At 51.3% G+C, this 60948-nt stretch overlaps 4 protein-coding genes across 4 annotated transcripts; 2 read left to right on the top strand and 2 right to left on the bottom strand.

Moving 5' to 3' along the window:
* Positions 1–1589: 1589 nt before the first annotated feature.
* LOC136643948 (olfactory receptor 52K1-like) lies at positions 1590–2582 on the bottom strand. The gene has a single exon (XM_066619378.1). The coding sequence runs from the start codon at positions 2580–2582 to the stop codon at positions 1590–1592; it is 993 nt and encodes a 330-aa protein (XP_066475475.1).
* Positions 2583–26797: 24215 nt separating this feature from the next.
* On the top strand, positions 26798–27739 carry LOC136643947 (olfactory receptor 52M1-like). The gene has a single exon (XM_066619377.1). The coding sequence runs from the start codon at positions 26798–26800 to the stop codon at positions 27737–27739; it is 942 nt and encodes a 313-aa protein (XP_066475474.1).
* A 6645-nt stretch (positions 27740–34384) lies between these two features.
* On the top strand, positions 34385–35356 carry LOC136643946 (olfactory receptor 52M1-like). The gene has a single exon (XM_066619376.1). It carries the CDS (start codon positions 34385–34387, stop codon positions 35354–35356), a length of 972 nt encoding a protein of 323 aa, XP_066475473.1.
* Positions 35357–40448: 5092 nt separating this feature from the next.
* LOC136643943 (olfactory receptor 52I1-like) lies at positions 40449–41438 on the bottom strand. Its single transcript, XM_066619372.1, has one exon. The coding sequence runs from the start codon at positions 41436–41438 to the stop codon at positions 40449–40451; it is 990 nt and encodes a 329-aa protein (XP_066475469.1).
* Between the last annotated feature and the right edge of the window lie 19510 nt (positions 41439–60948).

The following is a 60948-nucleotide window of genomic DNA, read 5'->3' as shown; positions in this document are numbered from 1 at the left end:
GAGGGGTCCTTAGGTGCACACAGAAACAGCTACGTTTGCAAACAAGCCATTAAATATGATTTAATTCAGGTATCAGAATACTCTGTGTCTTTGGGAAGGCACTTGGCATGCAATTGTATGTTCTCTGCTGCCCTGAGCAGCTGCTGTGCATTGCTGGAGAGGAGCTGCAAACGCTGGCTGGTGGAGGGCATGCTTGTGGGGGAAGGATGAGGAGGATCTCTGGCAAGGCTGGACAGCATGTTGTACACACGTAGAATCCCTTTTCACCTTCCCTTAGCATGTGAAAACGGGTGCAGATATATATCTCTGCCAGGATTAAGAGCCCAATCCTAGGTATGTCTACTCTGAAGTAAGTCTCGTTCTAGTCAATGGAGCTTACTCCCAGGAAAGTTCTTAGGACTGCAGCCTAAGAGCCCAATCCTATGCATGTCTACTCAGAAGTCCACTTTAGTGAATGGGGCTTACTGTGGATAGGATGGCAGCCTTAGAGTCCAATCATAAGAACATAAGAACATAAGAACAGCCCCACTGGCCAGGCCATAAGCCCATCCAGTCCAGCTTCCTGCATCCCACAGTAGCCCACCAAATGCCCCAGGGAGCACACCAGACAACAAGAGACCTCATCCTGGTGCCCTCCCTTGCATCTGGCATTCTGACATAACCCATTTCTAAAATCAGGAGGTTGCGCATACGCATCATGGCTTGTACCCCATAATGGATTTTTCCTCCAGAAACTTGTCAAATCCCCTTTTAAAATCCTGTGCATGTCTACTCAGAAGTAAGTTCCATTATAGTGAATGGGGCTTACTGTGGATAGGATGGCAGCCTCAGGGCCCAATCTTGTGCCTGTCTACTCAGAAGTCAGTCCCATTAGAGTCAATGGGGTTTCCTCCCAGGAAAGTGTGGAGAGGACTGCAGCCTCAGAGCTCTTCCTCTGCCTGTCTACTCAGGCTGCAAGGCTATGACACTTTCCCAGGAGCAAGCCCCACTGAGCACAGTAAGACTTACTTCTGAGTAGACATGCCTAGGCTCGTGCTGCAGATTGGCACAGGGGCTGCACCAGCCAGCTTCCTTCCCCTCCTCCTCCACCAAGCCAGTACCTGGGTGTTCCGTGGGTGCCGCAGCCCGTCTCCCTGGCTGGCTGGCTGGCTGGCTGGCAGGCTGTCCATCCTCCTCATTGGTGTCGGTGTGTGTCCCCCACGCTCTCCACTGGCTTGGAAGCTGCGCTGGGAAGCAGAGTGCGGGGGGAGGGGAGGCGGGCTGGGCTCAGGTGAGAGCTTGGAGATGGGGGCAGGAGGGGGTCATTGTGTGGTCAGGCAGGGGCCAAGCGCCTGCCCACCCTGCACCCCCCAGCACCCACCCAGCGAATGCCTCTGTTTTGCTCCCCCCCGAATGCCTCCGAAGGGGAGGGGCCCCTGCAAAAAGGTGCCGGAACTCCGTCCCCCCGCGTTCCATTAGGAAAAAAAGCCCTGAATTTGTAGCACAGAATATGCCAACTATTCCTCCTCCATCAGTGGAGTGTGTGGATGATCCTGTAGCCCCCATAATCCCATTGCAGACAGTCCAGCCTTTCATGTGCTATTGACGAGTCACCTCTTGCTCAGGGAGGCTGCTGTCACGTGACCCAGGACTGAGCTTCTCCTCTGGAAGAACTTGATGAGATTGTCTCTGATCTCTTTGGTTCTGACTCCATAGATGACAGGATTAATGGCCCATGGGAACAGCAGGTATATGGCACTAATCAGGTTGTGGACGTCTTCTGAAGCTGTCTTGGCCACGCGGAATACAATGGAAGACGACAGAGTGGTAGAATACGCAATGATGATGACGATCAGGTGAGTTCCACAGGTATGGAAGGCCTTGTTTTGGGCACTGCCAGACGCAATCTTGAGTGCTGCGTGGAAGATCTGACTGTAGGAAGCCAGGAGGAAGCTGATATCAAATGCGATGGTTACGGATCTCAGTACCATCCCTACAATCTTGTTCCTCGAGATGTCGCCACATGAAAGCCTCATCAGGGCCATGTGCTCACAAGCGAAATGTCCAATGGTGTCGGAGTGGCAAAAGCTCACCTGGGAAGCCAAGATCACCACTGGGGTGACGAAAGCGACGCTGCGGAGCAGGGAGACAAATATCAGCAGCACCAAGAGCTTCCAGGTCATGATGTCTGCATAGCGAAGGGGGTGGCAGATGGCCACGTACCTGTCCAGAGCCATCAAGAGGAGAACATTGCAGTCAAAGATGAGTATGGCGTAGATGAAGAACATCTGGGTGAGGCAGCTGGTCAGTGAGATGAATGTGGCCCCCAGGAGGAAGCTGAGAAGCATTCGGGGCAGGATGTTGATGGCCCCACCGATGTTGACTGCAAAGAGCAGTGCAATGAGTAGGTACATGGGGGAGTGGAGGCTTTTCTCTGTCTTCACCAGGTAGATCAGGAGGGAGTTTGTGGTGACAATCATGACAAAGAGGAAGAAGAAGGGGATGGCCAAAAGCCTCCGGGATTCCTGGAAGCCAGGGAAGGCAAGCAGGCGGAACTCTGTATACGAGAGGTTGGCAAGTTCATCTGGGCTGCCTCTTGCCATCCTACCCAAGTGTGAGACACAAGAAAATGCCAGGAAACCTCAGGGCAGGATTCCCAGAAACACAACTCCATCCACATTTGCAGGGCTCAGCCCTGTGCAGGACTGAGACCCATTTTTCCCAGGCTGCTGGTGGGCTTGACAAGTGGAATCCAGAGAACACCTTGTGCAAGGTTCGGTCTGTTGGCTGCTCCAGGAAGGCCTTGCACAGGGTCAAAGTGTCTCGCGGCTGGATTCAATCTCTGGCCACCAGCAGGCAGGCTAAAGACCTGGACAGTGACCTGCCTTCTCTCCAGGACAGTGCTGCGGGGCCAGAGGGTTTCTCTTCTTTTTTGAAGGGTCGAGTTCCCCCAGGACATGTAGAATGTGGGCTCCGTTACCTGGGCACACAATGCACAGATCCTGTGTTAGTTCTAAATGAATATCTGACATCCTTTCCACCACAAATACGCAAGCCACGCAATCCACAGAGCCAGACCTGCTTTCACGTGCCTTGAAGGAAAACTGCTGCAGGTGAACATTTGGTGGCCGGCTTGGAGTTGCCTCCCACCCTTGGTTCATTGCAGCACCTACAAAGAACCTTCAGAGAAGCTCTGCCTGCCTTCCATGCATACAAAACAATGAATGAATAATACAGTTACCTGTAGTCATCACCATTTCTGATGGGCTCCAGGGCTGCTGGCTTAAAGGCTTCCTGGAAAAGCTGGAATTTAAAAGGCAAAGGGGGGGAGGGGAGAAGAGAATCACATTGTTCTCTTTTCCAGGCCAGTCATGTTTCCTTGCATGATTCCCCACAACTGGCAAGTGGGTTTTAGACCCCAAGGCTGCATTCCAGACAAAGTCTGGCCAGTGCTGAGCCAAGCAGGCCGGCCATTTTCCTTGAGTGCGGCACGTGCATGAATAGAGACACTTGCAATTTGGGAAGTTCTGCCTTCCGGTGGTTCTGCCTTTGTGGGGCAAAGAGTTTGCTGTGAGCAAGTTGGGCAGCCTCCCTGCCACAGTGGTGGAAGTGACCATCACTGCGTCACACGGTTGACTCCTGTCTGCTGTTGCTGCTTGTGTGTAGCTTCCGTGCCTCGCTAGTGCGCTTGTGCAGGAGTCTTCGTGGTGGTGGATGTGAGTCTCTGGGGACCGTGAAGGTCCTCAGACTGCAGGGGTGCTTCATGTGTTAGTTTTGGATTGGGAAACAAACCTTCCAATGCAAAATATACACAACCCACATAATGTTATGAATGGCAGGTAGATGTAACAGGATGCAGGCAAGTGGATGTCAAGCACAGTGGTTCCCAAATGGTGGGTCGCAACCTAATTTTTGGTGGGTCACCAAAGGGTGATGGAAAGATCAGAGAACTTTTTGCCTCAAACCCTGAGGCTATTCAGATATTGTAGCTGCTAATCACCCTGCAAAGAGTTCAGCTCCTGCAGTTTACAAGCCTGTGTAAATACAGGGACATAAATGTTTCAGGGTCTTTTTCTAGTGATTATTATCGATAAATTATGTAGTAAATATATTTTTCTAGATCTCTTTTCCTAAAGTCTGATAAAGCTAAGTGGGTCCCAACAGAGTGTAGTTTTAAAAAATGGGTCCAGGTGCTAAAAAGTTTGGGAACGCTGGTCTAGCAGTATCAGGGTGCAAAAGTCCACCGATCCCTTGATAAAGAGATGCTCAGGCTGAGGGGAAGTGCAGGAAGGAGGTCCCATTCTCAGTCCCCAAACCTGCACCTTCAGCGCTTTTGGGCAGCCAGGCTGGGAGTGAAGGCTGTCCGCCTGTACCCTTGGAGAATTTGGCTTCCAGACAGCAGAGGCTGTGCTGGGCTAGGTGGACCAATGATCTGCCTGAGCAGAAGTGGGTTCTGATGCCGATGTGGTCCAAGGAGGAGAAGCAACCTTTTTGGAAGCGGCTTACTGGGATGCATGGAGAGTTTTACTCACCCTGATCACAGAGAGGAAAAGTGAGCTTAGAAGAGGCAACTGTTCTACCAGATCCACTTGCTGGTTGAACATTTAAATAAGCTCCAGCACTTGCTTAAGTTTGGTTTCCGCAAAGATCTTTGGTGGAACCTGGAGCCAAACTGGAAGCCTCGAGAGTGTTCTGGTGGTCAAATGTGAGCACTGGGGATTAGTGACTAGGGTTTGCCTTTGGGACAGTGGCAGGAGAGCACAGCACACTGTGGAAGCTCCTCTGACTGGTTACTCAAATGGCAGCCCCTACTGGGGGGTGGTGGTGGTCCTTAAGGCATTAAGTTCCAGGGGGAGGAGGTTTCCTTACGGCCAATTCCTTGAATTGCACTTGGAAACAAATTGGAAGCCAGTGGAGTTCAAACAAAACTCGTCATGTGTTTCACATGTGAAGCCCTGGCAGTGACCAGGCACAGTGGGGTTTTTAAACAGCTACAGTACTTTTCCAGGACAGCCCCATATGGAGCACTTTGCAACAATCCAAGCAAGGAAGGACTGAGGCAGTGCAGTGGCTGGAGTCGTAAAGTATGTCATTCTGATGGGGTCATCGTGTCATGGCGACTTCCAGTTCAACCCAGTTCTAAGCTGCATGGAGCTCGGTTGGGAACAGCTCAGTGGGAAGACTGCTCCTAACTATGCCTGGCAGAGAAGCGGCATTCAGAACCCAGGGATCGGTTCACTGAGGTCTCCACCACAATTCCCAGATCTCTTGTCAGGATGATCGCAAGACCTGGTCAAAGGTGGCCTGAAGCTGTGCCAAAATTTTGCTCCATTTCCCCGTTTTTCACCTGAAGCCCCGTGCCCTCCTCATTGACACCCCCAACTTCTCTGTTGTTGTCACTTCTTCAAAGCCAGATGAACAGGGGAATAAATTACAAGGATAAAAATCACACCTGGGAAAGCAGTCAACACGGATTCAATGGGAGTCCTCCCTGACCGCACTCCCTGCATGGGGGCTGCTACAGCTGTGATACCTTGAAGACCCCTCCAGTAGTGAGACTGGCCCTGGAGGGTTCCAGGCCACCCTGGACAGCTGCGCAACAGCAGAGTGGGAGCCCAGTTGCTGCTCCTCCAAGACAGAGTTTCACGGCAGACTTCCCTTTTGGGTCTCTGGTCACTCCTAGACAGGACCCCTGGGGGTCTTCTGAATGTCAACTCACTGGACTACAAGGTGGCTCCTATGGGGACAGAAAAGTCTAGAGCAGCCATGGGGGGGGTCTAGTCAGTTCTAACACCAAGAATGTCTGCTGCAAGGAGGGGAAATGAGCAACCCCACTTTTAGGGATGCTGGAGCGCCCTCACCCCACTCCCACAAAGATCCTCAGGGTTCCCTCAGCACAGAAGCTGGATGCTATCCAAGCAATGTGGGGAGCCCACTGGTCAGGCTCACCCCCATTTTCATTCGCCATGGGCAGCAGAAGCCCCGAGCAGCCACCAGGCACAAGGGGAGGGTACTTGGACCTGGCAGAAAGGCTGGGTAAGAAATGAGCAAAGAGAGACTCACAGAAGTATCGAGTTGGAAGTATCGAATGCAGGTTGGCCACAACTGCAGCATCACTGTGCTGCTAGACGGGCATGAGTCGCATATGCGTGTGCAGGGACCAAGCACAGGGGTGGTTCTGCCTTGAAGGAAGAGGGGGGCGAGGGTGCAGGTACCTGTCTTTTCTGCTGCCACATCACACGGTGGAGCTTGTCACCTGCTAAGCTACTTTTCACGTGCAAGAAGAGTCCATCAAAGATAAAATGTCAGATGATCTGGGGTGCGAATAAGAAGAAACTAAGTGACCAAAAGGGTGGAATTAATTATCAAATGTATATTTCAAGGATGAATGTTGTTTTTCAAGAACTTTTCTTTATAGGTCTTTTAAAAAAATGTACTGGGTAAAGATTGAAAATTTCATGTTATTATTTGGCAAATATGGAATGAAAATCTTATCTGTAATAGGGGAAAATTATAGAAAATGTTTTCTAAAATAAAAAGCAGTGTTTATTAACCTGCTTCATGGTGGGGGGGGGGAAATAAGGTAGACTAAGGGATAGAGATATTTTACATAGATTTAACATGGGCAGATGAGGAAGAAAATCGTAGAGATAAGAGTGGCTGTTCGAAATATGGATAAGAAATATAAGTGATTACAATTTGTGACTTCACTGCTGCTGTACTTGAAGGGACTGTATTTCTCTTTGTTTTTGTTTTGTCTTGTTTTATGTATAAATAAATAAGAGCAAAGAAAGAAAGATAAAATGTCCAATGGAAGGGAAAAAGAGAGCAACACCTGCAACTGCGTAAAAGCAGGTCTGAGCGTGACAAGAGGGGCCTGGGAAGGACAGTGAGCCGAAGCAAGCCAGGTGTGGGTGGCAAGAGGAAGACGCCTTGGAGGCAAAGGCAGAGGGAAGACAGTCAGCTCAGGAGCCGCAATGCCCCTGCAGAGGGAGGCAGTTTCCGCCTCCAGACTGGGAGGGGGCGAGTCCCGCAAAGCACAGGCTGACCCTGCCCATGTCAGAGCCAGCAGCGGCCCGGGGCAGCTCAGTGCTCTGCCTTAAGCAGCCCTGGTTTTGGGGGCTCACCTCCCTTTCTGGCAGAAGGGGTCAGGACCAGCTGCCCTTGCCTCCTGGCCCAGTGGACTTGCACATGCCTGCCTCAGGGAGGAGGGAGGGGGCTGGCTGGAAGAAGGACAGAGAGGCACAAAAGAGCCAGACCCTGTAATTGGGGGTCGGGTGCAACGATGTGGTTGAGCCCGGAGTGTGTTCAACATATTTGGTGGCTCCCTGAAGGGTCAATGGGGGGGGGGGGGCTCACCACAGGAACCAGCACACACCTCCTGGGTTCTTGTTTGGCTTGCGTGGATCTGATGGACATTCCCATGAAGCAGGCTGCTTGAGTCTGCCGGGGGGGGGGGGATGACTCTTCTCCATTCAGGCTCCTTAACAGACTTAAGGGCATCTCAACTGTGGACCTGCTTCCTTGCGTTTGGAGTACTTGGGCCCCAGTGATGTTGACTGCCCACCCCCCACTGAATCCTGGAACACTCCTGTGACATCAGCTACCCACAAGGCTGTGTCACACCAGTAAAAGGGCTCCAAAGCAGCTGGGCTGGGGAAGGCCTTTCTCTGCCTGGGATTGTGGAGAGCTCCTGCAGTCAGGTAGACTTCACTGGGCTGGGCGGACCAAGGCTGTGACTCAGAGCAACACTAGAAGGTGATAAAGGTGATAAGGACGCAGCTCCACGCCTTGCATGGACTTGTCAGTTTGTGTCCTGAGAATCCTTTGTTGGGATCGTGTGCATGGAGAGAGTCCAGTGTTTCTGCTCCCCAGGGAGCTTGACATGCCGTGCCAGGCTGGAGGTTGGGGTCCTGCCTCAGGATCACCACTGAACATTTGGGAAGCAGAGGCCTGGCCTGCAAAGAGCCGGAGCTCAGCCTGGCCAGCTGGCTTCTTTTGCCTTTTGCCTGACCTCAGAACTTGGCAAAGTCAGACAGTCTCTGGAGTCGCTGTTGTTTTCCTTTCTGCTCTCCTCCCCTCAGCTCCCTTCCCGGCGATGCTGCGATTAGACTTAATGAGCAGGACGGTGGTCACGTCTCTGTGGGCCTGATTAGCTCTGGCCTGGGCAGTCCCACCTCAAGCAGGCCACTCCCCCCCTGCCTGGACGCAGCTGGCTCAATTAGCAGGCTGTTGTCACTGTTGCCGCCTCCTCCCCACGGTCCGTTTTCCACTGAGCAGAGGCAGGCATGAGTCCATCTTCCCTCTGGGCCTCCAGTTGTTGCTCGGACTTCTAGAGAGGAAAAACTTTTCTTTGTGTTCTCAGAGCCGCTTTTTGCTGTCCCAAGTGCTTGCCGTTTTGCCGGACCAGGTTCTCGGCACCCCCAGGGGGCAGGCCCTGTCACTGCTGCCTGCTTTCGACCCAGACCCTTGTCTCCAGCTTAATCCCAGGCTCAATGACAGCCTTGTACACCTTCACTTATACAAACACCCGCCTGGCCTTCTTCAGGCCTCCCTATGTTTCACCTCCAGCAGGGAGGGAGACGCTGCCCTCTGCCTGCCCTTCGCAGCTCCCACTGACCTCCTGGCCGTGGGTCCTGAGTGCCTCAGTACCAACACAGAAACAAAAAACTCCCATGTGCTTGATCGCTAAATTGCAATCCCAGTGAGCACCAGACCTGGAATCCTGTCATGTGCGCTGTGCCTTGTGGGCTGCCTCTGAAATGCGTCTGGGACAGCAACTGGCTCCAGGTGTTGGAGCATGGAACACTGCCATGGCCACAGCTCCATTGGCTCCCACTCAGTTTCAAGGCCTCATCCAGTGTGCTAGTTGTGACCTTCAGAGTCCTAGACAGGCTGGTCCAGGTGCCCTTCAGGACTGCAAGTGCCCCATTATAACCTGCTCATACCTTAAGAGCCTACAGAGAGGCTGGGGCTCATCTGCTCCTGGGGCAGGTGGCAGTCGGACATGGGGCAGGTGGCCAGATGGGACAGGGTGGGGCTTCCTCTGTGGGGGCACTGAGGTTGTTGAGCTTCTTCTCCGGGAAGGTTTGCCTCACCCCTGTGAGCAGGGCTGGCTTGCTGGCACCAAGCTAAAGTCACAGGGCTCCTGGAGTACTTTGAAATCCTTGAGAATGGATTGTGGTAATTGCAGCAGCTGCTGCCTGGATTTGAAGCTGGGATTTTGGCACATGACTTTGGTGTGCTTTGATTTGATGAGCTTTATTTTATATTTTGTAAACTGTCTTGGAGGAGTCTAACAGGATGCTGGGTTATGTTTAAATAAACAAACGCTGTCCTCTAACTTGCTTGTTTCAAAGCAGGGAGCTGGAACTCTTTGCCACAGGAAGCGGTGACAGCATCTTGCTTGGATGCCTTTAGAGGGGATTGGACAAATTTCTGTAGGAAAAGTTCATTCTGGGTTACAAGTCATAGTAGGTCTGTGCAAGCTCTTGGTTTGAGAGGCAGGCTGCCTCCGATTGCCAGATGCAGGGGAGGGCACCAGATGGCAGGTTGTGTCTGTTGTCTTGTGTGCTCCCTGGGGCATTTGGTGGACCACTGTGGGATTCAGGAAGCTGGACTAGATGGGCCTTTGGCCTCATCCAGCACTTCTTATGTTCTTATGTTTTATTTTGTCATGTGTCAGGCAGTTAAAGCTTTCACCATCACTGATTGTTCTTCTCATTTGGGGAAGCCCATTTTGTTTTTCCGCTTTGGTCCCTGCCTCGGTGTGCTCTGTATTTGGGCTGCTCCCCTTCACTGACTGTTCAGTGTCAATTAAGCTTTCCAAGGGCTGTACATTCATTGCAGGCTGTTTTCCATTTTTTGCCAGGCTTCTGCACATAATTTCTTTTTTTCATGACACCAGCAGGTGGCGCTGTGGTCTAATTTTCTGCGTTCCATCCTGGTTTCTGTTTGGGGGGGGGTTGCCAAAGGCCTCTTGCCTTCTCTCTGCTCAGCACCTGCATTCTCTGCTGATTTCAGAAGCTCTTTCGCAAGCATCCTGGGCAACTGATAACTTGCCAAGTTTGGTGGTGTTCAGCGAGTCAAGAGCTGGGACCCACTGCAACCCCCAGGCTACGGGATGTGACCCAGCCCAGGAGCCCAGTGAGCGAGGGGGGGGAAGGGAGCACCCACAGCTCCGCTTCCTGCCTGTGGCCGCCATCAGTGTGTGCTGCCTCCGTTCCTTCCAGACCCACAGGAAGGAGAGGAGCGTGGAGAGTAGCAGGGGGAACACCTTCGGTTCTGGAAGGGGGCAGCGACCAAAGGAGGGAAAGGGAAGGCAAGGCAGAGTGCAGGAGGGGGGGGAGGGGCCGGGGGCCCATAGGGGGTGTGTGTCAGGAACCTCAAAGCCTTGCCAGTGCATATGGTGGCCCCAAGTTTCACAATGTCCTCAGACTCTGTATATGGGCACCCTCCAGTGCCCTTTCTCCACTTTCTCCAGGGCACGCATGGCCAGCTCCTGAGATGGGTGTGGATGCTGGCATGAGTGCCAGGGTGCCAAGCCGATTCATACCAGATATGAGACATGCAGGGTGGCAAGAGCTCTGTAGGACCCCCAGTGGTGCACTGCTGGGAAAGCACTGACCCCCTGTTCCAGGACAGCGGAGGGAGCCCTCCTTTGCCCTGAAGCAGTGCTGAGGCGGATTTGCACCCACCGCTGTTGCCTGCTCCCCCCTGCCTTTGTGCTGGGTCCTGGGTGGTGTGTGGGGCGATGGCAGGGGGCTGCAGCGGTCTGTTCTTCTTCGGGGGCCGTCTTGCCATTCACAGATGCTCCAGCTCCCAACTCTGCACCAGGAGTTGTCAGATGGTGTTGTGGAAAGATGAAGGCAAACCGCTGTGGCCACTTGTTCTCCACCCTCCTCCCAGTGAGTGTCTCCAGCAGCACCACCACTCTGTGGCTGTGCCATTGCACAGCTGTTGGCTGAATCTGGGCACCAGTCCCTGGCATTGGCCCTCCTGGGCCCAGCTGCGATTGCGCCTGTGGACTGTTGCTTGGCCCCCAGCCTGCTGGGTACTCGAGTCTGCTGCAGTCGGAGACATGGCGGCATGGCCAGTGTCATTCTTTCCTCAATGACTTAGATGCTGCCTTTGGGGGGGGGGGGAGCTCACTGCTGATGGCCTCTTTGCAACTGCGCCTTCCTTCCAGGCCACACTCATGCCTGACTTTGCTGGTCTTGCCAATTAACGCTGCCAGGGCCTCCTGCAGTCCAGTCTCTGTGTGTGGCAGGGGTCCTGCCTCCTGAGCCAGGCAGGGCTTGGTCTAGCTGGTCCTGTGGCCCCTTCCAGGTCTCACAACTTGGGCCTGGGTCTGTGGCAGTGTCTGGACACCACTCACTCTGCCTGGCCTGGCCTGGCCTGGCCTGGCCTGGCCTTCCAGGCACGTGCCCCTCATGCATCATGGATTTGTGACAAGGAACTCCAAACCGCACTTTGCCACCAGCAGCACAGCTGGTGCACCAGCGTCCGGCATCCAACAAGACTACTTGGCGAATTGGCTCTGAGCCCATCCCTCACCGGCACAACTGTGTGGGCTGCACACTTCCAGTAAACCCCTGTGAGTGCCGAAAATGGCCTCTGATGCCACTGGGCCAGCTCACTCCCCTTTATGGAAAATCTCCCAGAGATCCTCTTAAGTGGAGTTCTGCATGCAAGGCCCCTTGGCCCGTGGGCTCTGCACGGGGACCAGGCAAGGCCAGAAAGCAAAACTGCCAGGCTGTCCTCAGATGGCTCAGCCCTCAGTCCTCGCCCCATGCCCGCTCTCTGCCTCACAGGATGGGCAGGACCAACTGAAAGCCAGTGCAGAACAGAAGTGCGGGTTTGCACATGTGGCTGGAGGCCCCCAAGCCCCCTCTCTTCTCCTTGATGGCCCTTACGGGATTCTGACTCCTGGTTTCTTGTGTCTGCTCAGACTGAGACTGGCCCCTGAGCGCCTCCTGCACTCTGGCACCAGCAGCCAGGCAGACCTTGGGAGCTTTTATCACTTGCATGCTTTTCACATCTGACGTGAGCACTTGTGCATCTGCTTGGCCGCTACACATTCTTTCTGGGGTCTGTAAGAACCCCTGCATGTTCAGCTGGATACATGGGGGGGGGGGGACTCTCTCCACAGAGCTGGCAGGGCTGACTCAGGGCAGCCATTCCAAGCAGTGGGCGGGGATGAGGAACTGACTGCAGGCCCCCACACTCCACAGGTGTTTCCCCATCCAACAAGTGTGACCAGGAGGCGCTGGGGAGCTGGTAACCCACCCTGTCCACCAGCAGCACCACCAGGAGCAACTGAGGCTGCAACACTGCAGGGAGAGGCATGTGGCAATCCTGTCCTGGTGCTGAGCAAAGTGGGATTGCTGTGCCTCCCCCACCTCCTGAGGGAGAGGCACCTCTGCTCCCCCTGCCCATGGATTCCTGCCCACCCTCTTCTTCTTCACCCAGGAGTCTGCTGGGTCCTCTTGGCTCCCAGCAAGTTCTGCTCAGCCTGAGAGCTTGCAGGAGCAACAGGTGCTGGAGCACATAATGGGTGTGTGTGTGTGTGGCCCTCCCTCCCTCCTTGCCCAGCTTGGATGAAATGACAGTGGGGCACATGCACCTTCAGGCCACAAAAGGGACATGACTGCACATCACCTCTGCTGCTGACACCCAAGGCAGTGGGGTGGCGATGGCTTCAGGTGCTGTCTCCCCTTGGACTGGGCTAGCAACTGGGGCCCTGAGTGAGCTCTTGAGGAAGGTGTCACATGTGAAGGGGGACACCCCTCATCCTGCTCCGCCTCCCACATCTTCAAGTGCTGTCTGAACAGGGCAAGTGTCACAGGATCATCAGTGACCACAAGGCCGGCAAACCCACTCCCTCTGGTGTGACCTGCCCCTTGGCATTTGACACATAAATTTGGTCAGCTGGAACAGGTAGTTTGGCCAAGGGCCACAGCAAGGCGCAAGCCACAGGTCACGATAGCCCAGTCCTGAGCTCACTTCCTTTGTGGGAAGCTCTGGTGCCACGACTAGAGCGCCTGTCTTACAGGGAGCTGATGCCAGTCTTGTTCTGCCCCTGGAGATCATGCCCATGATATGTGCTGTCATTCACTCGTGGGGCCTGTCATGGATCCTGACGGGCCTGTCGGGATTGCAGCATTTCTGCAGTGGAATTCTAGCTTTTCACAGTGCTGGCGGCTGTAGGAGGCTCCGAGTTCAGCAAAAGTTACTGGAGGCCCCTGAGCCCAAAAGTGGCATTACAAGTTGATGCAAGCCAAGGAGAGGAGGCGCCCAGGGCCTCATTACTCAGCCGCTGTTCCTCCCTCTCCAGTGGCCTGTCCAGCAGGTCTATGCTGTTAACAGTTGCCAGTAAACAAAGCACAACTTTGCCCTCTTGAGGACGGCACTGAGCAGCAGGTGGCCACACTCTGGCCTCCGGGCCCTCGGCCAGCCTCCAGCCTCCCCACAGCCCCACAACTCCCCAGGAGCCAGGATGGGAAAAACAAAGCACGAGAAGGCAGAAAATAGCCTCCTGCTTTTCAGAATTAGTCTAAAACATGTGAAGGAAATAAACAAGATGGGAACAAGATTAGTAAGGAAATAAACAAGATGGGAATTTCCAGTGTCAGAAACGCTGCATGCACAGACATGCCACATGCTTCCCATGTGTCGTCAGGGCAGATTGGCAGGCTTCTCGCAGTGCTTGAGAAGGACACATGAGCCAGCCTTCCCCCAAATGCCTGCAAGTCCCATGGGCCAGACTCAGCACAGATGTGACCCTACAGCAGCCTACTGACACACTGGGTCTCTGTGCTTGGGGGGGGGGGAGTGTGCCTGTTCTGCCACACGGTGGGGCCTTTTCACAGAGAAGGAGGAAGACGCCTGTTCAGCTTTTCCAAGAGTCAAACAGCCTGATTTTTGAAAGGCATTTTCTGAAGAGCCAGTCCGATGTGTGTCTTCTGCTAAATTAACTGCCCTAAAATTCTTAGCCGAGTCCAAAGTACTTGTGTTATTGTTAACACCATGGCATTCATGTACATCAATGTGCATTTAAGTAAACAAGTAAATCAAACACACAAGACAAGCCCCTGCCCCAAGGAACTTCCAATCTGTGCGACTGATAGCGAGAGAGACGGGGGGGGGGCAGTGAAGGGAATATGCATGAATATGGGGGCAGAGCTTGCACAGCCCCCCCCCCCCGTGCATGTGGTTTACTTGCTGGGCAGTAATGGATTGCAACTGCAGTGTGGGAAGGCAGGGCACCATTCCTTTTCCTGCCTGTGGAGACCCAAACCACCCACGCTCTGGTGTGAACTCAGTTAGATGTTTGGCTGCCACCCCTTTTGGAGGCTGGGGAGGAATTTTTTGCTCTGCTCTGGATTGGCCCACCCCAGACTGGGGTGGCAGTGCTCAGAAGGGGCTGCAGTCATGGAGTGGCCTCACCCTTTGCTCACATTCCCACCTGTTCAGCCCCCCCCCCCCATTGCAGCATCCAGGGCAGTCAGGCGCATCTGTATTGCAATGGAGGGGGCAGCGTGCCCTGAGAACTCTGGCACAGACCCATCATGCCCTGTAACCCGTGATGAACTCTTCCAGTGCTGATGGACTCTTTCACCATCAGTCTGTCTAATCCCCTTTGAAAGGCATCCAGGCCATACATTTTGTGTCTGCAGCCAGACATCCCTTGGTAAGGAGTTCCATAGATTAATGTCATGCTGGGTAAGACATACTTCCTTTTGTCTATTCGAACTCTCCTGACTCTCAATTTTAGTGGGTGCCCCCTTGTTCTGGTGTTGCGGGGAAGGGAAAGAAACATCCCTCTATCCATCCCCTGCATAATTTTTTAAAGTCTCAATCATGTCCCCACTCAGGTGCCTTCCTTCTAGTGATGGCTATATGCAACCTCCTGGTTTTAGGAGCAGGCTACCTCAGAATGCCAGCTGCAAGGCAGTGGGACCAGGATGCAGATCTCTTGTGACCTTGGGTGCTCCCGGATGCATCTGGCGGGCCATGGTGAGATGCAGGAAGCTGGACTAGATGGGCCTGATCCAGTGGGACTCTTCTTATGTTCTCCACATCCAGGGCACCCCAACTAGGAAAGCCCCATCCCAGATGCACAGCACCCGGGGCTCCTGGAGTGATGGCCAGAACCAGGTTGAGGAGACCAGTGGTGAGGTCGCAGGTTGAAGGCAAGAGTGGTGCAGTGGAGTGAGGAGAAATAACGAGCAGATGAACACAGAGGGTTTGATTTTCTCCCCTATTTTGAAAACAAGAGCATGACATTCAGAGCAGAGGCCTCCTTGTCCAGTTTGCAATGTGCCTGCCCGGAACGTCATGCGCAATACCTGGGCAGATGCAAGGAGCAGGCAAGTCTCAGTGCACAACTTGGCGCAAGAGTCGACTTGGATAAAACCTGCTCTGAATTCCATCATCAGCTGTTGAAAAGGGGACTACACTGGCAGAGCCCCTTCTCCTACAAAGCCCTTGAGGCAAAGGCAGCCAAGTCACTCACTCTTCAGGCCCTCAGCTGAGCAAAACTCACTACCTCAGTGCTGAGTGTTTGCGAACTGTTCCCCTAAGCAGTGGTGGCCTTTCTTCCGCTTGGCTTGGCATGCCACCCACCTACACCAGTGGGGGTCGCAAATTGTCACGTTCAAGTAATCATCCCAGTTTAGTCGGGATTGTGGCCAGAGGTTACACCACCTGTGCACACCAGTGTAGTGCTGGCAGCCAGCCTTCCACGTGTGGACAGTCCCAACAAACTGTTCTGAGGCCCTGTCTTAGGGCCTCTGACTTGGGCACATACACTGGCTATCTCAGTCCCTCCTAGTTGCAAAGTGTCGAGCCTCACAGAGCGGAGAGGACGCCTGCCACACACCAGATCCTTAGTGGATTGAGGGTTTCTCTTCATGTGCGGTATGGAATGGTCATGCATTGCCAGCTTCAGAAACCGCAGCCCAACGTGGTCTGCGCTTTGGCAGGTCTACAGTACACAGCCCTGCCTGCACGACCCTTCAGTGGCCAGAACTGGACCCTCCTCATCAAAGAGCAACAGGCCTCTCTGCTCAGAACACAGGACTGGGCAAGTTCTCTCTCCTCCTCCCCCCTCAAATCAGAGGTTTTGGTTGAAGGGGCTGGGAAAGACCTCACTGTGCCTCCGCCTGGCTGTGGTCAGACTGGGCAGCTGCCAGACAATTTGCAGCATCCTGTTTACATTCCCTGCATCCCTCTTCCTGTTCCACAGGCAACAAGTGAGCTGAGGAGGGGTGGCCCTGAGCCCCCTCTGCGCACCCAGAACCCCAGAGCAGCAGCAGCACAGTCTCTTCCTCAGAAGCCACCCTCAGAAGCCGCCCTCTCAAAAGAGCAGGGGGCCCTGACGATCCCGGAAGGAGTGGAGCTGGAGCTCAGGCTTGGGAGGGACCCGGAACAGAAGCATTCCTGCAAATGGGGCAGTTCAGCAGCCTGGAAAGAGCAGGGCTCCCAGGGGTGGTCTGAAAGATTGTGGCCCGAATGGGCAGTGGGCAGTGCTGGGATTGGGCAGAGGGACCGGCCTTATGATCTGTGTCCAGCGATTGCCCTGTCTTGGCCTGGTCTGCACCTTTTGGGGAATGTTATGTCTTGGTGGCCCCTCCCCTTTTGTCTTTACTCAAGTCCTGATGTAGGAGCAAGAGAAGTGTAGGGCTGCCCCTGTGAGAGAGGCGAGACGGAAGAAGGGTGAGGCCGCGCCTCTGTGAGGGGGCTGTGGAATGATTCAGTGTGCTACTGTCAGGACTGGATTGGACATAGGGGAGGTGGTTTGGGAGTGGGTTGTTGAACCTTGCAGACTAGGGTCTTTCCTCCCCCCCCCCCGTGCCTCTAGCTTTTTAACTGTGGGTGTGGAAATTTCTAGTGCCAATTTTAATCTGAGCAGGTGCATTGTTATAGCAGCTTACAGGGCGGGTCTCACCGCTAGGTTATGTATTTATCTTCAGAGAGGAGCTTAGGAGAAGGGAATAGTGCCACCATCGACACAGTGACGGGCCATGGAAGATACGGCGGGGGTGTGTGTGTGGGCTGGACATTCCAGGGGAAGGAGGATCCGTCGTAGACAGATGGTCCCAATCTCCAGCCTTCTCTCCAGCTCTCTGACGACTGGGGGCCTTGGCAGTAGTGCCCTGCGTCTGAAACTGCTGCTCTTGAATGCCAGATCAGTCAACAATAAAACCTGTCTCATCCAGGTTTTAATCCTGGGTGAGGATGCTGATTTGGCTTGTATTACGGAGACCTGGTTGGATGAAGCGGGAGGAGTGTATCTTTCCCAGTTTTGTCCTCCAGGTTTCCGGGTAGTGCAGCAGCCGGGGGGGGGGGGTCGTGATAGACTATCGGGATTCCATCTCCCTTGCCAGGAGCCCTGTCGGGCAATTCACTGGGTTTGAGTGTCTGCGTGTCTTGTTGGAAGGGCGGGACAGGATTGGGGTTCTGTTGGTGTACCGCCCGCCTTGCTGCCCAACAGTCTCCCTGCCTGAGCTGACTGGGTTGATCTCGGATGTTGCATTGGAGGCCCCCCACCTATTGGTTCTGGGGGACTTCAATGTGCACGCCGAGGCCCCAGAGGTAGGTGCAGCTCAGGATTTCATGGCCGCCATGGCAACCATGGGCCTGTCACAGAAGATCTCAACCCCAACCCGTGAGGCTGGACACATGCTAGACCTGGTGTTTTTGTCTGGGCAAAGAGATGGTGATCTGGATATGGAGGAGATCAAGATCACTCCGTTGTCTTGGACAGATCACTTCCTGGTAAGGTTTAGACTTGTTGTGGCCTTCTGTCTCTGCAGAGGTGGAGGACCTTATTGATGGTCCGCCCCCAAAGACTGATGGATCCAAATGGTGTCCTGAGGGCTCTGGGGGATTTTCCTGCTGCTAAGACCAGTGACTCATCTGAGGCTCTGGTTGACCTCTGGAATGGGGAGTCGGCCAGGGCCGTGGATGAGATTGCTCCTAAGTGGTGTCTGCCACGTAGCAGAGTCAACTTAGCTCCTTGGTTTACCGATGAGCTACGGGTGATGAAGCAGCAGGGTAGACGACTTGAGCGATGGTGGAGAAAGACTCATGACAAGTCCGACCGAACACAGGCTAGGGCCCACTATAGGGCCTTTTGTATGGCGATGATGGCAGCAAAGCGTTCCTTCTTCTCTGCCACCATCGCATCTGCACAGAGCCGGCCTGCGGAACTGTTCCGTGTTGTTCAGGGTCTTCTCCAGCAGACCCCACCAACTAATCAGGAGGAACACACGGAAGTCTGCTGTGACATGGTGTGCCAGGCACTTTGTGGATAAAATCGCTCGGATTCGCCACGACTTGGACTCCATGTTGACAATGTCTAGTGATGTCCCCGTGGCACCTGTCAATCCTGTTTTGTGGGATTCTTTTCAGCTTGTAGAACCTGAGGATGTGGACAGGATCCTTTGAGTGTGAGGCCGTCTGCCTGCCCACTGGATCCATGCCCAGCATAGCTGGTTAGATCTGCCCAGGAGGGACTGGCCGAGTGGACAGTAAATTCATCTCTGAGGGAGGGGGTGGTGCCTCTGGCATTAAAGCAGGCAGTGGTTCACCCCCTCCTGAAAAAAACCCTCTCTGGACCCCTCTATATTGGACAACTACTGGACAGTCTTGAACCTCTCATTTCTGGGCAAAGTGATTGAGCGGGTGGTGGCGTCTCAGCTCCAGAGGATCCTGGATGAAGTGGATTATCTGGATCCCTTTCAATCTGGCTTCAGGCCTGGCTTCAGGACGGAGACAGACTTGGTCGACTTGGTGGATGACCTACGCCGAGGGCTGGACAGAAGGAGTGCATCCTTGCTAGTTCTTTCGGACCTCTCAGCGGCTTTTGACACCATTGTCCATGGTGTCCTTCTGGGACGGTTGGCCGAGGTGGGGATCTGGGGCACTGTTTTGCAGTGGTTCTAGTCCTTCTTGGTTGACAGATCCCAGATGGTGGTACTGGGGAACTCCTGTTCGGCACCCTGGCCCTTGAGGTGTGGGGTGCTGCAGGGTTCTATATTGTCCCCCATGTTGTTTAACATCTACATGAAACCGCTGGGAGAGGTCATCCGGGGATTTGGAGTTGGGTGCCATCAGTATGCTGATGACACTCAGCTCTATCTCTCCTTCCCACCAGACTCCAGGGTGGCTGTCTCTGTCCTGGAGCGTTGCCTGGAGGCAGTTGGGAGCTGGATGAGGGTGAACAAGCTGAGATTAAATCCGGACAAGACAGAGGTCCTCCTGGTGCAGAAATCCATGATGCGGGTGCTGGACTATTGCCCTGCTCTGAATGGGGTTGCACTCCCCCTGAAAGAGCAGGTTCACAGCTTGGGGGTTCTCCTGGACTCGCAGCTCCTCCTGGATGTCCGGGTATCAGCTGTGGCCAGGAGCACCTTTGCCCAGCTTCGGCTGGTGCGCCAGCTGCGGCCGTACCTGTCTCGGGTGGATCTGGCCACGGTGGTCCATGCCATAGTGACATCAAGATTAGATTATTGTAATGTGCTCTACGTGGGGCTTCCCCTGAAGACGGTCCGGAAGCTACAGCTAGTGCAGAATGCGGTGGCTCGGGTAGCTGCTGGGGGTCGGTGGTTTGACTCCGTCACGTGACTGCACTGGCTGCCCATTCGTTTCCAGGCTGAATTCAAGGTGCTGGTTATGACCTTTAAAGCCCTAAACAGCTTGGGACCAGCGTATCTGAGAGACCGCCTTCTTCCGTATAGTCTGGTCCGTTCTCTGAGGTCATCAGAAGGGGCCCTGTTGGTTGTGCCATCTTTGAGAGTGTTGAAATGGATGGTGGCCAGAAACACGGCCTTTTTGGTGGTGGCACCTGCACCGTGGAATTCCCTCCTCGTTGAATTGAGAGCAGCTTCCTCTTTATTGACGTTCCAGCAGGGCCTAAAGACTTTTTTATTCAAGAAAGCCTTCGAGGCGCTATAAGGGCTGCTTTTTATATTATGTCTTACTGTGTGTTTTTATCTGCGGACGCTATTATGTTTTAATTATTTTTAAATGTCTTTTATTTTTAATGTTTATTGTATTTTACTTTGTTTTGTATTTTAATTTTGATTGTTAGCCACCTTGGGTGCCCTTCTGGGAGAAAGGTGGAATATCAATCAATCAATCAATCAATCAATCAATCAATCAATCAATCAATCAATCAATCAAACAAACAAATTTGCCTTCACCCAGTTCACCATTCCAGCCTCTCTTGAAACTGAACATAAGAACATAAGAACATAAGAACATAAGAACAGCCCCACTGGATCAGGCCATAGGCCCATCTAGTCCAGCTTCCTGGATCTCACAGCAGCCCACCAAATGGCCCAGGGAGCACACCAGGGAACAAGAGACCTCATCCTGGTGCCCTCCCCTGCATCTGACATAGCCCATTTCTAAATCAGGAGGTTGCGCATGCGCATCATGGCTTGTAACCCGTAATGGATTTTTCCTCCAGAAACTTGTCCAATCCCCTTTTAAAGGTGTCTAGGCCAGACACCATCACCACATCCTGTGGCAAGGAGTTCCACAGACCAACCACACGCTGAGTAAAGAAATATTTTCTTTTGTCTGTTCTAACTCTCCCAACACTCAATTTTAGTGGATGTCCCCTGGTTCTGGTGTTATGTGAGAGTGTAAAGAGCATCTCTCTATCCACTCTTTCCTTCCCGTGCATAATTTTGTATGCCTCAGTCATGTCCCCCCTCAGGCATCCTCCACACCGCCCTGCCAAACCATTCTAAGGCCAGAGAGCGACTGCCAGTCACTGCAGCTGAACTCCCCGAGGACTATCGGGCAAACCACCCTGGCCAGGCCTCTGGCAGTGATCGAGGGTGTGAGCACAGCTGGCTTCAGGCTCTGACTTTTGGGGTGAAAAGGCCTGCCCTGCTGGCTCAGCCTCAGTGAGGAAGCCGGAATCCTGCCCAGAGGCCCTTCTCCAAGACGAGTGCCTCGCTGTGGTCTGACTCAGTCGCTCTGTCCCCCTTTCCAGCTGTTCACTTATTTGGGAGACCCCACAAGTCTCCCTGTCCTTCAAGTGCAAGAACAGAGAGGCCAGAAGTCTCTGCGATTGTGTTTGACTCCCTTCTGAGAGCAGCCAAGTAAAAATGATGAGCAATATTTTTAGGCCATGTTGGGGCTCTGAGGCTCGGAAACCCAAGAGCCAGTTAATTGCCCCAAGCCCCAGTTGGGCTACAGGATCCCACGAGGTGTCAGAAATAGGCAGCATAAGAACTGCTCAGTGAGGGATGGCGCCTACATTTTCATCAAAGGGACCACTGCTGGCTCTGCAATCTGGTAAGCTGAGTGTTCCACCATTCCTACTGGATTATGAGTTACGATGTTCAGAGTGAGGCCCCTGACAGCCAGAGATCTTCCTTACCATGTCGTGATTTGGGATTGTGCTCCACTCCACATGATCTCTGCTTTTAGCAGGTAGCTGTACTAGACTGTGGCACGAAGTCTGTGACCCACTGAGGGTGCTGTAGCATCCGGAGGACTTCACAAATGCACAGTGCATGCGTTTTTGTGGACCAGAGTCCACTTTGGCAGATGCATGATGGTTATCCTCAATTGATGCTACCCCTCTGTCTCCCAGATACAGACACACAGGAATGGGGTGGAGGGAGGAAGGCAAACTGTGGACTCAAGGAGCTAGGAAAGGCAAGAGACCCTACCCATGGCCATTTTGTCATGAAGCCGCCATCTGTGCCTAGTGGAGTGATGTGACTTGCAGAAGCAACAGTGGACCAAGAATTTGCGTCCTCTCAACACAAATGGTGGCTGGCTAACAGCTGAGAGGACGCAAATTCTTGGTAGGTCCTGAAGATGCTTTCCGCAGCTGAAAGTGAAATGCTGGGACTGGATCCTACAATGTGATTTAATCCCTGGCTTAAGGACTCGAGAAACATTTCCAATGATGTTTTGAACAAAAACAATCCCAGAGCAGAGCAAAGGCTCAGCCTGTTCCCTGCTGTGGGTTCCTTGAAATTTCCTTGCAAGTCAGAATGTGGCTTCTGTGCTCCTGGAGCAGGGTAGCTACCAGAGAAGGAACAGAGCCACCAGACTGATTAGCTGAGCTTGGCTTCTGGAGAACCTCCTGGATGGACCCTGCGTTCTCTCTCCAGCAAGTGCCTTGAGCCCAGCCAGGGGTACAGAGTGCAGGGTTACTAGTGTAGGGCTAGGGACAATGGGGGGGCACAAGGCAGGGGACTAGGCCACTTCCTCAAAGGAAGGATTTGACAAGGATTTGCTTTTCACTGGGTCCTCCCTTAACCTCACATTTTCTTCTCTCAGCCATCTCATGGCCCTCCGCTTCCAAGGAGCAGCCACTGTGGACCAAGGCAGGACCACCCTCTCCATGCACCCGGAGGTCGGAATCCCACCCAGAAGCTTGGAGCACAAGGCTGCAGGTAACATGGCCCCGGAGACTGACAGCCCAATCCTATCCACACTCTCCTGGGAGTAAGCCCCATTGAATCTAATGGGACTGACTTCTGAGTAGACATGCATAGGATTGGGCTGTGAGGGGGCTGGAGACCCCATTTCTGGCCCTGCGTGTCCTGCACTGTTTTCTGTTCATTCCAGTAGATGTTGTTATATTTTCGAACGGTCATGTTGTTTTTGACTGGATTTTGTTTGTATCCACCTATCGAGCCCTTCCCAAGGACCTAGGATAGGTAGCTATTTTTTGTCTTCATGATGTTGTGTTATAAATATTGCTGGAGTTCCTAGGCGCTGTTCCTAGTAAGGCGCTGTTCCTAGTAAGGTGGCCTTTTGTAATTTACTGATGGTACTTGTGCTCATCCCGATGGTGTTCAGGTGCTTTTCCAGCTGTTTCGGGATAGCACCCAAGGCACCTATGACTATTGGGATGACTCTTGCTTTCTTATGCCAGTTTTTCCATTTCTATTTGTAGGTCTTTATACTTGGTGATTTTCTCCAATTCTTTATTTTCTACTCTGCTGTCATTGCAGTAGGTACTGCAATGCCTACTATCCAGACTTTCTTATCCTTCTTATTGATGTTGGTTATGTCTGGTGTGTTCTGTGACAGATGATTGTCGGTTTGTATCCTAAAATCCCAGAGCACTTTGACTTCTTCGTTCTCTGCTATTTTTCAATTTTGTGGCTCTACCAGTTGTTACTTGTAGGCAGTTTATACTTTTCACACAAATTCCAGTGAATTATTATTGCAACTCTGTCATGCATTTCTTTGTAGTCAGTCTGCACCATCTCACAATCTCCTTCCAGCAGCTGACCAGGTGGGCCACTGTTTCATCAGCATCTTTACACAGGTGACATTTGTTGTTCATAGAATGTTCTCTCAATTTTGGCTCTATATGCATTTGTTCTTAGTGCCTGGTCTTTGGCAGCCAAAATCAATCCATCTCCTTCTTCAGACTACCTGTTCTTAGCCAGTGTTGTTGTTGTCAGCATTTCCTACAGTATTGGCCATAAGCTAATAATAATAATAATAATAATAATAATAATAATAATAATAATAATAATAGAAAACCAGGAAGGATTAATAAAATTCATGAAACACAGTAAATGAATATATTCAAATGAAACAAATGAAACAGGAGAAACAGGAGTTGATGAATGTACCTTGGTAACCATTTCATTTGTTTATTGAAGACATTTCTATACTGCTTGCCTTATGCTCAAAACAGTGCACAACAATAAAAAATATAAGATAAAATACAATAGAAATTTTGCAATAAAATCTTCAAAAGCAATTAAAAAGATACAGGAACAGTTAAAAGATGTAAGAGCATCAGTAACGTTAAAGTAGCAACAGAAGGCCTATCGGTGCTGGTTAAACAGGGATCTGTGGAGGCTCCTCTCGCCTCAAATGTCAGTAAATATGTTTTAATATGTTAAATAAATATGATTTTAAACCCCACCAGAAATCATGGAGAAAGGGGGCTATCCTCAGACTTTCTGGTAGTTGGTTTCACGCTGTGGCGCTACAACAGAAAATGCTCTGCACCTTCCTGCTGTCCTGTTGGCTTCAGTTGGTGGCAGTACCCTTATTGGGGCTGTGTCTGTTGATTGTAGGGGATGTGCAGGACTATATGAGGGAAGGGGCTCCTGAGGGATCCCAGTCCTATGCTGCATTGGGCTTTATAGGCCATTTCCAATACCTTGAATTGGGCTCAGAACTGAATGGGCAGCCAGTATAGCTGCCGGAACAATGGCATGGCAGGCAGTGGCGTCACTACGATTTGCGTCACCCGGTGCGGGAGGCCTGCGCGTCACCCCATGCAGTGGGCGGGGCAATGCCCCAGGTGGCGGGCGTGGTGATGTGCCATTGCCCCACCCCCACTGGTTTTTTGGCTGTACCTTTTGTTAGAACACAGATGTTTCAATGTGGTTTGTTTCATTGCATTCTGCATGAAATTACACATTATTGATATATAACATGATGGTCTTATTCCTCCACATTCTGATTTTAGTGATTTTGAAAACTTGTAGAGTCACACACACACACACACACACACACACCAGTGTTAACTTACTAACAACTTATTGCAGCAGTTCTCAAACTTTTAGCACTCAAACTTTTAGCATAACCTCTTTTTAGAATGACAGTCTGTCCAGGACCCATTGGAAGTGATGTCATGGCCAGAAATGACATCATCAAGCAAATTAAAATAAATAATTAAATTAAAATAAAAGAAATAATTAAATAAGGGGGAGCCAGTCCTGTTCCACCAAGTGAATCTACTCTGAAGTAATTCCTATTGTGGTCAGTGGGGCTTACTCTCAGGAAAATGTGCAGCCTGTGACCTCAAGCCTATGCATGTCTACTCTGAAGTAAGTCCCATTGTGGTCAATGGAGCTTACTCTGTAGTCTGCCTGCAATAACCCGCCCCCCCCAAAAGAATCAGTGAGATTTCCAGCCCTCCCCAGTGCCCAGTTTAAAGTTCTTCTGTTCAGGCATATCAATACAAAGACACTCCTGGCTTCGCAAGTGCAAAATAGAAAACTTCCCCTTACCAGTTCAAGCCTCTTTTTGGTCCTTTTTAGTGGGGGGGGGGGGGAGGCTGCCTTCTGGAACATCTCCAGCTCCATCTGATCGGGACCATTCTGGTGTCCTCACATTCCCCTTTGCCTGGCCTGACCAGCAGCCAAGGCTTATCTGCCTACTCACGAGTAAACGCGATGTGAGGTTGCTTGCTTTCCATAGGGCTCAATAGACTGCAGCTGGGAGGGAGGCAGGGACCTCCTTCTCCGTTTTGTGTTTTTGGGGGCTGCATTCATTGGATCAGGACCATTCTGACGTCCTCGGAGTCCTCTCAGCCTGCCCTTTCCGACGGCCTACTCGCAAGTAAACATGGCCACGTGGCTTCATTTGGGCTCAGACTGCAACTGGGAGGGAGGGACCTTCTTGGGTGTTTTTGGGAGGCTGTGTTCATTGGATTGGGACCATTCTGGTGTCGTTGGATTTTGCTTAGCCTGCCCTTTCCAAGGGACTATGGCAAGTACACCTACTCATGAGTAAACATGCGATACAGCTCACTTTCACTTTCCATAGGGCTCCATGCATTTTTTCTTCTGGTTTTTTGGCCATAACTTTTGAAGGAAAGGAGCGATTTCGATTCAGTTTTTTGCACTGCACTCTGCTGGCCATTCTGCATCCAACGGTGTCTGGCATGACACGGTAGCTCCTAAAGCCGCAAAGTTAGCGCATCACCCCCTGGGCGTGTCATCCCCAGCGCGTCACCCAGTGCGGCCCGCACCCCCCCACACCCCTGTAGCGACGCCAGTGATGGCAGGCTCAGTCTGCCAAGTTCCTGTTACTAACCAGGTAGCTGCATTTTTCCAGATAGTCTTCTGTTTTATGGAACAACAAAGGAACCCAAAGGGGAGAATCTGATTATCTGTGCTGTTTGGTCAGGAACTGCAATGGAAAAATTGGGCAGGAAATCTTCGGTGGGGTTTGGGTTTTCCTAATTGAAAGGAGGTTGGTAATGATAATGATAATCATATATGTTTGGCTAACCCTCAGGCAGAATTTTTCCCCCTCATTCCTAAAGACCAGAGGTGATTTTTAGGGAGTGTGGTGTGGTAGCCAGTCAAGCTGCCTGTCAAGAAGCCCCTAGATCCAGTCACCCCCATAAACACACTGAGGATGCACTCTGCTGCTGGAACTAGTGTCCCGACAGCAAAATGAACTTTGCAGCTGTCATAAAAGGCGATCTGGAAGATTGAGTAGCCGCCTGCTTCCGGAACGCCAGCAGAGAGGTCATGGAGGCCCAGTACACGATGGTGGGCAGCAAAGTGCCTGCCAATGAGGGGGAGTTCGTAGTAGGGGAGGAACGGGGGTGGGTGGGTGGGAAGTATGTCGGGAGGCGCAGGGGGTGGCACCTGGCACAAGTGACTTGCGTCAGATTGTATCCCCTGCCTCACTTCCGACATGCCCCTTTCTCTCCTGGGACTTGAGCCAGCTAAAAAAGTAGTGCAGGTCTGAGGAGGACAACTGGCAATCAGGAAGCTCATGGAGGAGCAAGGGAAGTTATTTTTCTGGTTCCTCTCTTCAGCATCCCCCCCCCCCCCCCGCAGCCTGTTTTGATGAGTGGTACCAAGCGGTGGAAAAGGATAGGACTGGGCTGTAAGTGGCTTGAGACCAGGAGCTGCTGCTTCAACTGCTCCCCCTGCAATTAGTAGGATGATACTGGCGGTGGTGTGATGACTCTGGCAGTAGAAATGGCTTTCCTGACTTTGCCCTGTCCTTTCTTTCCAGCCAAGTGGAGCGATGATGGTCTCTCTTGCAGTGGCACATTGAGAAGATGCCGGCTGCCCACAATGCCTGCTTCAGCCCGGCCTCCTTCTCCCTCACAGGCATCCCCCAGCTGGAAGCAGCCCACGCGTGGCTCTCCATCCCCTTCTGCACCATGTACGTCATCGCTGTGGTGGGGAACGGCGCCATTCTGTCCATCATCAAGGCCGAGCCGGGCCTCCACGAGCCCATGTACCTCTTCCTCGCCATGCTGGCGGTCATAGACCTGGTCCTCTCCTCCTCCACCATGCCCAAACTGCTCAGCATCTTTTGGTTCGGCAACCAAGAAATCGGCTTTCATGCTTGCCTCTTTCAGATGTTCGTCGTTCATGCTTTTGCCACTGTTGAATCTGGCATCTTTGTGGCCATGGCTTTTGACCGCTACGTGGCCATATGCACCCCTCTGAGGCACAAGACCATCTTGACCCACTCTGTTGTGGCCAGGATGGGGCTGGTTGCCACTCTCCGGGGCTTCCTGTATATCTCCCCTCTGCCCCTCCTTGTTCTTCGCTATACGTCCTACCGCACCAACGTCATTGCACATTCCTATTGTGAGCACATGGCTGTGGTGATGCTCTCCTGTGAGGACATCTCCGTCAGTAATGTCTATGGCATGGCCATTGGCTTCCTGGTACTTGTCCTGGACTCCCTGTGCATTGGGCTGTCCTATGCCTTCATCTTCCAGGCAGTGATGCGCTTGGCCACCGTGGAGGCCCGTCTCAAAACCTTCAGCACTTGCTCCTCACACATCTGTGCCATCCTGGCCTTCTACATCCCCATCGCGGTTTCTTCCCTGACTCACCGGTTTGGCCACACTGTGGCTCCCTCGGCTCACATCCTGCTGGCTGACTTCTACCTCCTCATCCCACCTGTCTTGAACCCCGTGGTCTACGCTGTCAGGACTAAAGAGATCCGGAGGAAGCTGGCCAAGAAGTTGTCAGGTCACAGGTGAATTCACAGGCCTTATGTTAGCCTCAGGTTACTAGGGGGGCAGTTGTAACCCCAAGAGTCTCCTCGACAGTCCTGTCAGGGACTGGATGTTCCACAAAGCTGCTCTCCAGCACCCAACCACAGCAGGAGATGGGCAAAGGGCACCCCATCTGGTGCTTAACACCTTGCATCACCGCGGACAGGCACACCTGGTTGGGCTGCTGTGGCTCATGCACCTGTCAGAGGGAGCACTTAGTGGGCCAATCATTGGACTGACACAGGGCACCTCCTGCAGTGACCTGCCCATCTAGCAATACCCTCATAAACCCTCATGCTGTATATCCCCCGGGTAGATGGGACTCGTCAGCCTGGGAAGGCAGCTCATCTGAGAGAAGGAAAACTCTGATCCCAAACCTCCACTGCCTTGTGGCTACATCCAGTTACGGAAAAGGCTTCAGGAGTCAACCTCGAGGCAAAACCCGGAGCCGGAGTCCCTGAGGCAGTTCATGGCTGAACACAGTCACGTTCTGGCAACTCCTGCAACGCCGCTGGAACCAACTGGATTGGCTTCTGCCTTTCCATTGGACCATTTCAGCGACGTGGAGAGAGGGGATTTGCTGCATGGGTAACAGCCTTTCCTCCATACCTACTTTACCCAGGCTTCGCGCACTGGAGAGGACACTCTGTTCCAGAACCACCATTCAGAGCGGGACACCATAGTCTTCCAAGACTGAAGGATGCCAACAAGTGTATATCCCCCAATGGAACTGTGCCGCCGTGTGGACCCCTTCAGTGGCTGTGTGGTAGCAAGGCGACATCTTCCTGCTTTTGGTGATGCTATCATGTGTTATTGCTGACTTCTGGTTCCGCCAAGCTCTGAGCAGCTCGGAGCTTGACTTTGGGCTGTGACATGTTTCATGAACTCTGCTCCAATGCCCTTTGCCGCATCCCTACTGCCTGCCAGTGCGGCTGTCAGTTGACTTGTCAGTATGTTCCCCCTGTCCCTTGCTGTTGCCCACCATATGCCCTGGCAGCAGAGAACAGGGGGTCTGTGGTCACTGAAGAGTGTCCCCTCCTTGGGGGACCAGGAAGTTGCAGAGGGAGGGTGCTGCAGACCCTGAGAGCAGAGAGACCCCCTCCTCCCATAGAGTCCCACCTTGAGGCCTGCTGAGGTGAGGAACAGCTAAGGGAGGGGGAATCCTTACCTGCTAACAAAGACACAGTGAAGGTTTTATTGAACACCTTGAAGTGAACCTTGAAGTGAACCTTTATCCGACCAAAGGTTTTATTGAACTGTACCGGCTACAGAGCAGCATCTAAAAGGGAAACACCCAGGCAGGGTTGCTGACCGCCTCCTCCACGCAGGGCTGTTTTGCAGTTGCAAGTTACCCGACAGGCAGCAAATAACAGCCACCAGGAATGTCTGGCTGCACCTGTTGGTTCACTGTCTGTCACATAGCTTGCAAAGTCATGGGGGCCTGACTGAAAAGAGCAGGTCGGCAGCCTGACCAAGCAGCAGCTGGGCTCACACTGGCCATTGAAGGCAGACAGGCTATAGGTTTCCCTGCGGTCTGCATGGTGTCATCACCTGTGTGACAGCTACCTGTGAAGATCCAGGTGAATCACAGAGAGAGCAACAGAGGCTTGACAGCAGCATCAGCCACACCTGTCCACTGGCTGGAGGTGCATACTTGATGTTGTGAGGGAGAAGTGTGTACCTCAGAGTGTAAAGTCAGTGGTGCCCTGTGGGGGCAAGAGCATAGTGGTTCACCTTTCCCTCTCGGGGGGGGGGGGCTGCAGTGAAATAATGGCAGTGCTGCAGCCATGAACCATGAAAGGGATACAGGTGGGTGTTTGTCCAGCAGCAGTAATGGTTGGAGCCCCTGGCAGTCATCCAAGGCACTCCCTGCTCTTAGCTTTTGGGAGAGGTGGTTTGGCCACGCAGTGGATAGCAGAGACATGAAGGTCCTAGAGGTGGGGGTCAGGAAGGGGGTCCAGGTAGGGGGGTAGAGATGCAGCAGCAAGACCCTGCAGCGTGGAACTCCCTCTTCCCCTTTGCTCCCCTGTTGGCGTGGAGAGAGGCAGAGGTTCCAGCTGGGGGTTTGTGTGGAGCCATCCTGGAGCAGAGAGTCCTGGGGAGAGAACCTGAGAATGCGGAAAGGATTCTCTGAAGCGGGAGACTGTTAGCAAGCTGCGAGGGACAAGAGGGACGGTGACCAGGGACGGTGGGATGAGAAGCCTCTGCAGTCGTGACTCCCTTCGGACAGAAGAAGACATTCTGTGCGCAGTATTTTTAGGCTGTGTTGCGGCTCTGAGGCTAGGAGACCCACAGGCCAGTTAATTGCCCCCAGCCCCAGTTCGGCTGCAGGATCCCAGGAGGTGTCAGACATACGCAGCATAAGAACCGTTCAGCAGGGGAAGGTGGCCACATTTTTGTCAAAGGGTCCGTTGCTGGCTCTGCAGTCCGGTAAGCTGAATGTTCTGCCATTCCTAGCCAGGCCGGACTGTACCTGGCTACCCCGAGGTCCCTTGAGAGGTTGGGCAGGGCACACATTTTAAAAATGGAGCTCTCAATGATGGCTAAAGATTTGGGGTCAGGGTGAGGCACTGCAATGGCCTCTCGAGTGTGTGGTGACGTGGGCAGGTGCTGGGCGCCTGGCTGCCACTTCAGAACGCTGCCTGGCACCACCAGTAGAACCCAGCTTGCTCCCTGCCCTGGATTCTCTGAAACCTCCTTGCGGGTCCGAACACAGGGGCTGTTTCCCCACCAGGAAGCAGACCAAAGGGGGCCCATCTAGCCTGCAGTGGCACACCGACTGCCTCTGGGGAGCCCTCAGGGAGCAGAAGAGAAAGGCGGACTCCGCTCCCCTGGAAGTGGGACTCAGAGGCACACCGAGGCTGAGCCGAGGACGGGGGTAGAGCAGAGCCATCACCAGCAGCAGCCGTTGCGTCGCATCTGGTGCTTTCCTCGTGTGGTTCCTTGCTTCCTGTGGCAGTGGTTCTCACACATTTAGCACCAGGGCCCACTTTTTAAAATGAGAATCTGTCAGGACCCACCGGAAGTGACATCATCAAAAAGGAAAAATTTTTACAATCCCAGGCTGCAATCCTGCCCACACTTACCAGGAATGAGTCCCATTGACTGGCATAGTTAAAAGAATATACATAGTCGCTTGTTAAAAGTACAGGTCTGCCACATTTCCCCAAATGCAGTCACATCCCAGGGGAGCATCAAGTCTAATATATTAAAAATAAAATATTGAAATGAATTTGGCTCATGACCCACCGAGTGGGTCCCGGCCTGCAGTTTGAGAAACACTGTCCTATGGCGTTTTGCCCTCCTAGTTATTCAGGGACAGTGTACCAGGCAGGGTAAATTATTTCTTTAGCCGTTATTTTCACAGAAGTGTTTTTGCTGGTGCTCCAGTTATTTGCTTGGGGAATGAATTAGAGAGCACAGGGTTGACCTCAAGGGGACTGGGGTGACTGAGCTTACTCCAGCCGCGTAGCCTTCCCTGAAGGGGCAGCCGGGGCAACAAGACGCAAAGACACGTGTCGCCAAGGATCAATCCAGGAGACAGGCAAGGGGGTGTCTTCACAGAGGGATCTGTGATGGCAAATCTACAGATTCAATAAAGCAGTCTGGGCACGTGCAGCCTTTCTGACCGGAAGCTCTTCTCTCTCCTGGGCTCTTTTTTGAAGGGAGGGGGTTCTCTGCATCAGGCGGATCCAGCCCATTTCAGTTTTAACCATGTTCTCTCTCTGAAAGCTGCAGGAAGGGGGGGGGGTTCTCTTGTGCCTCTTAAAGAGAAACATTTATTACCAATTGCCCGATGGCTGCCATTGATGGCCTTGTTTGTCATCAGAGGACTCTCTGGGGGCCAACCAGGCCACTTCCTCATGGGAAGGAGATCTGGGATCTCCCTTCCCTGCCACCCACTGACCTTGCTGTTTCTCCACTCAGCCTTTCCATGGTCCTTAACTTCCAAGAACCAGGTGGAACTCCCTGACTGTGCAAGACAGGAGCCAATCACCAGAGCAGGGATCTTTCCAGGATTCTCACAGGGCTGCAGGTAACATTGTCCTGAAGGGCTGGGAGAGCCAGGGACTCTGTTTCAGCCATGCTCCTGCCATGTCCTCTGTTCGTTCCACGATATGGAGGGACCAGGGCAGGTTTAGGAGGTTCATGCTTGCAGCTGAGGGGCTGGGAATGCAGTAAAGGAGGAGCAAGAGAGAGAACATTTGTGGCCGGGACTGGCATTGAAAGGACCCCCAAAGCAAAGTGAATGAAAGTAAATTCTTGCTTTTAGGGTCAGTCTCAGGGGGTCAACTCGCCTGTGGGTCTGGAAGCAGAATAGGGTTACCCAGGCACAAGGTGGTGGTTTCTACACAGTCAAGGGGCTTAGAGGCACACATAAATAGATCCCCTTGTCAATTAGAAGAGTAAAAAGTCCACCACCCTCCGTGGACCTGTGAGGGTCCAGGCTCTTGTGACATCTGAAGGGCACAGATTCATGGAGGTCAGAGATCCATGGAGAACATCGAGCCCAGAAAACACTAAGGGAAGTGAAGGGCAGGCCAGAGAGGACAGTGGCTTGCTCCATTCCCCCAAAGTTTGGCAAAAACCTCTTGGAGGGGAGGGATGGGAGTTGGGGGGAGACGTGTGCTGTGTGGGTAAAAATCTCCCCTCCCCCGCTTTAAGATGGCAATCTCTCCAACCAGGCACAGTCCAGCAGGGGGAGGCCTCAAGGGAGTAAAGAAGAAAATCCTTTTCCCTTCCCTCCCTCCTGAAATTCCCCCCACCCTGGTGGGGCTGGAGCTCCGAGCAGAGTTCTCCTTTTAGGGGGCATGGCAGCATCTGAATGTGGGGCCCATGTGTATCTCTTCACAATTGGGACAAGTGGCGCTGGCCAAGTCTTGTGACAAAGTAGTGTTTTCTTCTGGTCCCAAATCCGGAGCTGGAGTCCCTGAGGCAGTTCATGGCTGAACACAGTCACGTTCTGGCAACTCCTGTGACGCCGCTGGAACCAACCGAATTGGCCTCTGCCTTTCCATTGGACCATTTCAGCGACGTGGAGAGGGGGGGATTTGCTGCATGGATAACAGTCCATCCTCCATACCTACTTTACCCAGGCTTCGCGCACTGGAGAGGACACTCTGTTCCAGAACCACAATTCAGAGCGGGACACCATAGTCTTCCGAGACTGAAGGATGCCAACAAGAAGACCTGTAGAACAGTGATGTGCAATGAAGTCCAGGCCTGGGGAGGTACAGCCATATGAATTCTCTCCCTCTTTCCCTCTCCTCTCCCTCCCCCTTCCTCCCCCCTAAGCTCAGTCTCAGTGGATCTTATCTTCCTTGAAACACACACACTCACTCTCTCTTTTTCCCTCCAGAAATAATTGAAAAAGAAAAAGGAAAAAACTAGGGTGAGCTCAGTAACATGCCTCCTGAGGCAGTTCCACAGCTACCTCCCCTGGTGTTTTAGAGAGCAAGTCCCTTTGTGTTCCCTGCTGTTTTCATGGCTTTCTTAGAATAGAACAGAGGCAACTCTGCCTGCTACCTCCCCAGTGACTGCTGATGCAAGCACCCTACCCTTTTTTTTAATTGGAAGTCAGTCATGATTGCAGCCTAACTGACTGAGGCAACTCTGCCTGCTGCCTCCCCAGAGACTGCTGACACAAGCACCCTGTCTGTTTTTTATTGGAAGTCAACCGTGATTACAGCGAATCAGCTGTTATCTTCTTCCCTGTGTATTATAACTGTGTATGCCTATGTGCTGCTTAACTCACTGGCTGTGCTGGGAAAGAAAAGAGTGGGGTGAAAAGGCAAGGCACTTATTCTTTTTACTTGCTGGATTCTTGCACTTTGCTTTTTTACTTGTTGGCTCTGGTGAGGCCCTGCCTCCCTGACTGCATATCCCTGCTGTAGGTGGCTTCTCTCCTTTCTCAAAGGGCAGTCACCAGCTTCTTCTACAAAGGAGCCAAAGTGTTTATTTCAGTGTCAGACCCATGAAATGCCATGAAGTGCACTCCTGAAGCAGAATTAGATCCAACGGGTACAAACTGCAAGAGAATCCAATGGACATCAGGAAAGAACTCCTGAAGGTTGGAGCGGTTTGGCAGTGGAACAGATCACCAAGGGAGGTGGTAGACTTTCCCTCACTAGAGATATTTAAGCAGAGGCTCAAGAAGCACCTGTTGGAGATACTCTAGAAGGATTTCCTGCCTAAGGCAGGGTGCTGGGCTAGATGAGCTGTAAAGTCCCTTCCAACTCTATGATTCTATAGAATCATATTTTAGCCCACAAAAGCCGAGACCCCCCTTGTGAGCATTTCTTGACACACACACCCTTTCCATACCTAAATGCAGCGATGGGCTTTTGCTCTGAGGCGAAAGGAGGCATTGTGTATGAGCTGAGAGTCCTGTCCTGTCCTGTGAGGCAAGGAGCCCCTTGTTCAAATGTCTCCTTGTCCGCAAAGGCAATGAATTTAGAGGAGCAGCTGTTGCACCTGCCACCCTCTGCCACTCCTTCCCAGTAGCTGGATAACACTATTGACCCACTTCCTATGGTGATGATGGTGCGTGTGACTGAAAAGGTTCCCTGCCCTCTTTCTGTTCCCAGCGGCCTACAGCGATGGTCTCTCTTGCAGTGGCACATTGAGAAGATGCCGGCTGCCTTCAATGCCTGCTTCAGCCCGGCCTCCTTCTCCCTCACAGGCATCCCCCAGCTGGAAGCAGCGCACACGTGGCTCTCCATCCCCTTCTGCACCATGTACGTCATCGCTGTGGTGGGGAACGGCGCCATTCTGTCCATCATCAAGGCCGAGCCGGGCCTCCACGAGCCCATGTACCTCTTCCTCGCCATGCTGGCGGTCATAGACCTGGTCCTCTCCTCCTCCACCATGCCCAAACTGCTCAGCATCTTTTGGTTCGGCAACCAAGAAATCGGCTTTCACGCTTGCCTCTTTCAGATGTTTGTCGTTCACGCTTTTGCCACTGTTGAATCCGGCATCTTTGTGGCCATGGCTTTTGACCGCTACGTGGCCATATGCACCCCTCTGAGGCACAAGACCATCTTGACCCACTCTGTTGTGGCCAGGATTGGGCTGGTTGCCACTCTCCGGGGCTTCCTGTATATCTCCCCTCTGCCCCTCCTTGTTCTTCGCTATACGTCCTACCGCACCAATGTCATTGCGCATTCCTATTGTGAACACATGGCTGTGGTGATGCTCTCCTGTGAGGACATCTCCGTCAGTAACATCTACGGTGTGACCATTGGCTTCCTGGTACTTGTCCTGGACTCCCTGTGCATTGGGCTGTCCTATGCCTTCATCTTCCAGGCAGTGATGCGCTTGGCCACCGTGGAGGCCCGTCTCAAAACCTTCAGCACTTGCTCCTCACACATCTGTGCCATCCTGGCCTTCTACATCCCCATTGTTGTTTCCTCACTGATTCACCGGTTTGGCCACACTGTGGCTCCCTCGGCTCACATCCTGCTGGCTAACTTCTACCTCCTCATCCCACCTGTCTTGAACCCCATGGTCTACGCTGCCAGGACCAAACAGATCCAGAGGAAATTGGCAGAGATGCTATCTTGGGCCAGAGGTGGAGTCAGCGTCTTGTGTAAAACTGCTTAGGCTATCAGCTGAGGTTGATTTATGCCTCCTTGATTTATGACTCGTTGTGAATACAGAAGCCTCTTCAGAGGCCTGAGGGAATTACTCATTGAACATTAGAGAGAGAGAGAGAGAGAGAGAGAGAGTTTTATGAAACCACTTGCGAGTGGGAAGGGCTGAAGCAGTTGTAATACATGCGATGGGTCAGGCGCCCAGCCATCCACGTCTTCCACAAGCACCCTGGCATGTCTCAATGCGCTCTCTTGTGAGTGTTTCAGATTGTGTTAGAAGGTGAACCATAGTTTTGAATGGGGGCTTTTGGAAACATAATTGGAACTGGGTGTTGCCACAGGAGTAAGCTGATGGGGAGCATCAAATGGCTGTAGCGCTTGGAAGGCCTGAGCAGCCTAACAGGTGAGCTTTGCGAGTAGAAGATGCAGCTGTGGCAACTGAAAGGAAGGCTGACAAAGCCAGCCAAGCCTCCCTTTGGCCCGCCTTGCTTGTGATCCTGTGGCTAGTGGCGCAACCAAAGTGAATTTTTCTTCTTCTTCTTGTTACTTTCACACAGCTGTGACCTTGTGAGATGTAAACAGAAAAGGCCATGGTTGTGTGATTCATTCTCTGCATTTCTCCTTTTCAGTTTTTGTGCTGTGGGCCTTGGCAGCCTGGGATTCTTTACTCCCCCTTCATTGCCAGAATCTCTTGAAGGTGGGATGAGCTGTGCAAAACAGCCCTATCAAAATGCGGAGCTGATTGTTGAGGTCCTTTCTTGGCAGGTGGCCACAGACTGCATCCCTCTCTTTCTGGAATCCTCTCTGCCCCTTTGGTCCAGTACAGGTCCTGGCAGGGACATCTGGGCAGCCATCAACCCTGGGTGCTCCAGAGACTGGCCTGGACTGATTTCAGATGCAACACCAGGGCTTGACTACGGGGCCTTCTGCAGGCCAAACAGAGGCCCAACCAGACAGCCACAGCTGCTCCCTTAAAATAAATCCCCCTCCCTCTGTGCGAAGGTCCCTACCCAGTCAGGGGCTGATTTGTGGCCTTCTTGCAATTTCTGTGATCTTTGTCTACCCAAGACCCTCAAAGTGGCTTTCATGACTCGGTAGCACATGCTGGGAGAGATGCAGCATCAGGAGCTCTCCCTTCACTGCTAAGAACTTCAGGGTTCTAAATGTGTTCTTTCCATTGACTGCTGAGAAGACCAGTGGTGTCACTAGAATTTGCGTCACCTGGTGCGGGAGACCTGCGCGTCACCCCATATAGTGGGCGGGGCAATGCCCTAGGTGGGCGTGGTGATGTTCCATCGCCCCGCCCCCACCGGTTTTTTGGCTGTACCGTTGTTAGAACACAGATATTTCAATGTGGATTGTTTCACTGCATTCTGCATGAAATTATGCATTGATTGATATGTAACATGATGGTCTTATTCCTCCAAACTCTGATTTTAGTGATTTTGAAAACTTGTATGGTCTCACAAACACACACCCTGTGTCAATCTACTAACACCTTATTGTGCAGTTCTCAAACATTTAGCACTGGGACCCACTTTTTACAATGACAATCTGTCCAGGACCCATTGGAAGTGATGTCATGGCCAGAAGTGACATCATCAAGCAATTAAAATAAATAATTATAAACTGGCGACTTTGTGGATGTTATCTTCAGGCAAATGGAGGCTCTACCCTCTAGACCAGACCTCCTGCCCAAGTAAGTCCCATAGTGGTCAATGGGGCTTACTCTCAGGAAAGTGTGGGTAGGATTGCAGCCTGTGAGCCCACTCCTATGCATGTCTACTCTGAAGTAAGTCCCATAGTGGTCAATGGAACTTACTCGGTAGTCTGCCTGCAATAACAACCCCCCAAAAAGGATCAGTGAGCTCTTCAGCCCTCCCAGTGCCCAGTTTAAAGTTCTTCTGTTTCAGGCACATCAGAATAAAAACCCTCCTGGCTTTGCAAGTGCAAAATAGAAAACTTTCCCCTTACTATTCAAGCCTCTTTTTTGTTCTTTTTAGGGGGGGGGGGAGGCTGCCTTCTGGAGCAGCTCCATTGGATCAGGACCTTTCTGGTGTCCTCACATTCCCCTTTGCCTGGCCTGACCACCAGCCAAGGCACATCTGCCTACTTGCGAGTAAATGTGGCTACTTTGCTTTCCATAAGGCTCCCTAGACTGGGAGGGAGGCAGCTGGGAGGGAGAAACCTCCTTCTCAGGTGTTTTTGGGGGTTACACTCATTGGATGATGACCATTCTGATGTCCTTGGAGCCTCTCTGCCTGGCTCGACTAAGGCAAGTCCACCTACTCGTGAGTAAATGCAGTCATGTGGCTTCGTTTAGGGCTCAGACTCACAGCTGGGAGGAAAGGGACCTCCTTTTCGGGTGTTTTTTTTGGGCTGCATTCATTGGATAGGGACCATTCTGGTGTTGTTGGATTTATCTCAGCCCGCCCTTGATGGACTATGGCAAGTGCGCCTACTCACGAGTAAACGCGCAATACGGCTCACTTTCACTTTCCATAGGGCTTCATGCATTTTTTCCTTCTGCTTTTTTGGCCATAACTTTTGAACAAAAGGAGCAATTTCAATTCTGGTTTTTGCACTGCACTCTGCTGGCCATTCTGCATCCAATGGTGTGCGGCATGATGTGGTAGCTCCTAACTCCGCGATGTTAGCACATCCTCACCCCAGGGCACGTCACCCCCCTGCGCGCGTCACCTGGTACGGCCCGCACCCCCCGCATCCCCTTGCGACGCCAGTGGAGAGGACCCGTGAGTTGGTGGGAAAGCACTTCTTCTGCAGGTAGTAGGCGCTGGTCCAATGCCCAGCCTCCCCACTGAAAAGAACCCCAGTGGTGGGAAGAAAGTCACTGCCAGTCAGAGTCAGCACCACCAGGCTAGGTGGACCAAGCCGAAGGGACTCTGAGCACAGCAGCTGCCTGATGGAGGAGCAGCTTCCGACCTCTCAAGGTTTTACTGCTTGTTTTAACAGCAGCCTTGTCTCTTGTTTTGGGGTTTGTTTTTCTGAAAGTTTCTGATCTGTATTTCCTGATTAGTGCTTCTTTCATGAGGAGGCAGGACTCCTTAGAAAAGACCCTGATGCTGGGAAAAGTTGAAGGCCAAAGCAGAAGGGGCGGCAGAGGATGCGATGGTGAGATAGTGTCACGGAGGCTATGAAGACGAGTTTGGGAGCATTCCAGGAGTTAGTGGCAGTGCTGTGGTCTAGGGGGTCACAAAGAGTTGGACACCACTAAATGCCTGCGCAACAACAAGGACCTATTTCAGCTCTTGCTCGTGACTGCGATAACTCTTTCAATAAGCCTCTCTGAGTTGTTTTCACTAGGGTAGGATGAAATGTTCAGCTGGTGCACTTTGAGGCAGTTGCCTGCTCTAAAAGGAATGCTGCACCTGTGGACAGATGTGCCTGCTGGGCATGTGAAGGAGTGACCTGCTCATGTTTCTCTTTCTGACCCCCACCCCCGACGAGCATGAGCTCTGCTCCCCCCTCAAGCAAACTTTGGTCTCCCTGCACATGTGTTTCTGGCTGTCAGCACCTTCTGCCTCGCCTCTTCGTGCACAATCCACACAAAAGCCGAGAGAGGGAATGTCCTTATCCACTAGTGTGACAGACTGTAAATGTGAATACACAACATAATTAAATGCACATTTAAAGCAGAGCATTACCTTAGAATAAGAACTCTTTGTGTGAGAAATGAACGCACCTCCAATCTGTTAGTTGGAGAGTAAAGATTTCCATTACAGAACATAAGAACAGCCCCTCTCCCAGCACCCGGAGTCAGCCAACGGGGCTTCAACAGGCACAGGCTCGGCCGCACAGCCACGGACTCCGGTCCGCTTCTCTCCGGGTGCTGCGACACCCATAAGAACAGCCCCACTGGATCAGGCCAAAGGCCCATCTAGTCCAACTTCCTGTATCTCACAGTGGCCCACCAAATGCTTCAGGGAGCACACAAGACAGCAAGACAAAACCTGTATCCTGGTACCCTCCCCTGCATCTGGCAATCTGAGGTAGCCTACCTGTAAAACCAGGCCCTTGCACTTACCTACCATGACTTGTAACCTGTGATGAACGTTTCCTCCAGAAATTTGTCCAGTTCCCCTTTTAAAGGCATCTAGGCAAGACGCCATAATTACTTCCTGTGGCAAGGAGTTCCACATACCAACCACGCGCTGAGTAAAGAAATATCTGTCCTAATTCTCCCAACACTCAATTTTAGTGGCTGTCCCCTGGTTCTGGTGTTGTGTGAGAGGGTAAAGAGCATCTCCCTATCCACTCTGTCCATCCCCTGCATAATTTTGTATGTCTCAATCATGTCCCCCCTCAGTCGCCTCTTTTCTAGAATGAAGAGGCCCAAACGCCATAGCCTTTCCTCTTAAGGAAAGTGGCCCAGCCCAGCAATCAGCTTAGTCGTTCTCTTTTGCACCTTTTCCATTTCCACTATGTCCTTTTCGAGCTGCGGTGACCAGAACTGGATGCAATACTCCAGGTGTGGCCTTACCATCGAATTGTACAACGGCATTATAATATTAGCCGTTTTGTTCTCAATACCCTTCCTAATGATCCCAAGCATAGAATTGGCCTTCTTCACTGCCGCCGCACATTGGGTCGACACTTTCATCGACCTGTCCACCACCACCCCAAGATCTCTCTCCTGATCTGTCATAGACAGCTCAGAACCCATCAGCCTACATGTGAAGTTTGGATTCTTTGCCCCAATGTGCGTGACTTTGCACTTGCCCCTGGTGGCCCACTTTGCACTTTACACTTACTTACATTGAAACTCACCTGCCATTTTGTGAAAGTTAGATGGTTTTTTTAAAAAAAAGAACATGTCATTTTCAACGTCACAGATGATTTTGTGAATGTCATTTTCTTATTTTTTTAATTTATCGAATGTGGAGGCCACTTTTCTACCAAGGTGATCAAAGCAGTGCACAATAAGCAAAATACAACATCCAAAATCAAGCAGAACCCAATAAAAAGAGAGTCTGAGACCAAGCCAAGCAGCAGCCTGACATGATGGAGTCCCAGCAATCGTCTGCTGCCAGAGCCAAGTACTTGCCTGCACACAACAGCATTAGGCAGGCAGTGGAAGGTGATCAAGAAGGGCCTCCCTGCCACCCGAAGTGGCCTGTGGGGCTTCCCACAAGCTCCCTGAGGAAGGGAAATACCTTTTGCAGTGCGTCTCGCACCTGCTTCATCTGGATGCTGTAAATGATGGGGTTCAACATGGGCGGGAGGATGAGGTAGAGGTTTGCCAGCAGGACCTGGACAGGTGGTGGCACACCCTGAGGAAAGCACTGGATGTAAATGGATGCCATGCCTGGCAGGTAGTACAGCGACAAGACACAGAGGTGAGAGCTGCAGGTGCTGAAGGACTTGAGCTGCTCTGTCTTCTGGGTCAGTTTCATCACCGCTCTGAGGATCAGCCCATAAGACACAGTGATGAAGGCCGTGTCAGTCCCTACTATCAGGGTGGATCCCATCAAGTTGTAGATGCGGCTTGCAGTGGGATCTGTACAGGCCAGTTTCATGACCGCCATGTGCTCGCAGTAGGAATGCTGAATCACTTTGGAAGCACAATACGGCAAGCGTCTCACCATCCAGGTTAAAGGTGCCATGAAAACGATTCCTCTTATCAGAATGGCCAGTGCTATCTGGGCCACCCTTTGGGGTGTCAAGATAGCCTCGTATCGCAGCGGGCAGCAGATGGCGATGTATCGGTCAAAGGCCATGGCTAGCAAGACCCCTGATTCCATAGCCGTCATCGAATGGATCAGAAACATCTGGACAAAGCAATCAGCAAAGTCAATCTTTGGAGCCCCCATCCAGAAAATGCTGAGCATCTTGGGTACCAGAGATGTGGTCATAACCAGGTCAATAACTCCCAGCATGCCCAGGAAGTAGAACATGGGATGGTGCAAGGTGGGGACTAGTCGGATGGTGAGCAGGAGAGCACCATTTCCCAAGACTGCCACAATATACATTGAGCAGAACAGGATGCCCAGCCAGGAATGGGCGGCCTCCAGGCTGGGAATGCCAGCCAAGAAGAAGGCAGAGTGGCTGGAGCTGGAGTTCTCCAAAGGCATGGAGGGGCCTGCTCTGCTTGACAACAAAGCGAAACTCCCAGCAAGAGGATCTGTGCTTAAGGTCACTCGCAGAAGAAGTAGTCCCGCCAAGTGTGGGAAGTGCCTTTCTTTGATCCTGCCCCCCCCTTCTTTAGATTTTCCCTCTCCCACCCCAAGGGACTTGGAGCAGTTGCAATTTCATCCTTATCTCCTTGAGTCCTCACATCAGTCTTGGGAGGTCAGTGAAGCCGGCAGGGAGCGTGGGCTGCTCGAGGCTGTCCCGTCACCTGTGCTGCTCAGGCGAGACTCAAGCCCCCTTGGTTTCTCACAGTCAGCCCCCCAACACTCTTTGCATCCATTCCATCACAGTGGCTCTCTGGTGCATGCGAGTGCTGTCCTTTAAAAACAACAAAAACAGACGCCAGTAATTTAGTTTAGAGAAGAAATGGTTGGCAACCTTCAGTCTCGAAAGACTATGGTACAAGCCTACAGCACTGCGGTATTCCCAGGCCATCTCCCATCCAAGTACTAACCAGGCCTGACCCTGCTTAGAGAAGAAAAACCTGGTGGTTTGGGATGAAAGGGCCAAACTGTGCCAACTCTCCTGGCTTGGGGGAAAAGAGAAGCTGGAATGTAGGGGTGCTGGAGGGCCTCTGAGAAGGATTTTATCAGGGGGTACCAATTTTCTTCTGCACCCCTTCTCTTCTCCACTGGAGCATAATGTCTATGAATTACAATATAGGAACCTATAGGCTTACACAAATGTGAATTTATACACATTTGTATTGTCTTCGTACAATATATGCAAATATTTTCTGAGATTCCAGGAAATTTCCAGCTCTGCTTCTTTTGCTCCTGGGCTTTCTTTTTGGCCCTGGGCCAAGGTACAATGAACACCCTGCACACCCCTCATGGGCCCTGGTGAGCTCAGAAAATGTAGGAGCCCAGGACATTTTGGGGCCCCCTTATTGATCCTGGGCCCTGGTACAATTTGCCCCCTGTAGCCCTCTCTCGTGGACCCAGGCGGAGGGCTGCTTGGAGCAGGAGCTCATTTTCCTGTATTTTTCCAGGAAAATTTGTTTCCCCGCTCACTACTTTCTTGCTTGCAGGGGGAAAGGTATCTTTGAGTGTCATATTGATTAGGAGAATGGCCCACAAGGAAAGTGGTCTGAATTCTCTCTTCCTACTGCTGGTCCCATGAAATGTACAGGCTGTTCCCCCCCCGCCCATGCCCGTGGCTGTATTTAAGAACATAAGAACAGCCCCGCTGGATCAGGCCACAGGCCCATCTAGTCCAGCTGCCTGTATCTCACAGCGGCCCACCAAATGCACACCAGATAACAAGAGCCCTGCATCCTGGTGCCCTCCCCTGCATCTGGCCTTCTGACATAGCCATTTCTCAAATCAGGAGGTTGCGCATACACTTCATGGCTTGTAACCCGGAATGGATTTTTCCTCCAGAAATTTGTCGAATTAGCTTTTAAAGCCATCTAGGCTAGATGCCATCATCAATGCCACTTCAGTGTTTTGAAAATAAGGAGACTTATTTCAGGGTTCCCAGGTCACATCAGGTTTTGCTCCAAGCCACACATATGTGACACAAGAACCAGAACACACACCAGAACCAGGGGACATCCACTAAAATTGAGTGTTGGGAGGGTTAGGACAGACAAAAAATATTTATTTACTCAGCGTGTGGTTGGTGTGTGGAACTCCTTGCCACAGGATGTGGTGACTGGCATCTGGCCTGGATGCCTTTAAAAGGGGATTGGACAAGTTTCTGGAGGAAGAATCCATTCTGGGTTACAAGCCATGATGTGTACGTGCAACCTCCTCATTTTAGAAAAGGGCTATGTCAGATGCAAGGGAGGGTACCAGGATGCAGGTTTCTTGTTATCAGGTGTACTCCCTGGGGCATTTGGTGGGCCGCTGTGAGATACAGGAAGCTGGACTAGAAGGGCCTATGGCCTGATCCAGTGGGGCTGTTCTTATGTTAACTACAATTCCCAGGAAGCCTTGCAGGTCTCTTGTTATCTGGTGTGCTCCCTGGGGCATTTGGTGGGCCGCTGTGAGATACAGGAAGCTGGACTAGATGGGCCCATGGCCTGATCCAGTGGGGCTGTTCTTATGTTCTTATGTCTGTGATAACATTTGGGCTGTGTGTAGGTCACAGTACATCTTTCTTTTTGAAGGGATGCGTGACTGAGACAATGTTCAACTTACACCAAAACAGCAAAACTAAATGCCAATTAGGAAACTGTTTTAACACCTAAATCTAGGCAGTGTGTGTGTGTGTGGCGGGGGAACCATGTGGGGGTAGGTCATTAAAACGATTCTTTTAAGGTCCTGTTTTGGAAGGCAATGTCTGATGAAAGGATAAGAGGAATGGGAGGCATTTTTGTTTGTTTTGGGGGAGAGTTTTGGATATCCTGCCTCCAACATTTGCCTTCAGAAGCAAATTTTCATCTTGGTTTGTTGGGTGCAAGAGAGAGCCTGTGAACTGAGGGTTCCAAGTGCCTGGCTCTGGTTTCAGGATTCTCCAGGGAGAGACCAGGCAGTGTCCTGACCTTCTGGACCAGTGTCTGCAGCCTGCACCTTGTTGCAGTGCAAGCCTGGCTTGAGCTGTGCCACAATCCCAGACTTACCTGAATCAGTCAGTCAAACATCAATCAGACCAAGAGGTTCCTGTAAGAGGGTTCTGTAGCATTTGTGAGTAACCGTGTCTTCAGTGTTTAAAAGTGTATTTAGGTTGAGCTTTTGCTTCACAGCTTGCTTCCATCTCACAAGGATTTGAACAGTCTGACCATCCCCTGGTTAGGACGTCTTGCCTTGTTCAGTGCCAGAAACAAGCGGGGAGTCTGTTGCAATGACTGTGAGGTTTCCTGTCGCATCTGCCTGGGATCCTGACCCCCAGGGGCCTCTTCCCAGCTGCTATGAGGCAGGTGCTTCAGGGTGTGCTCTGGCTTCAGGTGGTGGATGTTCAGGGCCTCGTCTGGGGCCGGCACAGAAAGGAGATTCTGTATCATGCAGCCTCCCACTCCCGTGCACAACATGCAGGTCCAAGCAGAAGGAAAGGTCCGGCAAGCACCTGCTCCTGGACTCCACCCAGGCATGTGTGATCCGTGCTCAGTGCTGCGCTGCTCACCAAGCTGCACAGGGCTTTTTATCCTTATACTTAACCACTCCAGGAGTGCCCTGCTAGGTCTGGGACAAGAGCCACCCCGGGGCCTGATGTCTCTCCCCCTTGGGACTGGAGAAAGGTGCAGGTGGCAGAAACCACGTGAACCTGCTTGGCCTTGCTGGGGAATGAGAGCTGTTCTCTCAGGACTGGTGTAGTTGGTGCCAAGGTAGGTGTGATTGGATTGCACACACGCAAAGCACTGTACAATCAAACCTCACGTTTAGTGACTGCAGGGACCTTTACAGATGTTTCTGCCAACACACTGCACAGGTTTGCTTTGTGTTCAGCTCCTGCAAAGTCTGGGGAAACTGTAGGAGATTATTATTATTATTAAGAATACTTACACAGTGTATCGCTTTCCAACAGGAATAGTTCACAAAGTGGTTTACATAATAAAATAAATTAATAAATGGTTCCCTGTCCCCAAAGAGCTCACAATCTAAAAAAAAAATACAGAAGTGACACCAGCAACAGCCACTGGAAAAGGCACCGTGCTGGTGTGAAGAGGGACAGTTGCTCTCACCCTGCTAAATAGAAGAGGGCACCACTTTGAAAGGCGCCTCCCTGTCCAGTTAGCAGGACATTTTCCTTCTTTAAAATGCACAAGTACATTGTGGGGGGAACCTCACTGGCTGCAACAGCGGATCCCATAAGGGTAAGAACCACATGGACACCACAATTCTTCAGTCTGAGATTTTTTGTGTTGCACAGAATTTGGCAGCTGGCAGTCAAACCCAAAGACACCAGTGAGGCATGCAGGAGGATGCAGTGGGTCAAATCGGGCCCCTGCTCCCTCTAGACCAGTACTGCCTCCTCCTACTGGCAATGGTTTTCCAGGATTTTTAAGAGAGAGGGCATTTCCCAGTCATGCTACCCGAGACTGGTAATGATGGGGGCTGAGACTGGTAATGATGGGGGCTGCACTCAGAGCCCTCTGCACAGAAGCAAGTGCCACAAACCAGTGGCGCAGACTCTCCCCCCCCCCCAACAGTGGCAGGCATCTTCTCAATCAGGAAGGAAGGAGGGGGGAGGAGCCAGCCAGGAGTATAAAGCTAGGCAGGCCATCGCGTGAGGCTCTCTGCAGACGCGTGTGGCCTCTGGGAACCAAGTGCCTCGGGAACTAAGTGCCAGGTAAGGCACAAGAGTTTAGCATCTGGGCGAGGAGAAGGCAAGGAGACCTCTGAGTTTTGGAGAAGGAGAGGAGGAGGAGCAGGAGGAGGAGGTAAGTGTACTCATTCTAACGCTTTGTCTTTCTAACTCCCTGTCTTCTAACCTTAACCTTACCTTTAAAGCAACCTTAAATCAAAATTGAAAGTTAGCATCTAAGGGAGGTACATAGGGCTACTCGTGAGTAAGAGCAGAGTCCTACTCGTGAGTAAGAGCAGAGTCCTACTCGTGAGTAAGTGCCCAAGGGTCAGGCATTTAAATCAAAATTGAAAGTTAGCTGCACCTAAGGTAGCACTTAATCGAAGGAAGGGAGGAGGATAAAGTGAAAAGCAGGTTTTCTACTTGTTTAAATTAAACCTATACTTAACCCAGGTTAAACCTAATCTAAGTTAGAACATAACCTAAACAGGTCAGTAAATTGGGACACAGGACACAGGATCTAGAGAGCAATAAATAATTAAACAAACCAACCCAAATAAAAACTAGCTTGAGGTTACAAAAACAGTCCAGCCTAAGAGAACAGAACTAGGAGGGGAAGGGCCAATTCCCAACCCATTAAGAGGCCCCATTAGGCTAATCCAAGCAGTCCATTCAGGAGCCTGCAGAGTAGGTCACGCCCATCAGCAGCCATTTGCCTTCCTGAGCTCTTGTAAACTCACCTGGGAAGGCCAGCCCCCTTTCAATCAGGAAGGAAGGAGGGGGGAGGAGCCAGCCAGGAGTATAACGCTAGGCAGGCCATCGCGTGAGGCTCTCTGCAGACGCGTGTGGCCTCTGGGAACCCAGTGCCTCGGGAACTAAGTGCCAGGTAAGGCACGAGAGTTTAGCATCTGGGCGAGTTCAGCAGCAGGGCGAGGAGGCCAGGGCCCCATACGCTGCCCTTCCTCTTCCCTTGAGGAGAGGGCTGCTATCCAGTGTACGGTTTTTAAAAGGACCCCTAAATAAAACAACAACAAAAAAGCTATGCAGTCAGACAGCCAGCAGCAGAGTGGGGGCTATCCAGTGTTCTGCATCGAGTGCCACATGTATGATTATATGCCTCTGGGGCATAAGTCATGGGTGTGTCCTCGATGCAAGGAGCTCCAGGCTCTCAGGGAACGCGTCCGCTCCCTTGAAGCCTTGGTGGCCGACCTGGAGAAGCGCAGGCAGCCAGAGGAGGACCGTGGGGAGACTTCTGGGGACGATCAGGCTTCGTCCCAACCTCAGGTGTGCAGCTCCTCGGCTGCCCGGGTGGGAAGTCTCGGGACTGGAGGACGTCATCCTGGAGAGGAGGGAAACAATCCCCTAGGGGGGATCCCTTCTCCAGGGGATGGGCCCGTATCTGAGCGCACTCGGGATACTCCTCGGCGGGAGGGGGGTCGGGGGCTTCTTGTAGTGGGGGATTCGATTATTAGAAACATAGAGAGGGGGGTTTGCGACGGATGTGAGGACCGCATGGTGACTTGCCTGCCTGGTGCGAAGGTTGCGGACATCACTTCTCGTCTAGACAGGCTGGTAGACAGTGCTGGGGGAGAGGTAGCGGCTGTGGTGCATGTCGGCACCAACGATGTGGGCAAGTGTAGCTGGGAGGTCCTGGAGGCCAAATTTAGGCTTTTAGGCAGGAAGCTGAAAGCCAGGACCTCAAAGGTAGCGTTCTCTGAAGTGCTACCTGTTCCACGCGCAGGGCCAGCTAGGCAGGCGGAGATCAGGGGTCTCAATGCGTGGATGAGACGGTGGTGTAGGGAGGAGGGGTTTAGATTTGTTAGGCACTGGGGAACGTTTTGGGAAAAGCGGGGCCTGTACAAGAGGGACGGGCTCCATTTGAACCAGAATGGAACCAGACTGCTGGCGCATAACATTAAAAAGGTGGCAGAGCAGCTTTTAAACTGATCCCTGGGGGAAGGCCGACAGGAGCCGAGGGGCATCCGGTTCGGGACTCCTCATCCCTATGGGATGAGGATGGGGAGGTTAGAGAACAACAAGACAAAGGCAGGGTAGGAGAAGAAATTGGGAAAGTTAGGGAGATGGGATGTGATAGATGGTTTGGCACAATGAGAGGATGCGGGGACAAAGGAGCGAATAAGCAGCCCATCCTGGGGCATTCCGTGTATAAATGCTTTTATGCGAATGCCCGAAGTCTACGAGCAAAGGTGGGAGAACTGGAATGTCTGGTGACAAGGGAAAATATTGACATAGTGGGCATAACGGAAACCTGGTGGAATGCGGAGAATCAGTGGGATACCGCAATCCCGGGCTATAAACTCTACAGGAGGGACAGGCAGGGGCGTGTTGGAGGTGGGGTGGCCCTTTATGTTAAGGAAGGGATAGAATCCAGCAAAGTAGAGATTGAAGGTGGGTCCGACTCCACCGTAGAATCTCTGTGGGTTAAATTACCAGGCTTGTGCAGCGATGTAATACTGGGGGCGTGCTATCGTCCTCCAGACCAGAAATCAGATGGGGACCTTGAAATGAGGAAACAGATCAGGGAGGTGACAAGGAAGGACAGGGTTGTAATCATGGGGGACTTCAATTATCCTCATATTGACTGGGTCAATTTGTGTTCTGGTCAGGATAAGGAAACCGGATTTCTTGACGTGCTGAATGACTGTGGCTTAGATCAGCTAGTCACGGAGCCCACCAGAGGACAGGTGACTCTGGATTTAATTTTGTGCGGTACGCAGGACCTGGTTAGAGATGTAAACGTTACTGAGCCATTGGGGAACAGTGATCAAGCTGCGATCCGTTTTGACGTGCACGTTGGGGGAAGAATACCAGGCAAATCTCTCACAAAAACCCTTGACTTCCGACGGGCGGACTTCCCTCAAATGAGGAGGCTGGTTAGAAGGAGGTTGAAAGGGAGGGTAAAAAGAGTCCAGTCTCTCCAGAATGCATGGAGGCTGCTTAAAACAACAGTAATAGAGGCCCAGCAGAGGTGTATACCGCAAAGAAAGAAGGGTTCCACTAAATCCAGGAGAGTGCCCGCATGGCTAACCAGCCAAGTTAGAGAGGCTGTGAAGGGCAAGGAAGCTTCCTTCCGTAAATGGAAGTCTTGCCCTAATGAAGAGAATAAAAAGGAACATAAACTGTGGCAAAAGAAATGTAAGAAGGTGATAGGGGAGGCCAAGCGAGACTATGAGGAACGCATGGCCAGCAACATTAAGGGGAATAATAAAAGCTTCTTCAAATATGTTAGAAGCAGGAAACCCGCCAGAGAAGCGGTTGGCCCTCTGGATGGTGAGGGAGGGAAAGGGGAGATAAAAGGAGACTTAGAGATGGCAGAGAAATTAAATGAGTTCTTTGCATCTGTCTTCACGGCAGAAGACCTCGGGCAGATACCGCTACCCGAACAGCCCCTCCTAACCAAGGTGTTAAGTCAGATAGAGGTTAAAAGAGAAGATGTTTCAGACCTCATTGATAAATTAAAGATCAATAAGTCACCGGGCCCTGATGGCATACACCCAAGGGTTATTAAGGAATTGAAGAATGAAGTTGCAGATCTCTTGACTAAGGTATGCAACTTGTCCCTCAAAACGGCCACGGTGCCAGAAGATTGGAGGATAGCAAATGTCACGCCTATTTTTAAAAAGGGAAAGAGGGGGGACCCGGGAAACTATAGGCCGGTCAGCCTAACATCCATACCGGGTAAGATGGTGGAATGCCTCATCAAAGATAGGATCTCAAAACACATAGACGAACAGGCCTTGCTGAGGGAGAGTCAGCATGGCTTCTGTAAGGGTAAGTCTTGCCTCACGAACCTTATCGAATTCTTTGAAAGGTCAACAGGCATGTGGATGCGGGAGAACCCGTGGACATTATATATCTGGACTTTCAGAAGGCGTTTGACACGGTCCCTCACCAAAGGCTACTGAAAAAACTCCACAGTCAGGGAATTAGAGGACAGGTCCTCTCATGGATTGAGAACTGGTTGGAGGCCAGGAAGCAGAGAGTGGGTGTCAATGGGCAATTTTCACAATGGAGAGAGGTGAAAAGCGGTGTGCCCCAAGGATCTGTCCTGGGACCGGTGCTTTTCAACCTCTTCATAAATGACCTGGAGACAGGGTTGAGCAGTGAAGTGGCTAAGTTTGCAGATGACACCAAACTTTTCCGAGTGGTAAAGACCAGAAGTGATTGTGAGGAGCTCCAGAAGGATCTCTCCAGACTGGCAGAATGGGCAGCAAAATGGCAGATGCGCTTCAATGTCAGTAAGTGTAAAGTCATGCACATTGGGGCAAAAAATCAAAACTTTAGATATAGGCTGATGGGTTCTGAGCTGTCTGTGACAGATCAGGAGAGAGATCTTGGGGTGGTGGTGGACAGGTCGATGAAAGTGTCGACCCAATGTGCGGTGGCAGTGAAGAAGGCCAATTCTATGCTTGGGATCATTAGGAAGGGTATTGAGAACAAAACGGCTAGTATTATAATGCCGTTGTACAAATCGATGGTAAGGCCACACCTGGAGTATTGTGTCCAGTTCTGGTTGCCGCATCTCAAAAAAGACATAGTGGAAATGGAAAAGGTGCAAAAGAGAGCGACTAAGATGATTACGGGGCTGGGGCACCTTCCTTATGAGGAAAGGCTACGGCGTTTGGGCCTCTTCAGCCTAGAAAAGAGACGCTTGAGGGGGGGACATGATTGAGACATACAAAATTATGCAGGGGATGGACAGAGCGGATAGGGAGATGCTCTTTACACTCTCACATAATACCAGAACCAGGGGACATCCACTAAAATTGAGTGTTGGGCGGGTTAGGACAGACAAAAGAAAATATTTCTTTACTCAGCGCGTGGTCGGTCTGTGGAACTCCTTGCCACAGGATGTGGTGCTGGCGTCTAGCCTAGACGCCTTTAAAAGGGGATTGGACGAGTTTCTGGAGGAAAAATCCATTATGGGGTACAAGCCATGATGTGTATGCGCAACCTCCTGATTTTAGGAATGGGTTAAGTCAGAATGCCAGATGTAGGGGAGGGCACCAGGATGAGGTCTCTTGTTATCTGGTGTGCTCCCTGGGGCATTTGGTGGGCCGCTGTGAGATACAGGAAGCTGGACTAGATGGGCCTATGGCCTGATCCAGTGGGGCTGTTCTTATGTTCTTATGTTCTCCTGCTTGCTCGCAGTGTGGACCACTCAGTGGCAGGTGCCCTCTCTTGCATTAATGAGGCTATTGTTAAAGGACAGCGCTCCTTTAATTTAAAGGGCCCTTCTCATTACATTGAGATATAAAAATATGTGGATACTTAGGTTATACCTGTAATCACTTGCATGACTGTCTCTACAACAGTAAAAAGCAGTTTTTTAAACTGTGATTTTAAGGGGATGCATTTTTCCCCTTCTCCAGGGATCAGCACATTCCTTTTCATTTGCAGTGGCCATTTGTGTTGAGTCAAATCCGTGTATAACAAGGTTGGACCTGTACGTATGTGCCTGGTAATGTATAGTATTAGACAGCACCTCAGTGTATTCAAAATCCTCTCTATGTCCTGTTATCACTGAGTGTTCTGCAACTGCTGATTTTTCAATCTGTTTTAAGCGGCAATGTCTTTCATGTTCCGTCACTCAGGTCTGTATACTCCTTTATGGAGTGCCAGTGTATACCTTCGCACAGCAACATGGGATCCAATATACCTCTGCCTGTAAATGTGGGTCTCTTTCATCTTTTGGTGGTCGAAGGATCTGCTGTAGCTTGACTGTTGGTTTGTAAATTGTCTTGATGTTTACCTTCTTCAGCAGTCTTCCTATATGATCTGTGACATGTTTGCTATAGGGAGAAAGGCCCTGGCCTTTGGTGCTAGTGACTCCCCTTCTTTTTGAGATTTGTTCCTTTGTCGGGAAGCTCTTTTAATCTCTTGCTTTGTGTAACCCTTAGCAGCTGGTAAGGTTTGTTCCAAATGAAGCATTTCTTCCTCTAGGTGCTGTGGCTCTGAAATTTGCCTGGCTCTCTCCATTAAAGTTTTTATAACCCCCCTCTTCTGTCATGTATGAGGATTGGAAGCTTGGGTACAAACAGAGGGGTTGTCTGATTGCCATTTTACGTTGTGTTTTTGGATGATTAACTTTCATGTTGTTTGATTATATTTGGCAAATGTTTCATGATTCAGGCAAGAACTCCTCAGAACAATGCAAAGAAGACTGCATAGTTACCTGGGGTAAACCCCATGGGTCAGAGAGGGGGGAAGAATGGAGTAGGATCTGGGGTGGAAGGTGAAGTTCCAGGTAGTGGTGTTGGTAGGGGGTGTGTGGGCTGCAGTGGGTGACACACGGGGGGGGGGGGTGATGCTCACTGGTGACCAAAACCAAAATAGCTAAAGTCACAGTTTGCAGGAATAACACCATCATGTTATATACCATTTGATGCGGAATTTGCAGCAGGATGCACTGAAAGAAAAATGGGAGTAAAATATCTCCATTCTTTCAAAACTTAAGAAAAAAACCCAGAAAACAAAAATATATGGAGCCCTATGGAAAGTGAAACTGAACCCTATTGCATGTTTACTCATGAGTAGCCAAACTTGCCTTAGTCCTTCGGAAAGGGCAGGCTGAGAGGAATCCAATGACACCAGAATGGTCCTGATCCGATGAACACAGCCCCCCAAAACACCCGAGAAGTTGCATTTACTCACAAGTAAGTAAATGTGCTTTGGTTTGTGGTCAGGTCAGACAAAGGGGAACGCGGGGCCACCAGAATGGTCCTGATCTGGTGAAAGTGGAGCTCAGCAAATGCTCCAGAAGGCAGTCCCCCCCCCCCTCATAAAAAGTATAAACTGGAGCTGTGAGCTGGTAAGGTCTCTCTCCAGACGCGTGTGGCCTCTGGGAACTAAGTGCCAGGTAAGGCACAAGAGTTTAGCATCTGGGCGAGGAGAAGGCAAGTAGACCTCTGAGTTTTGGAGGAGGAGGAGGAGGAGGAGGAAGACGACGAGAGGGTAAGTGTACTCATTCTAACGCTTTGTCTTTCTAACTCCCTGTCTTCTAACCTTAACCTTACCTTTAAATCAACCTTAAATCAAAATTGAAAGTTAGCACCATAAGGGAGGAGCAGAGTCCTACTCATGAGTAAGAGCAGAGTCCTACTCATGAGTAAGAGCCCAAGGGTCAGGCATTTAAATCAAAGTTGAAAGTTAGCTGCACCTAAGGTAGCACCTAATCGAAGGAAGGGAGGAGGATAAAGTGGAAAGCAGGTTTTTCTACTTGTTTAAATTAAACCTATACTTAACCCAGGTTAAACCTAATCTAAGTTAGAACATAACCTAAACAGTTCAGTAAAGTGGGACACAGGACACAGGATCTAGAGAGCAATAAATAATTAAATAAACCCAAATAAAAACTAGCTTGAGGTAACAAAAACAGTCCAGCCTAAGAGAACAGAACTAGGAGGGAAAGAACCTAGGAAGGGCCAATTCCCAACCCATTAAGAGCCCCATTAGGCTAATCCAAGCAGTCCATTCAGGAGCCTGCAGAGTAGGTCACGCCCATCAGCAGCCATTTGCCTTCCTGAGCTCTTGTAAACTCACCTGGGAAGGCCAGCCCCCTTTCAATCAGGAAGGAAGGAGGAGGGAGGAGCCAGCCAGGAGTATAAAGCTAGGCTGGCCATCACGTGAGGCTCTCTGCAGACGCGTGTGGCCTCTGGGAACCAAGTGCCTCGGGAACTAAGTGCCAGGTAAGGCACGAGAGTTTAGCATCTGGGCGAGTTCAGCAGCAGGGCGAGGAGGCCAGGGCCCCATACACTGCCCTTCCTCTTCCCTTGAGAAGAGGGCTCCTATCCAGTTTAGGGTTTATAAAAGGACCCCTAAATAAAACAACAAAAACAAAAAAAAAGCTATGCAGTCAGACAGCCAGCAGCAGAGTGGGGGCTATCCAGTGTTCTGCATCGAGTGCCACATGTATGATTATATGCCTCTGGGGTATAAGTCATGGGTGTGACCTCGGTGCAAGGAGCTCCGGGGTCTCAGGGAACGCGTCTGCTCCCTTGAAGCCTTGATGACCGACCTGGAGAAGCACAGGCAGGCAGAGGAGGACCGTGGGGAGACTTCTGGGGACGATCAGGCTTCGTCCCAACCTCAGGCGTGCAGCTCCTCGGCTGCCCGGGTGGGAAGTCTCGGGACTGGAGGACGTCATCCTGGAGAGGAGGGAAACAATCCCCTAGGGGGGACCCCTCCTCCAGGGGATGGGCCCGTATCCGAACGCACTCGGGATACTCCTCGGCGGGAGGGGGGTCGGGGGCTTCTTGTAGTGGGGGATTCGATTATTAGAAACATAGAGAGGGGGGTTTGCAACGGATGTGAGGACCGCATGGTGACTTGCCTGCCTGGTGCGAAGGTTGCGGACATCACTTCTCGTCTAGACAGGCTAGTAGACAGTGCTGGGGGAGAGGTAGCGGCTGTGGTGCATGTTGGCACCAACGACGTGGGCAAGTGTAGCTGGGAAGTCCTGGAGGCCAAATTTAGGCTTTTAGGCAGGAAGCTGAAAGCCAGGACCTCAAAGGTAGCGTTCTCTGAAGTGCTACCTGTTCCACGCGCAGGGCCAGCTAGGCAGGCGGAAATCAGGGGTCTCAATGCGTGGATGAGACGGTGGTGTAGGGAGGAGGGGTTTAGATTTGTTAGGCACTGGGGAACTTTTTGGGACAAGCGGGGCCTGTACAAGAGGGACGGGCTCCACTTGAACCAGAATGGAACCAGACTGCTGGCGCATAACATTAAAAAGGTGGCAGAGCAGCTTTTAAACTGATCCCTGGGGGAAGGCCGACAGGAGCCGAGGGGCATCCGGTTCGGGACTCCTCATCCCTATGGGATGAGGATGGGGAGGTTAGAGAACAACAAGACAAAGGCAGAGTAGGAGAAGAAATTGGGGAAGGTAGTGTGATGGGATGTGATAGACGGTTTGGCACAATGAGAGGATGCGGGGACAAAGGAGCGAATAAGCAGCGCATCCTGGGGCATTCCGTGTACAAATGCTTTTATGCGAATGCCCGAAGTCTACGAGCAAAGGTGGGAGAACTGGAATGTCTGGTGACAAGGGAAAATATTGACATAGTGGGCATAACGGAAACCTGGTGGAATGCGGAGAATCAGTGGGATACCGCAATCCCGGGCTATAAACTCTACAGGAGGGACAGGCAGGGGCGTGTTGGAGGTGGGGTGGCCCTTTATGTTAAGGAAGGGATAGAATCCAGTAAAGTAGAGATTGAAGGTGGGTCTGACTCCACCGTAGAATCTCTGTGGGTTAAATTACCAGGCTTGTGCAGCGATGTAATACTGGGGGCGTGCTATCGTCCTCCAGACCAGAAATCAGATGGGGACCTTGAAATGAGGAAACAGATCAGGGAGGTGACAAGGAGGGACAGGGTTGTAATCATGGGGGACTTCAATTATCCTCATATTGACTGGGTCAATTTGTGTTCTGGTCAGGATAAGGAAACCGGATTTCTTGACGTGCTGAATGACTGTGGCTTAGATCAGCTAGTCACGGAGCCCACCAGAGGACAGGTGACTCTGGATTTAATTTTGTGCAGTACGCAGGACCTGGTTAGAGATGTAAACGTTACTGAGCCATTGGGGAACAGTGATCAAGCTGCAATCCGTTTTGACGTGCACGTTGGGGGAAGAATACCAGGCAAATCTCTCACAAAAACCCTTGACTTCCGACGGGCGGACTTCCCCCAAATGAGGAGGCTGGTTAGAAGGAGGTTGAAAGGGAGGGTAAAAGGAGTCCAATCTCTCCAGAGTGCATGGAGGCTGCTTAAAACAACAGTAATAGAGGCCCAGCAGAGGTGTATACCGCAAAGAAAGAAGGGTTCCACTAAATCCAGGAGGGTGCCCGCATGGCTAACCAGCCAAGTTAGAGAGGCTGTGAAGGGCAAGGAAGCTTCCTTCTGTAAATGGAAGTCTTGCCCTAATGAAGAGAATAAAAAGGAACATAAACTGTGGCAAAAGAAATGTAAGAAGGTGATAGGGGAGGCCAAGCGAGACTATGAGGAACGCATGGCCGGCAACATTAAGGGGAATAATAAAAGCTTCTTCAAATATGTTAGAAGCAGGAAACCCGCCAGAGAAGTGGTTGGCCCTCTGGATGGTGAGGGAGGGAAAGGGGAGATAAAAGGAGACTTAGAGATGGCAGAGAAATTAAATGAGTTCTTTGCATCTGTCTTCACGGCAGAAGACCTTGGGCAGATACCGCTGCCCGAACAGCCCCTCCTGACCGAGGAGTTAAGTCAGATAGAGGTTAAAAGAGAAGATGTTTCAGACCTCATTGATAAATTAAAGATCAATAAGTCACCGGGCCCTGATGGCATCCACCCAAGAGTTATTAAGGAATTGAAGAATGAAGTTGCAGACCTCTTGACTAAGGTATGCAACTTGTCCCTCAAAACGGCCACGGTGCCAGAAGATTGGAGGATAGCAAATGTCACGCCTATTTTTAAAAAGGGAAAGAGGGGGGACCCGGGAAACTATAGGCCGGTCAGCCTAACATCCATACTGGGTAAGATGGTGGAATGCCTCATCAAAGATAGGATCTCAAAACACATAGACGAACAGGCCTTGCTGAGGGAGAGTCAGCATGGCTTCTGTAAGGGTAAGTCTTGCCTCACGAACCTTATAGAATTCTTTGAAAGGTCAACAGGCATGTGGATGCGGGAGAACCCGTGGACATTATATATCTGGACTTTCAGAAGGCGTTTGACACGGTCCCTCACCAAAGACTACTGAAAAAACTCCACAGTCAGGGAATTAGAGGACAGGTCCTCTCGTCTATTGAGAACTGGTTGGAGGTCAGGAAGCAGAGAGTGGGTGTCAATGGGCAATTTTCACAATGGAGAGAGGTGAAAAGCGGTGTGCCCCAAGGATCTGTCCTGGGACCGGTGCTTTTCAACCTCTTCATAAATGACCTGGAGACAGGGTTGAACAGTGAAGTGGCTAAGTTTGCAGGCGACACCAAACTTTTCCGAGTGGTGAAGACCAGAAGTGATTGTGAGGAGCTCCAGAAGGATCTCTCCAGATTGCCAGAATGGGCAACAAAATGGCAGATGCGCTTCAATGTCAGTAAGTGTAAAGTCATGCACATTGGGACAAAAAATCAAAACTTTAGATATAGGCTGATGGGTTCTGAGCTGTCTGTGACAGATCAGGAGAGAGATCTTGGGGTGGTGGTGGACAGGTCGATGAAAGTGTCGACCCAATGTGCGGCGGCAGTGAAGAAGGCCAATTCTATGCTTGGGATCATTAGGAAGGGTATTGAGAACAAAACGGCTAGTATTATAATGCCGTTGTACAAATCGATGGTAAGGCCACACCTGGAGTATTGTGTCCAGTTCTGGTCGCCGCATCTCAAAAAAGACATAGTGGAAATGGAAAAGGTGCAAAAGAGAGCGACTAAGATGATTACGGGGCTGGGGCACCTTCCTTATGAGGAAAGGCTACGGCATTTGGGCCTCTTCAGCCTAGAAAAGAGACGCTTGAGGGGGGGACACGATTGAGACATACAAAATTATGCAGGGGATGGACAGAGTGAATAGGGAGATGCTCTTTACACTCTCACATAATACCAGAACCAGGGGACATCCACTAAAATTGAGTGTTGGGCGGTTTAGGACAGACAAAAGAAAATATTTCTTTATTCAGCGTGTGGTCGGTCTGTGGAACTCCTTGCCACAGGATGTGGTGATGGCGTCTAGCCTGGACGCCTTTAAAAGGGGATTGGAAAAGTTTCTGGAGGAAAAATCCATTATGGGTTATAAGCCATGATGTGTATGCGCAACCTCCTGATTTTAGAAATGGGTTAAGTCAGAATGCCAGATGTAGGGGAGAGCACCAGGATGAGGTCTCTTGTTATCTGGTGTGCTCCCTGGGGCATTTGGTGGGCCGCTGTGAGATACAGGAAGCTGGACTAGATGGGCCTTTGGCCTGATCCAGTGGGGCTGTTCTTATGTTCTTATGTTCTTAAGGTGAGTTTTTTCTGTTTTAGACTTGTAAGGCCAGGTGGGTCCTGATTGTGCTGTGCTTGAACTGGGCACTGGGTAGGCCTGAAAATCTCACTGAATTTCTGTGTGTGGGGGGCGGGGGTTCTGGGGTTATTACAAGCAGGCTACAGAGAAAATTCATTTGGTGGAACAGGGATGGCTTCTGTCATGAAATTGTTGTTTCATGTAGGTCTTTACTTTCCTTCCATTGGTGTTAGAGTAGTTGGGATTCATCAGGAGTAAAGGACCCAGGTGAGCAGGATTGGGCTAATTAGAAAGGAAATAAAACCCTGTGGAGAAGGGAACTTTGTTGCCTCCTTGGTTGGATGGGATCTGGAGGAGGAGTAACGGGACTGTGAGTGAAACTATTTCTGACTGCATCTGGTTTTTAATCTTTTCTTGGCAAGTTCATAAAAGGGTTTTGCCTGAGGGGGAGTCCTGCAGGTTCAGGAGCCTCCTTTATTTTGTAGTGCTTTAGTAAACTGCATATTGAATTTATATTAAAGTTCTTAATTGTTAATTGGATCCTAATAAATCCTGTGTTTCATGTTCCATTTTGTTTGGATCTTATTGAGAACCCTGAAATTATTACTCCCTTCCTTTAGAGGAACCAATGTGAACCCTGACAGCTTCCCCTTATTTAATTATTTGTTTACTTTAATTACACAGGCCTACAAAATTGAGGGTCAGAAAAGTTTTTCCCAAACTTTATGGCGGTTTGATATGAATTTGGGGTGCCGATTCCAAAAATGGCATCTGTTTTGCCCTATCACATCTAGATTTGGAGACATGGCATAGCCTCATTAGTGAGTGGTTCAAGCAGCTTCCTTGTGAAGAAGCCATGGTGTAGGCTTCCTCATGAGGAAGCTTCTTGAACCATTCACTAAAGAGGCTATGCTATGTCTCCAAAACTAGACATGATAGGGTAAAACAGATGCCATTTTTGGAATTGGCACACCAAATATACCCAGGAATTGGTGTAACATTTAAGGAAGCAAAATGTGTGTTGGCCTGTGTTATTTATAATTATTTATTTTAATTTGCTTGATGATGTCACTTCCAGCCATGACATCTGTTGCGAGCTGCGTTGTGCTCAGGCCGCTCCGGGATGGCTCCGCTCTGCTGCTGGAGCTCCGCCAACGGCTTGGCACGCAGAAAGCTGCACGGCAGTTATTGTTCCTGTGCCTCAAGGTCGGAACGCCCTCACCCCCGGCGACAAAGAAGACTCAAAGGCAGAAGTTCTTCACCACACTCCTCCTTTACTATGTACAGATATTTACAGTCCAGATAATACAAACGGTACATGATTCACTGATCCAATTAACGTAGCCTCTGGCTCACAATGCTCTGCTTCTCCCACACCTTTTGCTTGCCCCTGCTGGAACTTATACTTCTTGTGACCAATCAGAGTGCAGGAAATACTGCACAGTCATGCTGACTATGCAGGTGCAGTCACACGCACACACACTCACATTATGTCACCTGATGCATGTCACCCGATATTGCATCAGCATGAGGCTCCCAGGATGCTGTGCTGTCCTGGTCTGGCCAAGGCTTCAGGCCTGTTACTGTGCAGCCAGCAAATTACTTGTCAGTTTGGGGATCATCTCGTGACAACATCACTTCTGGTGGGTCCTGGACAGATTGCAATAAAAAAAGTAGGTCCTGGTGCTAAAAGTTTGAGAACCACTACAGTAAAGGGAGGGTGCTAAGATGCAGGTCTCTTGTTATCTGGTGTGCTCCTTGGGGCATTTGGTAGGCTGCTGTGAGATACAGGAAGCTGGACTGGATGGGCCTTTGGCCTGATCCAGTGGGGCTGTTCTTATGTAAAGTGATGGAAGGAAGCCCAACTGTGAGTCACTGGCAGCCATGCGCCCCCCAGCCCTCCCTCCACCTCCCTTCTGTTTGCAGGGTGTCTCCACTGCAGTATGTTGGACACCCTTGGTTGCACAGGGCAGGAACCTCTCAACTGTCTTTGTCTCTCTGCAAAGTCCCACACACAGTGATGCCCCTGTGCAAACATATGATACAGGCGTGGTAGCACAACAAGCGTTACCATGTGTTGCTGTGGCTCATTTTTCTGTAGAATGCTTCCCTCCCTCCCAGAGGTCCTCTAAGGGGCCCGTTGCTCAAATGTCCCAGTAGACTGTGTGCCATGCACCTCAGGTGGAATCAGGCATGCATTGCACCTTGCTGGAGTGCAACAGCGACAGCACAGAGGCACTTTGATCTATCCCAATGGTCGCTTTGTTGCTCACCAACCAAGAGTGTCACACGGGTGGGGCCTGACATGTCAACTCAGTGTGAGTGTTAGTGGGCACTTCCTACTGCATGGAGCGCATGGCCAAAAGTGGATGTGGGGGGTGCTTCCTCATATGAAAGAGATGCAATGGTGGCTGAACTGTTCACACAGAAAGGAGAGCATGTCCTGAGCCTGAACAGATCATGATGCCCAGAAACCACTTCATGGGAAAGAGTTTATTTTCTGTTGGGTGAAACGTGCAAGTGCATCCCCTCCAGTTCCACTGTCTTTTAGTATTGCTACTTAATTACCACAACCCTGAAGAGACTGTCTGAAAGGCAGTGCCTGTAAAGAAAACAGCCAATTCCAAGATAAGCTTGTGTTGATTTGTTCCCATGAGAAGGTGGAACAAGCCATGACAGCAGCACTGGTTGTTGCATTTGTTTACAGTCCTGGTGGGAGGGGTGGCCTGGATGACTCTGTCTAGTCCAGCCATTTTCAACCACTGTGCCGTGGCACACTGGTGTGCCGCAAGTGGTCCACAGGTGTGCCACAGGAATTTGAAGGAAGGTCATTTATTAGTAGGGCCAATGGGGGAGGTGAGCTTCCACTGGCAGCATGGTGTGCCTTGTCAATTGTCAAAAACCTGATGGTGTGCCTTGACCATTTTAATGCCTTGTCAGTGTGCTGTGAGATGAAAAAGGTTGAAAATCGCTGGTGTAGTCCTATGCAAGGAGCAGAGGACCAAAGGCAGGAGGTCAGGCAGATTTGAGCTGGTGTGGGGAAACTCAGCACAACACTCAGCCTGAAGGACTGGCTTGAAGGCAGGAGTCTTGAAGGGCAAGGCGTGTCATTGTCGGGTTGGGAGGACACCATTGGCAGGGTCAGTTGATAGTGCTCAGGTCAGCGTTAAAACCCCACAGGTGCTGTTGTCTCATGGAATCCAGTGTGCTGGATTTGTCCAGAGGGGTGGGGTGCTGGACAAGGCACCAGGGACTGACTGTGGGGCATCTCCAT

The sequence above is a fragment of the Tiliqua scincoides genome, chromosome 3, assembly GCF_035046505.1.
Source record: "Tiliqua scincoides isolate rTilSci1 chromosome 3, rTilSci1.hap2, whole genome shotgun sequence".
NCBI lineage: Eukaryota > Metazoa > Chordata > Lepidosauria > Squamata > Scincidae > Tiliqua > Tiliqua scincoides.
This window is presented reverse-complemented; position numbering and strand designations above follow the sequence as displayed.

Bases quoted from the DNA above. Each gene is read 5' to 3' on its own strand.
- LOC136643948 (XM_066619378.1), bottom strand. From the start codon at position 2,582: ATGGCAAGAGGCAGCCCAGATGAACTTGCCAACCTCTCGTATACAGAG.
- LOC136643947 (XM_066619377.1), top strand. From the start codon at position 26,798: ATGCCGGCTGCCCACAATGCCTGCTTCAGCCCGGCCTCCTTCTCCCTC.
- LOC136643946 (XM_066619376.1), top strand. From the start codon at position 34,385: ATGCCGGCTGCCTTCAATGCCTGCTTCAGCCCGGCCTCCTTCTCCCTC.
- LOC136643943 (XM_066619372.1), bottom strand. From the start codon at position 41,438: ATGCCTTTGGAGAACTCCAGCTCCAGCCACTCTGCCTTCTTCTTGGCT.